Below are 71,827 nucleotides of genomic sequence, written 5' to 3' on the forward strand. Positions count from 1 at the left end.
CATTATGCATGTTTTCATCGGCGTCAGTACTTATCAGTGCACTTTCCGTCATCAACAATATACGGTACTGACGGCCGCCTGATTACAACGCAGAGTAGTACTTCCACGTGCAGCATGGTTGTCCCATGTTACAAGGAAATCCCATAGAACATGGGACAACTATGGCACACGGCAGGTAAGTCAAGCAATAGTGTTGTTGGTCTTACATTCGAACAACATCCCAGCGTTTCTTGGCGAAATCGAACTGGAAAAGCAATAGTGGAAGATTCTAAAAACAGGAACCGAATTCTAGACCGCCCAATACACTGAAAGGCGGCTTGTAGTAATGACACAGACAAACAGACGTCTTACTCTACTCACTTTCCATCGTTTCTCTTTTTAACGGATTATTCAAATATTCCGTAGTTCGCGAATCGCTCACTCATGGCGCTCGCATCGTTTTTACTCCTGTTTGACATTTGCTCACTACCGCCATCTACTCAGTGGATTTGCGAACCACGGCGTAATTAGTATTGGGCGATTATGTTTTTGTGACGATGATTTTTATCGCATTTTGTTCCAAGTGATACGTCTGTTTGTCTGTGGTAATGACAAGCATAACAATGTTTTTAAATTTAAACCTTTTTTTAACCTATAGGTAGGAGATTGTCCGCATCACGACGGTTTAAAACCGAACGGACTCAATCTATACCAAAACTTCCGCATAACATTTTTTAGTTTAACAAAGCCATCTTGACTAGGAAACTTTGACCGATTGAACCCTTGAAAAAGGTCCCATACGGACCGAAACGTCGGGAAAAATCATAAACTAGTGTTTTCGATTCCCCCAAAAGACTGCAAAGCCAACATTCCGAAGCAAAATCATCACAGTCGTATCCTAACCAAGTATCCGTTGGGTTGAGAAATGAAAAATAAAAAATACATTTTCAGACTCTTCTACGGAAAACCTAGATCGAGTCAAATGAACTTAAATTAAGATTAATTTTCAGTTTCGCGCACTCAAACGAGATTCGACCCTTGTATTCTGGATAAGTTGTACCGCTTTGCTACCGAATCCGATGCACCCGTCTTCTATACATGGATCGATCGTAGGCTGACATGGAAGGGAGGGTGGTTGCTTCTGCAAACCTGAGCGTCTGTCCTCCAGGAGGAGCGGCTCACAACATCGTCTGATCCCTATGTAAGAGGCGGTTGATCAACGTCCGAGTGCTAGGGAAGGACTCTAAGCTCAACTGTGTACTATAATCTTCCGAAGAGTAGGAGGTTGGTGTCAGGCCCTACGAGCCAGCCGTAAACAAACATTGTAACGGAAAATCAACAACAGAAAAATACGAATCGCGACTAACGGTAACGTCCTCAGCGAACAAAAAGGACTTGCGATTGGAAACTCGGTACGTGGAACTGCCAATCTCTCAACTTCATTGGGAGCATCCGTATAGTCGCCGATCTACTGAAGGACCGCGTGTTTGGCATCGTAGCGCTGCAAGAGGTGTGTTGGACAGGATCCAATATAGAAAAATTGGCACCCTGTCTGCACAGGCTGATAATCAGGATCTGGGAAACTGAACAGCTACCGGAGGAGTGGAAGGAAGGGGTAATCTGTCCAAGGCGACCATTTGGAATGTGAGAACTTCAGAGCGATCACTATTTTGCATGCTGCCTACAAAGTGCTATCCCAGATCATCTTCCATCGTCTGTCACCTAAAACGAATGAGTTCGTGGGAAGTTATCAAGCCGGCTCCATCGACGGCCGGTCAACAACGGTCAACACCGTACGGCAAATCCTTCAGAAATGCCGTGAATACCAGGTCCCAACACATCACCTGTTCATCGACTTCAAAGCGGCATACGGCAGTATCGACCACGCAGAGCTATGGAAAGTCATGGCTGAAAACGACCCCAGGAATTGCTTCTGGGATTCCTCCACAGTTTCGTTTTCGGATTCCTTCAGGAATTCCTTCCTGGATTCTTCTGGCATTTCTCGAGGATTTCTTTTTAGCATTTCTCCAGGATTTTTTCTCGGAACTATTCCAGGAACTTTTTCCAGCATCCCTTCATTCACTCCATCCAGGATTCCTCCAGGATCTCTTACAATTCCGCGAGGATCCCTTTACGGATTCCTCCCATAGGTCCTTCTGGAACTCCTCCATGATTTTCATTCTTAGATTTAACCAGGAGTTATATCCAGATAATCTTCCGGTATTCCCCACAAGTTATTTTCGGGATTCCTTCAGAAATTCCTGCCAGGATTCTTTCAAAAATTTCTTCCGTGTTTTCTTCAGAAATTGAACTAGGAGTTCCTTCTGAGAATCTACATATATCTCCTTCTGAGATTCTTCCATGAGTTTATTCAAGATTTCTCCAAAAGCTCCATCTTGAATTGCTCCAAGAACTCCTCACGGAATTTCTTTTGAAATTTACCTTTTAAGATTCCTCCAAGAGCTCCTACTGAAATTCTTCTGGAAATTTCTTCTGGGATTCCTTTTGATTTTCCTGCAGATTTTTTTGGAATGTTTTCATAAGTTTTATTTTTGGATTCCCAGTAGGAATTCTTGACGAAATATTATCCTTCTCCTGTTGGGGAACCCATGAGAAATTCTTTACAAAGCTACTAGAGGAGCTCCTTTAGAAATTGATGGAGGAATTCTTCGTGGAAGTCCTGTAGAAACAATATAAGGAACTCCTGGAATAATGTCATAATGTCATTTTTTTTCTTTGTAACCTTAACGGCGTGCAGTGCCTTATAGCAAGTAGCAAGCTATTGGTCGTGAGAAGCATTTGAGCGAAATTGAATTTTGTCAGCATGCACACTAAAGGGCGAACACGATGAAATTGCCACACAGAAAATATTGTATAACTTTTAATTGCGTTCGTCAAAATAGCTAATTTTTTGACCATGAATAGTATATTATGTGTAGCTAATACCATAAAATTTTCATTAAAATTGGTTGAGTATTGGCGCATATATTGTCGATATCATAAAATGAGATTTTAGAAAATTTGTGCACCCATTTCAAAAAATTACTTAGGCTATAACTTTTTTATTATCTCATCAAAACATTTGAAAATTTCACTCGATATACTTAACATAGTATCAATTAAGTGGTAAAAACTTGATCGAAATCGGTTCAGTACTTTTCTAGTAAATATCCAAAGCTCAAATCGCTTCAAGGTAAATTTTAGGTACTTTTTGACCATTTTAGTTCCGCGTGCACTATTTTGACTGTAGAACTGATAACATTGTCCTGATTTTTATAAAACTTTGACAGTTTAAAATTGTTGTGTTAAACTGTTTACAGTGAAAATTTCAGCCATTTTTGTTGAGTACTTTCAAAGTAAGAGCAGTTTGAATTTCACTATACCAAAAACCACATCTGCTTATTGTGACATAGTGCGACATTTATGGCTATAACTTTTTAACGGTATGATCAAATTGAATGAAATTTTGACAAACTACTTCTACATACATACTTCACGTACATAAAAATTTTCATTGAAATCGGTTCAGTATTTTTGACGCCAGCGTTGGAACGGCAAAAAAGTGATATTTTCCAAAATGTTTGTTTGCACAAGATTCTCAAGTGGAAATTTCCTTGTTTCAACGATATCTCCGCCAATACTCAACCGATTTTAATGAAAATTTCATGGTATTAGCTACACATAATATACTATTCATGGTAGAAAAATTAGCTATTTTGACGAACGCAATGAAAAGTTATACAATATTTTCTGTGTGGCAATTTCATCGTGTTCGCCCTTTACATTATTCATTACGCAGGATTTTAAAACCATTTTCCCAGATACAGGAGTTGCGTTTGATAGCTGCATGTCTAATGAAATAAAGCCGGCATTTATTTCCATTATTTGTTATTTATGTTTCATTACTGTGAATGAAAAAAACATACCATACATTTTTTTTTTATTTACTGGATTATGATACTTTTTTTCAATGGGATTAGTAGAAAGCTACGTGGCATATCGTAAACCCCCACCCCCTATCGGCACACTTCGTCAAAACATCACAAATACTCAAAATGGATCAGGACTACGTTCACGTTAGGCGTAAACAGATGTAATACAAAATACCTAACTGAAATGAAAAATGAACGAATAACCCGTCACTCTCAGCATGATCATGCTGCATACCCACTAGTATGGTACACGCTTGTATGGAAAAAATCAATCCTCGCTCCAGTCGACTTTTTAGATCCCATTTAGGTCCCATATGAACTGTACAAAATTTCAGCGCAATCGGTGAAACTATAATTTAGCGCAAGCTGTTCAAAGTTTTCATAGGATTTACTATGGGAAAAGTTACACTTTCAGATAAAAAATCCCAGAGGTCGTCCCTTGTCTCCTTAATTCAAATCGATCAATGATTCTTGTAGAAAAATCAATTATGAAACTTTCCTTCGAAGACCACAAAACAATTGGATGCTTGTGGAAAAAGTTATTGATTTATTACCGATTAGTGATCCAACGAACGGCTTTTTATTTTATTTTATCAGCAGCACTGCTGCTGCCGTTGTTGCATGGGGTGGCGGGAGGCATCACCACCCCCAGAAACAGCAGCAGCCAAGGCAGCAGCTACAGTGCTGCTAATAAAACAAAACAAAAAGCCGTTCATTGGATCACTTATCGGTAATAAATCAATAACTTTTTCCACAAGCATCCAATTGTTTTGTGGTCTTCGAAGGAAAGTTTCATAATTGATTTTTCTACAAGAAACATTGATCGATTTGAATTAAGAAGACAAGGGACGACCTCTGGGATTTTTTATCTGAAAGTGTAACTTTTCCCATAGTAAATCCTATGAAAACTTTGAACCGCTTGCGCTAAATTATAGTTTCACCGATTGCGCTGAAATTTTGCACAGTTCATATGGGACCTAAATGGGATCTAAAAAGTCGACTGGAGCGAGGATTTGATATTTGTCCCATACTAATACCCACGCCTTTACAGTTGTGAATATATGGGCCGTGATTAGTTGATGAGGCGTCCGATTTGAATGTGGTCTTCGGCAAAGTTGGTAAAGTTACTTAAGAGTACCAAGGTTCAATCGGTTCTACCCCGTTAGGCCGAAAGCCATTAGGCCGAATGCCGTTAGGCCGAATGCCGTTAGGCCGAAAGGGAGGTTATGCCGAAATGGTCGTTAGGCTGAAAGGGTCGTTAGGCCGAATATGCCATTTGGCCGGATGGGTCGGGTCGTTAGGCCGAACTGGTCACTAGGCCAAATGGGTTGTAAGGTTAAACGGTTTGCTTAGGCAACTGGATGGAAAGAATTGAACAGTTTGTTTGAGGGAAACGGTCTTCGACCTTGAAATTTTGTTTGGCTTTGAATGGTTAATTGAATAAACACACTAACAGTTTTTCGCGTTTTATAATCTAAATTATAGTTACACCGAAAACAAATTCAGAGTTCCAGTACGAACATGATTAACAAGATTAAGTGCAACTGAAACGAGTTCTCTAAAACTTGGAAAGAACAGCCTATGTGTAAAAGGAGGAAAAATCTTCGATGAAAAAGTCGTTATGTTTATAGTGAGTAGTATAAAAGTAATATTACGAAAAAACACCCTATGTTCAGAAGAAGAAAAAACGATTAAAATATAAACGATTCATAAATCTTTCTATCATAGTTATATGATGTAGTATGTTCAAAAATATTTGTTGGAAAAAATATAGTTTTTTATTGCTATTGTTGATTTATTTGTGAAAGTTGTGACATTTTTAATTGCTAGAAAATCAATAATTTATGGGAAATATTGATTTATTTATGCACTTTTTGATTTGTTTTTGGAACTTTTGTAGTTTATTATTGCTTCCACCCCTATTTATTTATTGGCAATTTTCGAATTGTTTATGTTTTTTTTATTTTATTATGGGGCGTTTAATGGGCTGCCAAGAAAAAACTCTGTTGAGGGCTGTAATCCTCATCATGAGTAAAACATTTAAACTAGAAAGAGCAGCAGTACGCTACCGGCGTGAAACAGAACAGTTAAACTAGAAAGAGTTTAGAAGAAGCCTACGTACAGAAGAAGGAAATACTCTTATTAAAAAGTTTAAACTAGAAAGAACAGCCTATTTTCAAAAGAAGGAAAAATCTCCGATGAAATATTTAATTGCTGTAATTCTCATAGTGAGTATAGAACAATAAAACACAAAGAACAGCCTAAATTTTATAGAAGGACAAATCCCCGATGATAAATTTTTTAGCTGAAATGCTATATTAATTCTTCATCACTTATCCTTACACCTTTTTTGTCCACTAGGGCACTACGTAAGCGATTCCAATTGGCAGCTGAACTTACACTTTGTCAGCGCCTAAATGTATTCTATTTTACTATATTGAACTAATTGCCCTTGCGCTGTTTTCTTGTTTGTATCCTGCTCATGCTAGAATGATAATCACGATCATGTTGATGCTTTTAGGTTAGGTATAATAATCTTTTTAATTTGTATTACATTCATTTGCAAGTAGTATAATTATGTTGACAATGTTACTGTATTGAGTATCTTCATGCTGTCGATAGCTTTGGTTGTGCCCGTTCACCATAACACTTTGTTTCTAACTAAAAATAAGCTTTTTCGAGATGCTGTATCTTAAATCTTTTCTACTCAGCCTCCTAAATTGATATCCCCCACAGTTCCCCAATGATGTCGCCTTTTCTCATGTTTATTTCGTTTTGTGCAGTATAAAACGATAAAAGTCAGTAGACACATATAATGACAACGTATTCGGCCTAACGACTCTTTCGGCCTAACGACCCTTTCGGCCTAGCGGCATTCGGCCTAGCGTAATTCAGCCTAACGGCCAGCTCCCAGGCTTAAGAGCGTATTTACAAATTAAGGTGGAAAATCTAATCAAAAAGACGTCAAAACGTTGTAACGTCACGGTAGAATGTGTCATAGACATTAGTCAACATAATTTAAGTGATCGTTATTATTGCTCAACATTTTATGGATAGCATTAATAGAACCAAAGTCTACCTATCACCCTAAGCTGAAGCATATAAACTGATAAATGTAGCTCTAGCGGTGAATAGCCGAAGTATCAGGCAGCAACATGCACCTTTCTCAACGGATGCTGATTCCACTTTTTCCCGCATTAGTAACAAACGGCTCTGCTTCATGTGGTTGTGCTACAGTCTACATACACAGTCATGTGCTTCATGTTTGTATTCGGGAAGATTTGAGTTGACAAGAGCGGGAACTTACCGCATGTTCTTTTATGATTGATTGAGAATTAGTTGCCTGAACATATAGTATTGCTGTGTACTGTAGAATTAGCGATATTTTAAATGTACATTAGGAAAAAATAGACCTATCAACGTTAACAATTGACTACCCTAAAGAAAAAACAACGCAACGATTAAGAGTATTATCTTTCTCTTATTCTTCTCCTTAGGATAACACTCCACCCGAAATAAGCATGCTTCTTAGCTTTCCATGAGAGTGAAAGTTATCATCAGGGCCGGACCAAAGGATGGGCCGGGGCGCCAGGACCCCGGGCCCTCACAATTTAGGGACCCTCACAAAAACTTTATTTTTTATTTTGGTCATGTACTGTTCAAAAACAAAGAAAAACTTTTTTGTTCATTGCATTTGTACCTCCGAGGGGCCCCCACAATCCTTAATCCGGCCTGGTTATCGTAGAACACTAATCTGCGAAACAGGATGAGGTAATGGTCATTTCCGAATCCGCTTATCGTATGGCAAGATATTCAAAGCTTTGGAAATTAAAAAAAAATCTATTACAACAACTTCCGGAATAAAATCCAGACGCAGTATCGGTTTTAAATATTTTATTCATATGTTTTTCATTTACCCAAAATTTAATATAATTCACATGCAGTTAGCTACTTAACCATATAGTTACAAAAAAAAGTCAAGCAGGAGTCAAATAGTTTACGACCAGAATGTAAACGACACATGCAAATTATTATTATGATAAGTTTGAATACAAAAAAAAATGTCAGTTAAGTCAGTAATAGGGATAGAAGCAAAATTGAGCAACAAACGTTCCATAAACAAACCAAAAAGTGCATTAATATCTGCGATAAAAAGCACGTTTCTTACGCAAAGAAAGTTTGAATGTTCCATAAATAAATCCGGTTTTTTTTTCATTTCCATGATATGTATATTGAAAAAGGCACCTTAAGAAATACCCAAAAATTTAAAAACAAAATAAATAAAAAAATGCAGGAGGTAAAAAACTAAATAATCAGAAGACATGAAACAACAACGAGCGGTAAACTTTAATGCCAACTGCTGGGAAATGTATACTTTTAGACCAATTACACATTCCACGCTTGTTCTTGTTCAAAAATTAATAATTTGAAGATTTGTTTTATGGATTTACGCATAGTGTAACAAAATAAAACACTCAAATTTCACCTCTTCGGAATTCACTGAGTTGCCCTTAATTTCGCAAGAAGAGAAATGTTCGGCGAAATTTCTTTGGAATCCTAATCAGACTGGTATAGGGTCTCAGGACACTACATGAGTGACCCGATTGTGAGACAAATAAGCCGAAGGGATTGATGCTAGAATTTACTATTATAGTGCAGATTTTTAAGGAGAGTAAGACGAAAAAAAATGAGAAAATGTATGAAAAATAAAATTAAATAGGGTGCCTGTACCAGCTATCGCACTACCAAAGGCAAACTACTTCTACAAAAATAAGAAGAAGACCGACGAATGTAGTCGATATGTCAGATGATAGATGTGTTTTCATACTTAACAGGAAAAATATAAAATCTGAGCCAAACCCACTTTTACGATTTATTACGCCGTGTGCCAATGATAGGAACCCTGTACCAGTTATGGACATATTTTTTAATTTCGGTTCCACTTCACACTATTTACATGCATTCCTTATGGTACTTGCCATAACTGGAACACTATGACGAAATAGGGTTCAAGGAAGCTGAAATTTTAAGGAAAATGGTTTATTTCTATCATAATTTGAGCAAAATGGGAAGTTTGCTATCATCTTTTGTAAACGTGATTTTCCTTTCATATATTTTTTCTTGTTGATTTGCATCTACTATGGCGAATTTGAGGTATTATAGCCATAACTGGTACACTGAGCCTAATTTCAATGATATTTTTCCATGAAACTACAACAAAGTATCATTGTTTTAATGAGGGTTTAACCTTTTCTGTTTTTCTATTCCACCTCTGAGATATAAGTGAATTTCTGCGTCCGGATTCTTTATGGGCAATGCCTTAATCAGCATTTTTGTTTCGAATTCACGACGTCTTTATAAATAAATGATTAAATCAATAATAATGTTTTCTCACATAAAGCTCTAACACCTCCAACCCACTCCATATTACCCACAAAGCTTAATAATTGCAAATCATCCCATCTTCAGCACACCCGGAAAAGCATTCATCTATTACATCGCTACGCTTCGTCAGCATCAATCAGTTTTCACTTGATTTGATCTATTAATGGCACATACCCACAAAAACCTCCGATTTCCCACCAAAACCACTCTCGCCATCAAGCTAAAAAGGTACAAAACCCCTGCTAATCCCCGTGAAAAGTACCAATTGCTAATGCTGAACACGTTTTGCCGTTAGCCCACTTCACCTTGCTGTTGTCACCTTTGGTGAGAGACTGCAGATGAAATTTTCTTTATATCATTACTGTATGATAGAGGAGTTATTCCCATAAAATCGTTTTTATTGATTCTTGATCGGTTCAAGGGTAGGCACATTTTTGAAGGATCATCATTGAAATTTATTATTCCAGCATTGAGTACCGAAGGTGGGAAGATGAGATACACTTTTGATTGAAATTTGGTACTGATGAAATTGATAAAATGTTTAATGATGATATTAAGAGATGAACAACCCTATGTCAGGTACACTTGTACGTAGTTTTTATTTATCAAGTTTATGAATATTTCAGAAAAAAAAACCTATTATATATCATACTAGCAGAGATGCCAGATATACAGATTTTTCTGTATTATACAGATTTTTGACCTTCTATACAGACAAGATACAGAGTACAGAAAAATAAAGATTTTTAAAATGAGATACAGATTTCTCCAGAAAGCATAAAATTTGAGATTATTTTCAATAAATTGAATGAATACTTAATACATTTCTGCTTAATGTTTTAAGAATTTATGAAAATTTGTACATTTTTTCACATGTTTTTGAAAAATATATACCTACCATCAAAAAATAAAAACCGTCATAAAGTAGTACATTTTTATTACATAGTTTCTATTGAAATCTTGGACTCTCGGTGTCTGTTATAACTTTAAATACGGCGATACAGAAAAATCTGTGTTGATACAGATTTCTGTTAAAAATAATCTGGCATCTCTGGTCTGCAGTAGATTTGCGAAAATTTATCGAAAGAACGTAGAAATACCTAATTTTCTTCTCAAACTGATTACTATCTTTTAAAACTTTTTATTTGAAACAATTAAAAATTTTACAGCAAGTAACATATTATACTGACATCGTATGCCATAATTATATTAAGCTAGTAAAATGTCCATCCCAAGTAGTTTTCGTTTAGATATTTTGCATAAACTTTGCTTTGCTATGACCAACATCAAATCGTGTTGCAATTTACTTTAAATATCTACAAAAGTAAACACAAAAACAGTCCATGAAGACGTGTGCGTATTCGCCTTTCATCCCCTCTTGAGAGGGTGTTGTCGTTTTCGCACAACGTCTACATTGGAAAACCACTTGCCGAAAGGTGTTATGATAGGCACTTGAGAGAATGTACCCGGTGACAAAGCACACTTACCTGCCTTCTCCACACTCTCGAAAACATCCAACCCAGCAGTGACATTGTGAAAGGCTTTCGGCATGTTTTTTTTTTGTGGGATATGCTCGAATCGTTTTTTTTTCTACTCTGCGACAAAAATTTGTTAATTCCATTATTGTCCTCAAATGCGCTTCAAAGGGATGCGTAAGAGGCTTTTGGCGCACGGATGAAAGGTGCCCATGCATCTATATATTTTTGCCGCCATTCGACAGCGACCATAATTAGCCGGTAATGGGCGGATTGTGTGTGGTTTTGTGTGACGCTAATGAGTTTGGCAGCTCGTTCACACTGTTCGTGCGAAATCGTTCTAGCGTGAAAGTAAATTTTGGGTAGTGACTGGGTAACATAATTAAAGACTTAAGCAGAAGCTAAAAGTATGAACTTTTTAGAATTCAAGGTGCTATTGATATACATATAAATTATTGTAAATGAGATTCCTTTATGAAACATTTCTCAAGAAGCGATATAAATACTTTGAAGATTAGCCTTTAGTCCGATTTTAGATGGTACGCAACAACTTTGAAAACTCCAAGGGCGCCGTTGACCCTCTGCACGCAGAGTCCATTTTTCTTGCCCATAGAGAATCAGCGGTCTAATCAGCGTTTTCAAGAAAACTTACATCGTATGACGTCGAACTTCGTTGGATCGTAGGGTTCTGCGGAGTCCAAATTAGGCTCGATTTCCTGCCACAATGTGTCTCTGAATTTCTCTGCTGGTATCGTTGTTGGCGGTCACCAGTGAGCCCAAGTACCCGAACTCTTAAACCGTCTTGATTTCAACACCGTCGATAGAATTTCGGAGTGGTGGGCGCGGTGATTCCTCCCTGGAGCTCTTGCCATCATATACTTTGTCTTAGACACTTACTTGCCTTACCGATCAGGCTAAGGCCTGGGTGTGGCATCTGCTGTACATAGTAGCCGTCTCCATTCCACTCGGTCCATGGCTGTTTGTCTCCAGTTCCGCACTTTGCGTAGGGTCCGCAGATCGCCCTCCACTTGATCGACCCACCTAGCTCGCTGCGCTCCACGTCTTCTTGTACCGGTCGGATGACTGTCGAGAACCATTTTAGTCGGGTTGCTATCCGACATCCTGATGACGTGACCCGCCCACCGTAGCCTCCCGATTTTCGCGGAATGCACGATGGTTGGTTCTCTCATCAGCTGATGCAGCTCGTGATTCATTCACCTTCTGCAAGTCCTGTCTTCCATCTGCACTTCACCGTAGATGGTACGCAACACCTTCCGTTCGAAAACTCCAAGGGCGCGTTGGTCCTCTGCACGTAGAGTCCATGTTTCGTGCCCATACAGGACGACCGGTCTAATCAGCGTTTTGTAGATGGTTAACTTCGTGTTACGGCGAACTTTATTCGATCGTAGAGTTCTGTGGAGTCCAAAGCAGGCACGATTTCCTGCCACAGTGAGCCTCTGAATTTCTCTGCTGGTGTCGTTGTCGGCGGTCACCAGTGAGCCCAAGTACACGAATTCTTCAACCACCTCGATTTCATCACCGTCGATATAAATTCGGGGTGGTGGGCGCGGATATTCCTCCCTGGAGCCCTTTGGCAACATGTACTCTGTTTTCGACACATTAATGATTAATCCGATTCGCCTGACTTCACTCTTTAGTCGGATGTAGGTTTCCGCCATCACGACGCCATCGTCTCAAATTTACGAGCAATAATGTCAATATCATCAGTGAAACCAAGCAGCTGAACAAACTTCGTATTTATCCCCGCTCTAATTACACACTTTAAAGCAATGTTGAACAGCAAGCACGAAAGACCATCACCTTGCCGTAACCTTCTGCGAGATACGAAGGGACTCGAGAGTGTCCCTGATACTCGAACTAAACATCACTCGATCCATCGTCGCCTTGATCAATCGTATCAGTTTATCCGAGAATCCGTATTCGTGCATAATCTGCCATAGCTATTCTCGATCGATTGTATCATACGCCAATTTGAATTCGATGAACAAGTGATGTGTGGACACGTTGTATTCGCGGCATTTCTGCAACACCTGGCGGATGGCGTACATCTGATCCGTTGTAGCGCGTTCACCCATGAATCCAGCCTGATATTGCCCCACGAACTCTCTTGCAATCGATCATAGACGGTGGCATAAAATTTGAGAGAGTATCTTGTAGGCTGCGCTCAGTAGTGTGATCGCGCGGTAGTTCCCGCAAACCAACTTTTCGCCCTTTTCGTAGATGGGAGTATCGTATGTCTTTCCATCCATTCCTCTAGTAATACTTTATCCTCTTCTTCCTCTCCTCTTCTTGGCGTAACGTCCTCACTGGGACAGAGCCTGCTTCTCAGCTTTCTATGAGCACTTCCACAGTTATTAACTGAGAGCTTCCTCTGCCAATGACCAATTTGCATGTGTATATCATGTGGCAAGCACGAGATACTCTATGCCCAAGGAAGTCAAGGAAATTTCCTTTACGAAAAAATCCTGGACCGACCGGGAATCGAACCCGTCACCCTCAGCATGGTCATGCTGAATACCCGTGCGTTTACCGCCTCGGCTATATGGGCCCTCCTCCGGTAATACTTCCTCCTCCCAAATCTTGGTAATGACCCAGTGTAGTGCTCTCACCAGTGCTTCTTCACCGTATTTTAGAAGCTCGCTAGGTAGTTGATCTGCTCCAGCGGCTTTGTTGTTTTTTCAACCGGCCAACCTTCTCCTCAATCTCTTGGGGGTCAGGGGCTGGAAGTCTTTCGTCCTGTGCACGTAGTCCTAGATCTGTTACCAAGCCACCTTCGGACTTGCAACGTCGCCAATGAGGTGCTCATCGTAATTCTGCCGCCACCTCTCGACCACCTCACGCTCGCTCGTGAGAATATTCCCGTGATTATCTCGGCACATGTCGGCTTGTGGCACAAAGCCTCTGCGCGAGCGGTTCAGCTTCTCGTAGAACTTTCGTGTTTCCTTAGCGCGGTACAGCTCTTCCATTGCTTCGCGATCTCGTTCTTCCTGCTGGCGCATCATCCGGAAGACTGAGTTCTGCCTGCTCCGCGCCTGCCTATATCGTACCTCATTCGCCCTCGTACGGTGTTGCAACAATCTCGCCCATGCTACATTCTTTTCGTTTTTCAACTGTTCAGTCGTTTCTGTGATTCGGAGACGCGAAACCTAGTGCTGCAGCCGAGGTACTACCCATAGCGGATCGGATGTCCCTCCAGTGTCAAGCTGCTCTTCCGTTGGTTGGGTCACTGCTAGCTGTTGCGCGCAGTCTTGAGAGTAACTGTGGTAATAACTGTCGAAAGTGTACCCGGGTAGAGGTGAATGGAAAACCAACAACACAAGAATAACAAATTTTATTGTCACCACTTATTTTGTCATTCATGAGTTCTTCATAAAGAGCTTAAAATAACATGTCAATAGCATAAAATGATATCATATCAAAATATGCCATTCGCTTGTCATTTATCAAATTTTGAAGAATAATTTTGCAATTGGTAAGATATTGTTGACCTCTAACGAGTTTGCTAGAGCGTAGCGTATGCATACAGCGACTAGGTAGTGATCCGAATCTATATTCGCACTGTGGTATTTGCGGACATTGATTATATCCGAGAAAAAATAGAAGGTAGATGATAAGTATGACACTGATTCTAGGTGCTGGAATGGGTTAGTTGATACTTTCCGGTGCCAATCAGGGTGTACATGGTGAGTGTGATAAATGTTGGAAAACGATGTAACCAAATGAAGTTACGTTCAAAAATGGATTCATCGCCAGAAATTACGTGCCTGGATATTAAAAAATTATTTGCTGTGCAGGGAGGGGTGAATTAGGGCTATTTTTGACCCAACCCGTGCAGTACGTCTGCGAGCTGATTGTGGTTGTGGTTTTGGTTAGACAAAAAATCAAAACGATATTTGTATTGCAGTGTGCATTCAAAATGCAAATACCAAATGCGGTAAGATTTTCTAACAGGTAACCCGATGTCAGTGGGAGCTTTAGAATCCTAGGTTGGCGGTGTTATTGACTATGGTTGCTAAGTTGCCTGTGGTAACATTGTGTTACCGCGTTTGAAGCGTATTTGGGTACCGTTTGCATCATGAACGCACACAGCAATATCCGCCTTATTTGAACAATTCATGAGGTGGGTCAAGCCGATCAGCGGAGTAGAACGCTGATCGATGATACCACGTTTTATGGAATTACGTTTGGTACCCTTAAAGAATCTATTTGCTATAACTATTAGAAGTTCGAGATTCTATGTTGTAGGAGCTGGAGAACGTATTCTACGAGAAAGGCACTATCACCGCTAGGTGGATTAATCTGGATTTTTCTTTTTTAAACGCAAATTAAAAATTTTGACGCATATACAGTTGAAAGACGAAAATTTGGGATATTACAGTTTAGAAACAGGACCACTATTTCCTAAGAAAACCCATCTATTTTAACCCTGTGTTTTATCCGAAACTTATTTTCCGCACTTAGTGTGATGAAAAACCACGACTGAACCAATCGCGATAGATAAAAAAAAATCATACACAGTTCAGCAGGGATCGAGTTGCTGAACAAATCGTCAGCTGCACTGGAACAAACGCCGAAATGCTCTTCATGGACTGATCAGAGCAAGGACTGACCACGGAGTACAAATTCGGCCACTTCTTCCGTAAACGACAATCGCTCGACTCACAGGTAATTGATATTTATTCATAAGAAATAGCGACTTTCTATATTAATTTTCTATTTACTTTTCTCTTCCACGGGTACAAACGAAACGAGTACGACGACGTAACACGGCCGGCAGATGGATATAGACTAAACTAAAATAACAACACGACCTAGAATACGACCTCGGTTATCACATCCTACGTTTGTGTTGGTGTTGATGTGGCAACGAAGGGGTTTGGTCGCGTTGGCCGACATACATTTACGCCTTGCATGAATATATAAAATGTTTGAGTAACAACACCCTGATTTACTGGAAATATCAGTAATACATTACTGTATAACCAGCACATCTGAATGCATATTGCTGATTAATCAGCGAAACATCTGTCAAATTGGCATCGAATAAAATAGCTGATTTTCCAGCAAATTGAACTGCGGTTTATTGATTGTCTAGCAAACGAACTGTCATCGCGATGCTAATCGCCATTGCTAGATGATCCACTAAGTTTTCTCTTGCTGAAAGAATTGCTGGTTTTTCAGCACAAAAAAAATCGGTAACATTTATCTGATTTCCAGCAGTGAAAATTTGGTGTGTACTATCGTTTCCACATAACGTGGTTCTTATCGTTTTAGAGAGCGTGTAATGGTGCTTAAGCCTAAGATTGTTAGCCAGGACACAGTGTAAATACCTGTGCCCCATCCCTGAAACAAAAAGACTCATGGAGTGACTAAATCTTTTAGCTACGTCACTCTCAACGTTGGTGTTAAACTATACTAAATCATTTACACTCACAACAACACATCTACACAAATACACTTACACAATCTAAATCTTGTCTCATCGCTCGCTTATAGTTAATCCCTAATCAACCCAAATATCCAACTCCTATGGGGGCGCCGGTGAATAGCTGGCCTTTCATAAAGAAGGTGTCATATCATCATATCCTTTCCTATGCTTGTAACGGAGAAGATGGGCGTGGCCGGCAATGGAAGTTCTCATGTCTTTTTTATTTCAACCTCTGATTGGATAGCTGTTCCTTCCCAAATAGCATTCCAGAAGCAATTAGAATAGGATTATTAAAGCTTTAACATGACAACTTTCAGTATGAAATCCACGAATTACTCCGTTACCACGCAATGCAACGCAAATTTTCTTAACAAACAACTATTGTAATACTTTTAGTTTAAGTATATTTATCGATATCTGTAACGAGTTTATCCATTAAAGAAATATATTTCTACATAAATACACATAAATATAAAAACCCAGATTAGTCCACCTAGTGGTGATAGTGCCTTTCTCGTCGAACATGTACTCATGATCTTTCCTTGGTTGGGATACGACTGGGATGATTTTGCTTCAGAATGTTGGCTTTAGCCTTTTGGGGAATCGAAAACACTAGTTTATGAATTTTTCCGACGTTTCGATCTGTTTGGGGCCTTTTCAAGAGTTCAATCGGTCAAGGTTTCCTAGGCAAGATGCCCAACAAACATTTTTGCTGTATAAGAGTGGAACAAACCACTTTTAAGCAAACTTTAGCTTAAGAAACTGTTGTTCAGCTACTTCTGTTCCTTGGGTGGCCTTGCCTAACTTAAAAATGTCATACGGAAGTTTTGGTATTTATTGAGTCCGTTCGGTTTGAAACCGTCGTGATGTGGACAATCTCCTACCTATCGGGCGGTTTAGAATTCGGTCCCTGTTTTTGGAATCTTCTACTATTGTTTGTTTAGATAGTTTCTGTGCTAGGGCCATCATTCCGAAGAATGATCTTTCCGTCGACGTAATGCGAACTGTTCCTGAATCCTGAGAATACCTTATTTAGAAAAGCATTAATTTTAATAAAATTGGGAAATTTATTAATTGAACATATTCCGACGTTACGTTAAACGTATAGACTGGGCTGAAAAATATCAGAATTTTCAGTTGACTGCTTGAGCACCTTCACTATCACTGAAGACCGATCAACATCAAGACGATTATTACAAGCTAGGATATAAGGGGCTGTCCATTAATTACGTAAGGGAATTTTAGCGATTTTCCGACACCCCCTCCCCCCCATGTAAGATTTTTTGTATGAGAACCCAAAAAAAATTGTATGGCGCGTAAGATTTCTCAGATCCCCCCTCCCCCCCATAAACCCTTACGTAATTAATGAACAGACCCTAACGTCTTTCACAATCACAGATGACTTAACGGCAGGGCTGCCCAACCTTTCGTGGCCGCGGGCCACAAGTGATACTCCATACTAGTCGACGGGCCAGACATTAAATTTCGACATCAAATTTCGAAAGCGCGAATGCAACAGTGAAATTTTGAACATCCGATTACCCACAATTTGCTGAAATTCAGCAAACTCCCCTGATTCGTTCAGTAAACTCTGCTGTTCAGCAGCAACGTTTTTCTGAAATTCAGTAAATTTTGCTGAAATTCTGCTACAAATTTGGCTGTACCTTTCAAGTTTAAAATTTTTAAATGTATGTATTTAAATTTTTTAATCTTTGAAAATTTTTAACAAAACACTCTTCCTATTTCGAGTTTATTTTTAATATTAAATTTTATTTAAATATGAAATATCTTCAAATATTTCAATGCTTGGGCCAAGTTTCATTCATCGATTCCGCGGGCCGTATGTTGCACAGTCCCAGTAGTTTTAGACGGAAAAGAGGATTGAAAAAACTTTCTCCGGGGTTGATGCGATAATTTTCTCATTTTTTACCTCAGTGATTTGATGAGATTGCTTTAGTACAGACAAACAGACATATCATTTGTAACATATTGCTATTATATTCATCGTTACGAAAAAATAATCGCCAAATGCTAATCAGGTTGCGTTTTACTGCGGCTTGATGTTGGTAATGAGTAGACGTCAAACGAGCAACAACGATTAATATTTGTTTCAACCGTTGAAAACAAGGACGATGGAGAGTGAGTAGAGTTAGACGTCTGTATGTATGTGGTCTTAGTTCAGTCAAGATTTTGTTTTCTTACACATATTTATCGCTTGCATAGACTTTGTTCATTTTTGAAGTTCCTGCGAAGCACCCTAGGATGCACCTAATGCTGGTTTTGCATCACTATCGGTAGCCTCTAATGTGGTCTGAGCCTATTTTCTTGCTAATCGTTCCTCATGGTTTAAAAAAAGACCGCGGTTCGATGTGTCGCATGCATAGGTTTGGTTCTTTTTGGCATTTGGCCACTTCCGGCTGGACACCCTAGATCGGTCCTGGAACACTATCGGTAGCCTTTATAAAGATCTTCGTTGTGGTCTGAGCCTATTTTCTGACTAATCATTCATCACGTTATTTAAAAAGCCGCTGTTTAATGTGCCGCAGGCATGGGTTTTGATATCTACTACATTTGACCACTTCCAGCGGGACACCCGGAACCGGTTCCGGAACTCTTTAGGTTGATCCAAATATGATCTGAAACTATTCTCTTTCATTAACCGTTTATCAGGTTGCCTGAAGAGCTTGCGATTTGATGCGTCGCATGTAAGGGGTTGGTTAACTTTTATACTTGGCTAATCCGGCGTGACATCTGGAACCGGTTCAGTAACACTACCGGTTCCGGCGGAACATCCAGAACCGGTTCCGGCACACTACCGGTTCAGATATGGTCCGAGAATAATTTCCTGCCTACTGTTCATCAGGCTATCGAAAAAGCCGCTATTTGATGTATCGCATGCATGGGTTTGGTTCACTTTCATATTTTGCCAGTTCCAGCGGAACACCCAGAGCCGGTTCCGGAATACTACCGGTTCAGATATAGTCTGAGAATGTTTTCCTGCCTACTGTTTATCAGGTTATCGAAAAATCCGCTGTTTGATGTGTCGCATGTATGGCTTTGGTTCACATTCATAGTTGGCCACATCCGGCGGATCACCCGGAACCGGTTCCGGAACACTACCGGTTCAGATATGGTCCGAGAATATTTTCCTGCCTACTGTTCATCAGGCTATCGAAAAAGCCGCTGTTTGATGTATCGCATGCATGGGTTTGGTTCACTTTCATATTTAGCCACTTCCGGCGGAACACCCAGAACCGGTTCCGGAATACTACCGGTTCAGATATGGTCTGAGAATGTTCTCCTGCCTACTGTTTATCAGGTTATCAAAAAATCCGCTGTTTGATGTGTCGCATGAAGGGTTTGGTTCACTTTCATATTTGGCCACTTCCGGCGGGTCACCCGGAACCGGTTCCGGAACACTACCGGTTCAGATATGGCCCGAGACTATTTTCCTGTTTACCGTTCATCATGTTTTCGAAAGTGCCGTGGTTTGATGTGTCGCATGAATGGGTTTGTAGCGTTTTCATATCTGGCCCCTTCCTGGGGTACCGATCCGGAACACCTAAATGGCCATAACTCCGGAACGGCTGGACCGATCCGAACCATTTTCAATAGGAAACAATGGGACCAGATTCCGCGTCGAATGAACCGTTGGTCATTAAAATCGGTTGAGGTTTACTGCTAAAAAGTGATGTGAGTTTTTTTTGTACACACACAGTTAGAAATAAAATGTAAATTTCAATTTATTTTCATGCACATATTTGGAGCATGAAAATAAATGTAACAATCAACCAGTGTTTAATTTTACATGACTTGAAAATTGAAAGTCATGTAAAATTCAATTACGTTTAATTTTCAACTTGTCATTTAAGATAGTTGCTAGTAAATTTACATCGTTGTTTATTTTTACAATTAACCTATTTCTAGCTACCGCTTCACAGTAGGACGAGTTCGATGTTCAATTATCACATTTTGCAGAGGGGGGGTAGGGAGCGACACAAGTTTTCTCAGACCAAAACATCCCCAAAACAGACGAAAACACAAAAAAAATCTGCATAAGCCCCCTGAATTTAGCTTATTTGTATGCATCATAGCGAACAAAATGTTGTACAAAGATGAAATATTGAATTATACCAACACGCCACGTACCGAAAAATGTTTCTATATATATAAAAAAATGTCAAACCGATTGATTATAATTTTCGTATAGAGTTAGATATTGTACGTCCCTTACTCTATACAAAAATTCAAATCAATCCGTTTGAAATCGACTTAGTTATAGCGACAAGTGCCCAAAATAGGCACACCTGCCCAAGTAGTGCAAGACCCTATGTGCAAAAAAGAGTATTACAATCAAAATATTAATCATTTCAATGCGGAAGAACACCGTATAACAATGATTTTTTTGTAATTAATTCAAAGCAAATGACAGACCATTCAGATAGTAAAAAATAGTTAATCCTATGGACAATATACGAGATTTTCGGAATGATTGTTAACATTAATGGATTTTAACAGAGTTCATTAGTTCAGAAGGCAATGCAACTTTGAATATGAGAAGATCAAATTGAATATTCTGAATCGATTGAGATGCGAATTTAGTTTAGGGCATATGTGACTTCAATGTATTATTTCAAAAAAGGTATTGACATGAAAAAATGTTCTTTTTATTGGCTATGAAATTTATCGAGCTTACGATTAACACAAACTTATCTTTGGGCATTTATGTATAGTTAATTCATATTATAAACAGCCCGACAGACCTGACCAAACAAAACAAATGCTGTTTTAACTGCTAACGTTAAAGTTAGACAACGCAGAAATGACTTTTCTGACTTTTTGTTGCCTTTGTCCTACTCGACGTGCACCCGACTTCGACGCCACAAAAGTTATGATCTTAAGGAAGTATTCCTGGAGCAGTTCCATGAATTTTGAAACCGATTTTGTGTACATGAAATTGTGTACAAATTGGATGGCGAATAGGTCCTCTACTGCGGCAATCACATCATGAGCTCCCTCGGACAAACGTGTCCGATTTGCGTATACGTAGAATATCGTTTTATCGTTTCCGACATCTAAAAAAGAAGAAAAAATGTCATTATTACATATTGTCATTTATTTATGTTGAAATGACGAGTACAACAAAAAGATAAAACGGAACGCACTGATTATCGACACAGTGGCAAGGATTTACAGCATTTACAGAAATGCCGAACAAAACCACATTAAGGGCCCGAGTCAGCCCCATTTAGCGACGATCTTTCTGCTCTCATTATTTTAGCGTCAAACTTTGGTCAATTCATTCACGTTCATCACCGAACTACTGCTGATACGCAAATCATAGGGGGATTAAAAGTATGGAAAACTGTTCAGATTTTTAAGGAGAGCAAAAAATGTATTGCGGAAAGGGGCTGACAAAATCGGGTCACTTATGCATATGATCATTACGAGTGAGATTTTCTTTTTTTTCGTTAGTTTTCTAGTGTGCCATTAATTGAATACAGTAAACGTTCGCTCGGGGGTCTCCAGTAACCCTAGTGGTTAAGGCTATAGATCGCCAATCCGGAGACGGCGGGTTTGATTCCCGTTCCGGACGGGAAAATTTTGGGCATAGTGTATCATTGTAATTGCCACACAATGTACAAATTCATGCAATGGCAGGCAAAGAAAGCCCATCAATTAATAACTGTGGAAGTGCTCAAAAAACAAGTTGAATAGAGGCAGGCCAAGTTCCAATGCGAACGACGAGCCATAATGAAAAATAAGAAGTAGACGTTCGCTCGGTGCAAACGATTTAACTGCAATGCTTTTTAATTGCAAGTAGGTACCGTCAAATGGGGTAACTTGCAACACTTTTCGACTTTGAAGCAATATCATTTAAAATCTAAACATTTGAAACATACTGTGAAGCATCGTGTACGCTAATTACCCCGAGTAGAATACTATGCAGCACTTGGTTTACCAAAATACGTTGCCACCTAATCAGGATGTGCGAAATACATGATTGTTGCAAGTTTCCCCATCTGTGGGGTAACTTGCAACATAGGACATGAAGTTAGCTATCATTAAACAGCACTAACATTCTAGTATTTAGTTGTATTGTAAATTTTTGATGTTATGCATGAAACATAACATGAAAAGATGTACACTAACCAATTGACATATAATTTTTCATGAAAGGATTGATAGTTATTGCAAGCGAGAGTATATCTTTTAGCAACAGGTCTCACGTCCCTCAAACACAATATATATATGATATTCGTGACTTAGCACTCATTACAAAATGTCAACAATGATTATTGTCATTTCTTGAAAAGGTAGAGTGAGTCATCTTCAAGTAGCCTTCAGTTTGAAGTGGTGTTTGGCAATTTCAGCTAAATTAACCTGATTGAAACACACCTATTCTACTTCGTAAATGTCAAACTCGCTAATTTGGGTATTGAACCGAAATAATTTACTCCATCTAGGTTCAGAATTGATGTGGGTGATTGCTTTACAGCGTTTATAAACAAAAATTCAATTTTTAACATGATGAAACATGAATGAAACTTCAAAATGTGGTATTTCCTCACAACATTTGAAGGTCACGTGCAAAAAAAAAATGTAAAAAATGAATTGTCATTTGAAAATGAACGCGTTACGTAATCAATAAATGATCCATTTCGGTTATTTCTGTCAAATATATCGTGAAATGAAGATAAATAATAGAAGGTTTCGTCAAATTCAACTGTTGCAAGTTACCCCATAGTGGTTGTCGAAAATAATAATGATTTTTTGCATAACTTAGTCGATAAGTTTCTCATACTTTTATCGTTTAGATAAGCTTACTATTAGGTACCCTAACTGCAAGCAAGGTCATCAGACTTATCGCACTTACCATAAGGGAGAGGTCAAGCACGATTTTCATACTTGTTTCTATGGCATAAAATGAGCAATCCGTTTTAACAGTGTAGATAAACCATAAACAAAGAAACAAAGCTAATTTTTATACTAAATCGATATTTGATACACATAATCACTATAACCGAAATAGTAGGGCATCCTAGTTTTCATTATTATTAGAAAATGCTTCACATTTAGTGTATGTCATCGTGTTGCAAGTTACACCGCTGTTGCAAGTAACCCCGTTTGACGGTACGCTAAATGTAAGAATTTTACATTTATCGCACCGCTATTCGTCAAAATGAAATGTCAATAGCGATGCGATGTTTTTCGTGTGCACTTTTGCTGCAATACGACGTTCTGTCAGTTGTTGCAGTTATCAAATTTCATTCGGTAAGTGAAATGTAAATATGTTGCAGTTAGCTAACGTCTACCGTATGTACAATATTCTGATTAAGAATTATTTAGTATCACCTTTACATTATATTCAAATTACACTTACCAACAGCTACCAGCACCGGTCCAGAACCGTCAATGGTGATATCGTCAATACGAGTACCAATCTATAAAAACAAAATATAAACCAAAAGTTTCAATAATCATACAATTAAAGCACTGTAAAGATTACTTACATCCTTTTGAATGATAAAATCTCCGAAGTCTTCCCCAACAAGCGAGCATAGAAATTTCAATATATCGTAATCTGATGCTGATTTACTCAAGTGGAGCTCCGATTTGCAGGTCAGCGAGTATTGCACGAGTTTTTCCCTTTTCATCATAAAATAGCGCCGCAAGTCGGTGATGTTCACACCGGTTGCCTGCTCGAAGTGGAAATTCACCAACAACCGTCGTCGTAGAACAGGAAGCTGTGAAATCATTTGCTTTGTGTCTACTTTTTCGTCCAGTTTCCATCGAATGAAGGCCTGGGTTTTAAGCAGCAGCTCCTCCGTCATCAGACTTGGGTCATCGCGTACCAGAGCCGAAACCGAACTTTTGTCACATTCACTGGCAGACTTCTGCCAGTATTCTTTCAGCGTACCCGCTCTAGCATTCCGCTTCTTTTTTAAACTCGTTACGGTGTTCGTCAAAGCTGCTTGAGGGGATTTAAAGCGATTCAAATAATTATTACGATTGATCAACTTGTATTTGATATCCACATATCCTTGGCCGGCTCCGAACCCATCGTCATCGGTATAGTCCAAAGCTGGGAACTTGTCTAAGACTTGACGTGCTGCCGTTTCCATTACATCCGATCTGATTTGCGTATCGATCATTCTCAGCTGATCCACAACCGTGTTCGCTAACGTAGTCACTTCGGTCTTGGCTATGCGTATTGTTACCGGAACAGGAACCCCTCGATTGTTCCGTTTGAAGTCCTCCAACGCACGCAATCGATTGAGAAGACTATCGCCAAGCTTATCCCAATTGATCTTGAAACAACGGAACTTCATTTCGGTAGATGCGTGTTTTTTCGAGCTTTTATGTAACTGTACGCTATCGGAGGAGCCACGTTTCTCGCTTGAATTCGGGGATTGATTTTCAACATCCTCTGAGCCGCCTTGTTTGTCAGGATTTATCTTTGAAAGTTGAACACCACCATCGTTGGTTGCTTTCGAGGAATTTCCCAATTCCGCATTTCGTTGTTCAGCCGCACGTGCTTCATTCGGAACACTAACTATTTCATCTTCGAAAGTTTCCTGAGCACTATCCGCATTGGAGGCAATAGGGTCTTGTACGTCAAGTTCAGCATCCAGTAGCAACTCTTCGTCACTGTTCAAAAATTGCACAGCAATCATTTCAGTTGCGCTCATTTGTGTGCTCGAGGGTGGTAATACATCAGCTTCGGATACGACCGACACGATTCGAGGTACAGTTACGACTTGCAACGTTGATTGATCCTGCTTCGAATCTACCACAACCGATCCTGTTACGAATACAAAAAAACAATGGGTTAGTAGGTTTCGGCCATACCACATAAATAAAAAGTAAGCAGTAAGTGCACTGAAGTTTTTTTTTTTCGATGGTAAGGCCGGAACAAATCTCATTTTATCCTTTTGTCACAGTGCTCGTTGACCCAAGCAATTAGGTAAAATCGAATTTGTTAGGATTTTTTCTGGACGACTCTAATTTCAACTTAAAATTTTAAAATTTCTTGTTTAGTTTATTGGCAATGGCATACCCATTTCTAACCGGAAAAAATGTATTTATCCGTTCCTAACCGTCGCTAATTGCTGCTAACTTATTTTTTAGATAAACAGGGAATCCCTGAAGAAACTCCTAGAGGAATCCCTGAAGGAACTTCTGGAGTAATCGCCGAAGGAACTCCTGGAGGAATCCCTGAATGAACTCCTGGAGGAATCCCTGAAGAAACTCTTGGAGGAATCCCTGAAGGAACTCCTGGAGGAATCCCTGAAGGAACTCCTGGAGGAATCCCTGAAGGAACTCCTGGAGGAATCCCTGAAGGAACTCCTGGGGGAATCCCTGAAGGAACTCTGAAGAAATTCCTTGAGAAATCCCTGAAGGGACTCCTGGAGGAATTCCTGAAGGAACTCCTGGAGGAATCCCTGAAGGAATTGCTGGAGGAGATCCTGAAGGAACTCTTGGAGGAATCCCTGAAGGAACTCCTGGAGGAATCCCTGAAGGAACTCTGAAGAAATTCCTTGAGAAATCCCTGAACTCTTGGAGGAATCCCTGAAAAAACTCCTGCAGGAATCCCTGAACGAACTCCTGGAGGAATCTCTGAAGGAACTCCTGGAGGAATCCCTGAAGGAACTCCTGGAAGAATCTCTTAAGGAACTCCTGAAGGAACTCCTGAAGGAACTCCTGGAGGAATCCCTGAAGGAACTCCTAGAGGAATCCCTAAAGGAACTCTTGGAGGAATCCCTGAAAAAACTCCTGGAGGAATCCCTGAAAGAACTCCTGGAAGAATATCTGAAGGAACACCTGGAGAAATCCCTGAAGGAGCTTCTGGAAGAATCACTGAAGGAACTCCTAGAGGAATCCCTGAAGGAACTCCTGGAGGAATCCCTGGAAGAATCCCTGAAGGAACTCCTGAAGGAATCCCTGAAGGAACTCCTGGAGGAATCCCTGAAGGAACTCCTGGAGGAATCCCTGAAGAAACTCATGGAGGAATCCCTGAAGGAACTCTTGGAGGAATCCCTGAAGGAACTCTGGAGGAATATCTGAAGGAACTCCTGGAGGAATCCCTGAAGGAACTCCTGGAGGAGTCCTTGAAGGAACTCTGAAGAAATTCCTTGAGAAATCCCTGAAGGAACTCCTCAAGGAATTCCAGAAGGAACTCCTGGAGGTATCCCTGAAGGAGTTGCTGGAGGAATTCCTGAAATAACTTCTGGAGGAATCCCTGAAGAAACTCCTGGAGGAATTCCTGAAGGAACTCTTGGAGGAATCCCTGAAGGAACTCTGAAGAAATTCCTTGAGAAATCCCTGAAGGAACTCCTGGAGGAATCCCTGAAGGATCTCCTAAAGGAATCCCTGAAGGAACTCCTGGAGGAATCCCTAAAGGAACTCTTGGAGAAATCCCTGAAAAAACTCCTGGAGGAATCCCTGAAAGAACTCCTGGAAGAATATCTGAAGGAACTCCTGGAGAAATCCCTGAAGGAACTCCTGGAGGAATCCCTGGAGGAATCCCTGAAGGAACTCCTGGAGGAATCCCTGGAGGAATCCCTGAAGGAACTCCTGGAGGAATCCCTGAAGGAACTCCTGGAAGAATTCCTGAAGGTACTCCTGGAAGAATCCCTGAAGGATGTCCTGGAGGAATCCCTGAAGGAACTCCTGGAGGAATCACTGAAGGAACTCCTGGAGGAATCACTGAAGGAACTCCTGGAGGCATCCATGACGGAACTCCTGGAAGAATCCCTAGAGGACCTCCTGGAAGAATCCCTGAAGGAACTCTATGCACTGGGCTGAGCTGATGCCAAAAAAAACCTCAATACTTGGCTAAATTTAGATTGAATAACATGTCGAACTATGGCCAAAAACGTAATTGCTTCCATTTTAAGTTTTTTTTTTATTTTTTTTAACGGGATCGTTGACGTTAAATCAACGCTATGCGTTAACGGTCACATTGATCAACGCGCCTGAACAATCAACGTGAAATTTGTTGATCGTTACAGTTAACTTTAACGACCTAACATAACGGCGTTAATCGTTGATTAACGTTAACAACCATGGTTGAAACGAACACTCAGAAATAAAAGTATACACGGAATTACTATTATTTATGCATTTTGTATCCGCATCTCTCTCTCACTCTCTTTCTGTTTTCATGCTATCTGGTGCTTCGCCTGGGTTGACGAAACATTTCTCTTCAACCCAGGCAAAACGGCAGATAGTATGAAAACAGAAAGAGAGTGAGAGAGATGTGGATACAAAATGCATAAATAATAGTAATTCCGTGTATACTTTTATTTCTGAGTGAACCAATGTACACTACCCGCCAATAATATGGAATCGTTCAGATACTCAGTATTGCAGCACCCAAAAAGTTTGGCATCACCCAAAATAAGGAGGAAAAATAGAGTAAACTTAGAACCAATTGGGTTGTGGGTACGAGTTGCATTTTGAAAGAGAATTAGGGGGGTCATAAATGATTTGTGCCTCAAAGACCTGAAATAATCACATTTTAGGGTGATGCCAAACTTTTTTGGGTGCTGCAATATTCAGTATGAGCGCGTATGAGTGTTGCAATATGCGATTCCATTTTATGGCGGGTAGTGTATGCTTAAACTGGTGGGAACATATTGTGGAGGGACAATTTTTTTTTGCAGGGGGTCGAATACGATGCAAAAGATACAACAACTTTTTGGTAAACTGCAATAACCACTACAATTGCTAATACCACGGAGCGATTACCCTACATCCAATATAAGAAGGAAGAAAGGAAGGAAGGAAAGGCTGTGGAAAGGTTTTGTATCGTAGTTATGATCAACTGCTTATAAAGCAGAAGCGGATGTCGAAGCGGAGGCGCAAGGCAACTAATCTCTACTTTGAGTCTTACAAGCCAGTGGTAAGTGGTAACTATGTTGCCACCATCAATTTCGTGTGCCACTCTAAATCTCGGGGTCGAAGGAGCAGTATCTTTATTTATGGCTAATTGGAGCTGCAATGTTTTTAACTGCAAGTTCGGTAAGTGCAACAATTTTGCAGTTATCGCACCGCAATCCGTCATAATGTAGGGCCCATATAGCCGAGGCGGTAAACGCACGGGTATTCAGCATGGCCATGCTGAGGGCGACGGGTACGATTCCCGTTCGGTCCAGGATCTTTTCGTAAAGGAAATTTCCTTGACTTCCTTGGGCATAGAGTATCTTCGTGCCTGCCACACGATATACGCATGCAAAATGGTCATTGGCAGAGGAAGCTCTCAGTTAATAACTGTGGAAGTGCTCATAGAACACTAAGCTGAGAAGCAGGTATTGTCCCAATGAGGACGTTACGCCAAGAAGAGAGAGAGTGGGGCTAGTACGGGAACAGGTAGTCGAACCTGTTACCACAGACAAACAGACGTAACACCTTGAACGATTTTCATGGAAATCCATCGCCCAGTTCGCACTATCATCACCTGGTGTAAAAGTTGCACGAATCACTGTGTTGTGCAATATCGTCAACAGAAGGCGCTAGTGTGAAACGTCAAACGCTTAGAAAAACGATGCGCGCGCCTCTGGTTGTGAAAGCCAAAACAATAAAAATTTGAAGTGATCGTTAAATGCGTGGTCGATGGAAATTTCGCAAATGTTACGTCTGTTTGTCTGTGCTGTTACCCTTAGTATGGTTTGTCTGAACACCTGCGCGTTTATCGCTTTGACTGGACTTGGACACTTGAGGAAATTGCGCCCAACACAGTAGCATAAGTTTCAACGCGGTATAAGAAAACAAGTAGACCATTTCAGTCCTCTTGTAAATTGTCCCTAGGTACATTTCCAAATTTCTGACAATTCATAAGAAATGCTGACTATAAAATCTACCTGCTATGGCGTACGTGGAGTGTTGGACTTACTTACTCAATGTTCGACGTACTACTGTGTCGGTGGTACTGCTGTGCTGTCCAATGACAAAGGGTTCTGTGGTGGGTTGCGTACTCGCTTCCTGACAGTTGATTAGTCATGTAATGAATCCTGTCCTTAGCCTACTTGATGAACACTAAACTACCACATCTCCTTTTCTTTATAATTAAATGAGCTTTTTATATCTATATAAAAAGGTGATGATGTTTTACGATCTGACTCGAGAACGGGTCAATGGATCTACATAATTGCATTCATGCAAAGCTCTAATATGTTCATACGAGTTTTTTTTAAATCGATTGAGAGAGCAAGAATAAGAGGAGTACTTGAAATTCCGTTTTGTGGGTCATTTGACCTGCATGACAAAAATCGTAGTAGGCAGACAGTACGACGTTTGGAACTTTATTTTGCCGTGCCCTCACCGACCAACTCGAGGTTGTCCGTGAGGGACTTTATTTTGTCGTGCCCTCACCGGACCAACTCGAAGTTGTCCGTGAGGGACTTTATTTTGTCATGCCCTCACCGACCAACCCGAGGTTGTCCGTGAGGGACTTTATTTTGTCGTGCCCTCACCGGACCAACTCGAGGTTGTCCGTGAGGGACTTTATTTTGTCGTGCCCTCACCGGACCAACTCGAGGTTGTCCGTGAGGGACTTTATTTTGTCGTGCCCTCACCGACCAACCCGAGGTTGTCCGTGAGGGACTTTATTTTGTCGTGCCCTCACCGGACCAACTCGAAGTTGTCCGTGAGGGACTTTATTTTGTCATGCCCTCACCGGACCAACTCGAGGTTGTCCGTGAGGGACTTTATTTTGTCGTGCCCTCACCGACCAACCCGAGGTTGTCCGTGAGGGACTTTATTTTGTCGTGCCCTCACCGGACCAACTCGAGGTTGTCCGTGAGGGACTTTATTTTGTCGTGCCCTCACCGGACCAACTCGAAGTTGTCCGTGAAGGACTTTATTTTGTCATGCCCTCACCGACCAACCCGAGGTTGTCCGTGAGGGACTTTATTTTGTCGTGCCCTCACCGGACCAACTCGAGGTTGTCCGTGAGGGACTTTATTTTGGACCCGCCGGATGTGAACTTGTAGCTTCGTGTTTTGTTGGTTAATCTTGTCACAGTAGACTTGCATGGATGGATTTCCTCGTGGGCCAGCTGGCGGAATTTGCAAGCAGCGTTGTGAAGGCCTTGTCACACTGGCTGCATTATTCTGGGGTTTTTCTGTTTCCTTTGGTTATGACTTTGCTGAGGTAGACGAGGGAGGTGGGCTTTCCTTCAAATTTTCGCCTGGAGCGTCTTCGTCTTGATTCGAATTTCCTTCAACTACAATTTGTTAAACTTCTTCTTCAGGCGTCTTCTCCAAGATCCCATCCTCGTCAGCCATTTGTGGTGGGTTGCGTACTCGCTTCCTGACAGTTGATTAGTCATGTAATGAATCCTGTCCTTAGCCTACTTGATGAACACTAAACTACCACAGGTTCATTTTTCTCCTCGCCTACTTCGCCTTTTCACTTTGGACTATGCAGGAATTTTACCCACAGTAACAGGTACATCGATTCATGGACCATCTGTTAGAACATAATCCGCCATCTGTTGGTGTTGATAGCATTTTTTAATTAGCATATAATTGGTGAATTGTGTGTATTACTGACCTGATTTAAAAGCCTTTTATAATTTCAGTTAAGTTTTTCTAAAGTAACTGCTTCAACTATTAAAAATAATAATATTCGGTACTAAAGGTACTAAATAAAAAAACAAAAGCTCTCACAAGACTTTCTTGCACAACACAGAAGCTGTCACATTCTAGTGCAACATGTGCGAAGCACCTAGTTCACTTTTTAAAACCACCAACACTGAAAAACTAAAGTATTCAAATTTACTTAAATGTTGAAAAAACAATTCTAGAAGAACATTTGAAAAGGGCCTATCTGCTTTGCGTAAACAAACATGCGTTAAACAAAAAATTGTTGATGTTTTCGCATTTAACAGTGGGCGCTATTTACTAGCGCCCAGGACATCCTGTCTACCATGATTCCAATGCATTGATATAGGCCGTGTCAGGGGCCTGATGTTAAGGCAGTGGATTGTTCCAAAGTTGATTTTTTTTAACAAGTTTGACGTCCCCTCTTTATGTTAAGACCGTCAAACTTACAACATTAATAAATTATTCCAGTGAAATGCGCATTTGAAAATACGCATCGATGTTGCCTATTATGGACACCACCGGGGTCCATTATAGGATTATTTACAAATATCTTGGCGCCTATAGTGGACCCCCCATTTGATTTCCATGTTAGCTGTCACGCCACCGACGGTGCCTATAGTGGACCCTCCCCGAGTGTGCGTATAGTGGACCCTTTTGAGTGTTTACATTTATTAAATAGTCAAAACAACCGATTGTTGCGGCCACTGGGTCATTTGTTTGGGGCCGTTCATAAACCACGTAGACCGTTTGGGGGGGAGGGGGGGTCTGGCCAAAGTCTACGCTCCATACAAATTTCAAAATTTTTGTATGGTCAAAAGTCTACGAGGGGGGAGGGGGGGTTTGAGATGACCCAATTTTGGTCTACGTGGTTTATGAACAGCCCCTTTGCCAGGAACTGCTGTGTAGCAATGTAATAAATGTTCCCCCGGTGGATGTTGCCTGGAAACAGTTGATTTGGGCATTTATATTTGAGTTTTTCTGAAGGGGGTCCACTATAGGCGCAGGGTCCACTACTAGTACACAACCCCTACATCTATTCTTGTGTCATTGAAACGAAAAGCATGTTGAAAATTTCGAAACCGTGAAATACTATTAAAAGCTATTTTACGAGACGTTCTACCGGTGGGCCGCTCAATGTTATTGTTTACATTTGATGTTTTTGTTTTCGCAAAAAGTAGCATAACATGTGGTGAGCGCCAATCAGATTTTTGCTGGCAGAGATGTTTCGGTTTCTAATGCGGCATGTATCAATCCCCCGAGCTGTATGATGTCACTAGCAGATGAAAAAAAAAACATTACCACGGTCTACGGATATTAATTATAGTGGGCGGATTGACGCATTTTTGCAGATAAATGAACCCCGTTTATTGGATGGGCCCGTATCACATGTTATGCTAACGAAAATGTAAATAAATGGGCCCACCGGTTGGACTTCAAAGCTGGTAAACATTCAAAAAACTGCTGATTTGAAACGTCTCATAAAATGCCTTATAGGAAATGTGATGGAAAATTTGCATCGATTTTTCTCAATGTTTACGTTCAGGGGATAGGCCCTTTTCAAATGTAACGCGAGATGTGGAGAATTTTCAATCAGCTGGCTTTGACGTTTGAGTTTGTTTTGATCTTTTGAATGAGCCTCTCATTTCACCCTCGAACCGCCAAGAAGAGCGTACCACAAAAGCTGCTAGTCAGGTGTAGTGAAGCCATTTTGTTCGGTCAACCGCGTGGTGTGAAAGAAAATCAAAGTTTTTAAAGCGTTTTTGTAGATAGTTATAGTGTTAAATTACAAGTAGATAAAGAAAGAACAAAAGTTAATCAAAATAGTATAAGTTGAGAGAAAATATCGATATTTTTAAGTGTTAGTAAATAAGCTAGGTTAAGTGTGAAAAAAGTGATCAGCGGCGGTTCATGCTTGTTTCCCAAGCATGAATTCGGTAAGGGAGCGGGGCTCCGAGCCTCCCGATAAAGGTAAGACATGGTCAGGCACATCTCTATCCCCAACCTTCGACGAAGACCCCATGGACGCGGAGTTCGCAGGCTTCGACGAAGCGGAAACGAGCAAACAAAACCCCAACCTGAACAGGAAAAGACGTGAAGAACAGACGAAACATGCGAACGACAAGAAAAAATCAAAATCCGACACAGACAACCAACAAAACGATATTCAACCGACACCAACATCATCTCAAGCAATTGCCATACAGACGCCACAAACACAAACTACACAAACTCATGTACCACACACACAAACACAAAACACCGCCAATCACACACAAACACTACCAAAACAGCAAAGACAAGGAACCAACAATAAACAAGAATTCTTAATTCGTAACAACACGTACAATGTAATTTTCATTGAGCCAATTATGATCAAGGAGGGAGAAATGCTTCTGGAACCGATGGAAGTAGGAAAATTCCTCTTCGAAATGAACCTGGACCAGTTTACGGAACTGAAGAGAGCAGGACAGTACCGTTACAAACTGACGTACAAAAAACCACAAGACACAGAAAAAATTCTGAACTCGGCGAAGATTCTGAAGGAATACAACTACAGGGCGTTCATCCCGAAAATGCTGACGGAAACAACTGGAGTCATTAACCAAATCCCAACCTCTCTCACCGAGCGGGAAATCTACGAAAAAATCATCAGCACCAAAAAAGTGATTCGAGTCGAAAGGATCAAAAGGAAAAAAGACGACCAACTGGTAAACACGCGATCAGTGAAAATCACCGTGGAGGGATCGGAGCTGCCAAGAGTGGTGCATCTCTATGGAGTTCCCGTCAAACCAGAGATCTACATCTATCCGGTCAGGATCTGCAACAAATGCTGGAGAATCGGACACAAGGCAGCAGCGTGCAAAGGAAAACAGACCTGCAAAAGATGCGGAAAAGTGATCAACGAGGAACACACAGGATGCAACGACAACACACCAGCTAAATGCAAAAACTGCGGCAAAAATCACCTACCAACTGACATTCAATGCCCAGAACGACAACGACGAGAGCACATCAACGTAGCGATGACGGTCAACAAAATGACGTACGCCGAAGCCGAGGAAATGTACCCGAAAACACAAAACCGGTTTGCAGTTTTGGAGCATATCGACGAATTCCCTGGTCTGGAACGTCCAAATAGACAGGTAACTGGATTCCGACAGGTAGAGAGGCCAAGCAAAAGGATCGACTACAGCAAAATCATCGAAAAGCTTTCGAAGCCAGCAAAAAAACCAGCGATAGTCAAAAACACTTTCCCTCAGGTAGAGCAAATACCTGAGCAAGTAAGTGTTATCACGAATAACCCCCATTCGGTTTCAGAAGCAGAACGACTCCAGAACATGTCCAAACAGCTACACACCTTTTTTTCGACAGTAATGGAAAATAGCTCCAGACCGGACGCAGATCCAACCACGGATCTCCTTGTAATAGAAATTGGTTCAATGATACAAAAAATCATAGAAAAAATAAACACAGCTACTCAACCACCAATATAACAAATCACTTCAAATCATGGCTTTCAATCAATCACTAAATATAGCACAAATTAATATCCACAGCTTAAGACCATTAAATAAAAGAGAAAACATTAAAACATATCTAACAACAAACAATATTCACCTTTTTTTGATTCAAGAAATTTGGATCAAACACTCTGAAAAATTTAAATTTCTTAACTACAACTTCTTCAAAAACTGCCGACAGGAAGGGTATGGAGGTACAGGTATACTTGTACATCCTGCCCTGATCGCAGAAGAAATAATTATACCTAATGTAGACCTAGAAGTAGTAGCCATTAAGATCAAAAACCTAAAAACCCCCACTATCTTCATTTCTCTATATATTCCACCAGAAAGTACAATCAACGAAATTAAAAACCCACTAGAAAAAATATTTCAGTATATACAGCACAGCTCAATACCAGTCATGTTAGGAGGAGACATCAATGCACATCACCCCATATGGGACCGAAATATAACAAGGCCGGACAGAAGAGGAGAACTATTCAGTGATATTTTAGACAATAACAATATAGTAATTCATAACACAGGGGATGCCACTAGATGGCAGGATCTTAATTGTAATGCATCTGCAGTAGATATTACACTAACGACTACTGATATTGCTCCATTTGTCACCTGGGAAGTAAGTGAGGAAAATTTAGGTTCTGACCACAAACTTATTGAATGTAAAATAGTAGATTACAATAAATTCAGCAACAATTTACCATACACCATAATTAGTAAAAAACTAGCAATAGAATACTTAAATCAAATAGATCCAACGGAAATAGGAAATGTAGACGAGTTAGAACAGGAGATAGAAAAAGCCATCAACAAAGCTACATTTAAAATATATCCCAACAGTAAAAAGAAAATCAAACCATATTGGACAGATAAAATTAAAAAACTGTACGAAGAGAAAAATAAAAAACACATTCAGTTTAGGAAAAATTTAACTTTAGAAAATAAGTATATTTTTAAGAAAGCAGAGAGAGAATTCAATATTGAACTGAAAAAAGCTGTATATAAATATAGAGAAGAAAAATTAGAAGAGATAAATGAAGACACAAATACTCAACAAATGTGGAATATAGTTAGATGTATAGCAGGAAATTTCAAAAATAAAAATAACAGTGAACTTCTCCATAATGAAACAATAGCAAAAGAATTCGTAGATAACAATTTCGTACTTGAAGAAAACTTAAAATTTGACCCTGTAAATAGTAATGTAGATGAACACAGATACGCAGGAGAAATAAGTAAGGATGTAATGCTCAAAACCATACAAAACAGAAAAGACACTTCAGCAGCAGGATCAAACAGACTTTCATACTATTTTTTGAAAAACATAAAATCGGAACTTTTGAATAAAATATTAGAGATAACTAACGATGTATGGAAATCAGGAATAGTACCGAAAAAATGGCAGACTAGTAAAATAGTTCCAATATTAAAACCCACCAAAGATAAAACAAAAGCAACCTCTTATAGACCAATAGCTCTTATCAATGTTAACCTAAAAATTATAAACTGCGAAGTCAAAAAGCGATTAAGTGTTTTTGCCCAAGAAAATAACCTAATTCCCCCACTATCTTTCGGATTCAAAGAGAACTCCTCCACAACAGACTGTATTAACTATTTGATTTCAACAGTAACTGAAGCTCAAAGAAATAAAATGACAGTAGCCACCATATTTATAGATTTAAGTAAAGCCTTTGATTCCGTAGACATTGGAATATTACTAAAACAGCTAGATTCATTTGCCGTGCCAAACAAGATACTTAGATGGTTAATTTCATACTTGTCAGAAAGATCTATTACACTAGAGACAGTCAATAATAAACTTTATAAAGACACCAACAAAGGATTGCCACAAGGTTGCCCATTGTCACCTCTATTATTCAATATTTATACAGCTAGTCTACACGAAATCACTACCGAGAAAGTAATTCTAGAGCAATTCGCGGATGACTTCGCAATTACCATTGTAGGAGACAGCATCCAAGAAGTAGAGCTGACAGCTAACATAACAATCAATAGAATAAAAGAATATTTTGAATCACTAAAAATTGCCATTAACCCAGATAAAACAGCAGTAATAGTATTTAATCCTAGAAAAGAGGAAAAAATCAAAATTAACATAGACAGCGTTGAGATTAAACAGGTAGACCAACATAAATATTTAGGATATATTGTAGATCAAAAACTAAATCATATTCCACACATCGATTACATAACAAATAAGGCCAAAAAAAGGTTAAACGTGTTAAAAATAATATGCAAGAGAAAAGGAGGTGCCCACCCACAAACCGCGTTGAGAATAAACCAGGCCATTATAAGGTCCCAAATAGACTACGGCATAACAGTTTATGGCGGAGTAGCTAAAACAAACTTAAATAAGCTCAACTCTACCTTTAATGCAGGGTTGAGAACGTCACTAAGACTCGTTAAATCAACACCAATTAACGTACTGTACGCAGAAGCAGGAGAAATTCCCATAAAAGACAGAGCAAACATGCTAGCCAAAAAAGAATCAATAAAAGTATTTGCACATAACAAACCAATAATAGACACACTGAGTAAATTTGCAGAATTAAATGAACTACCGAAGAAACACACCTTTTTAGAAAAAACGACCTATACACATAACTACTTAGTAATACAAACCAACTGTTCAATAATTTCAACAGAAATCAAAAATAAAATAGACACCATAAAAAACATTAACATTAACACCGAAATCCCACATTTAAATAAAAATGACATGAATGAGTTCACCATTAGAGCCATAACTAACGAATATATTTCTAACAACTTCAAAGACCATATTAAGATCTTTACAGATGGTTCCAAGACAGCAGAAAGCTGTGGAATAGGTATATGGATTGATAATGAAGATACCATTAAATGTCAAGTTAACAAAGAACTATCTATTATGAACGTCGAATTAATAGCAATTAACACTGCTATTGATATGATAATTAATATTAACGATGCAACTGAATTTGTCATTTGCTCCGATTCCAAATCCGGACTTATGTCTTTAAAACACAAAAATATTAAAAACAATTTCATAATTTTGGAAATATTGTTAAAACTAAGTCAAAGTGTAAAGCACATAACATTACAATGGGTTCCTGGACATAGAGGAATACTAGGGAACGAGAAGGCAGACAAGCTTTCCAAACAAGGATGCAAAAGTACTAATAGAATATACACAAAACTACCCCTGACTGACGCAATCAACTTAGCGAAGAAAGAAACTATTGACGAATGGAAACGAAACTACACAGAGCTCTCTCAACATAAAGGACAAAAACACTTCATGATCTACCCAACCCCAACACTAAAACCATGGTTTTATAACTACGCTTTGGAAACACATGAAATAATTAATATAGGTAGACTCCGAACTTTCCACACTATGACGAAAGACAAACTATATCAATGGAAACTGACTAATTCGGAAATCTGTGAGGAATGTGGAGTGAGGGAAGATGCCAACCATGTACTTTTCGCGTGTACTAAATACTTGGGAAACAGGTATAAACACAAATGCTTAATCACTTATAGTAACACTGAAGACCTACTCAAAAATACTAACACGAAAACATATCGAGAAATAGCTAACTTCATTAAAATAAACCGTATTCAGTTGTAAAATCGCGGAAAAGGTTCTTTCTAGATCGAATAGTAAATAACAAATGGTTTGTAAACACACACTGGTCGACCAGATCAGTGCACTATCGGTCAATTTTGACAACAACGCTATAAAAACGGTACCGGTCGTTTAATCTATAAGGCGAATGATGCCAAAACAAACTTCACGATCTGACAATACTTGGCAGTTTAGTCCGACACTGTGGACTCGCCATTAAGGGTGTAAAAAGAAGAAGAAGAATGAGCCTCTGGTACAAATTTGCCCTGTCCTGCTCACTCACACAGAACATTTCTGGAGCTCGATTTGAATAGGTCGTATGTGCTTTTGTCGATATAAAATTCGATCAGTTTATTTTAGTCATTGTAGCAATATGGCAGATATTTTGCAAACTTTTAATGATGGAACAGAAAGCCTGTTTTGTGAGGATTCTGCTGTATGTATAAACTCAATTTCAATGCTCAATTTCAACGGTTTTCGCTATAATAAGCGAATCCAACTGATCGAATTTTTAATCGACAAAAGCACATACGACCTATTCAAATCGAGCTCCAGATTTAAAAACAGCGCGCGAGCACTGTGCGAGCTTTCTTCAAATTTTCTGTGGGAGGGAGTGAGCAGTAGGCCAGATTCGTGCAGAGGCTCATGATTATAATCATTCTTGGTCTGTTTACGTAATGCGCAATTTTTGAACGATTTCCGATACCGGATACCGCAAGTTGTTTGATTACCGTTATCTGTTCCACGGGCGCAGAAAATGAAATGAGTAGACGGAGGATTATTTTCCGATAGCTTGCAGCAACAGTGGCTTGAAATAAGGTAAGTAAAATAAGCTTAATTGCCAGTGCACAGACTTGTACAGAAGCAATAATTTGTAAATGCTTTTTGGTTGTCCACAGGGGTACATGCACAAGGCAGCTTTTCCTGGCCGTCAGGCCATTCATCCGAGATACGAGTTTTTGTCGAAGAACGTGGAGTTTACGGACCTGTGCCAAGAGGGCATTATATTTATTGGCCCGCCACCTAGTGCGTTCCGGGATATTGGAATCAAGAGTCCTTCGAAGCATATTATCATGAGTGCTGATGATCAAGGTAGTTTGCGGTGGCGGTGGAAAGGATATGCAGATTGCCGAGATGGAAGCGGATTTCTTCACGGCGCTGCAGTCGGCGAGAACTGATGTTGGTGATGGCTGCTGGAGAATGTTCGTTCGCCAAGGCATGTGGAAGTGCAGGTATTTGCCGATCACCATTGAAATGCGGTTTATCTTTATGAGCAGGATTGCTCAGTTCAGAAACGCCATCAGATGATCATCAAAAAAGCGCCTTCTCCGGGATTGTCGGAAGAGCTGCGGGTTCGGCTGCGGATTAAGCGACCAAGGCCGTGAATTACATCGGTGCTGGAACCGTAAAATTCAGAACTAGACAAGGAGAATTTGTTGTTCCACTTCATGGAGATGAATAGACGTCATCAGGTGAAACATCCGATTACGCAAATGATCACCGGAATGGATCTGGTTGAGTGGCAGATTATGGTTGCTTCCGGAGAAGCCCTTTCGGTGACGCAGGAGCAAATCCGCAAGACCGGCCATGCGTTCGAAGATCTAACGAGCGGATTCCTACCAGGAGCTGGTCCGCCTCTCGGCGCCAGAGCACTGCCAAAGTGGAAACCGGTGTACGGCAAGGAGATGAAGTGTCCATGCATTACAATCAAATGATTTGGTCTTGTGGGTCGAGAACCGTCCGAGTGCCTTCCAGCTGCTGATCGGACTGTTGCGAAACTGTCAAATCGCTGGACTTCAAACGTGGACTTCCTGGTCGATTTCGCTTGCCATGGGCATTTCCAAGCGGCGGATGTTCACACCGGCTTCATCGATCAGCATATGACCACCTTGTTCCAGGTGTTAACTGTTTCCAACGAAACCTAGATGGCACTGGCTTCGTCCTAAATGAAAATTTCAGCACCCGGAAGTCGCTGTCTCGGTTGAACCCGTTCGATCGGGAGCTGAACTTCCGACCCTATTATATTCCGAACCAAAACTTCCATCTGTAGGTGGATGAGAAAGCGCACTAGGTGGAGGTAAAATCCAATGGAGCAGGCATTGAAGTTCGTGTCGATGGAGGCACCTACTTGAACGTAAATGCCACTAGAAAACCGCACGAGAACCGGTTCCTGCTGCGAACTAGCATCGATGGACACGTAGCTTGCTTCAACACGGCGATTGAAAGCGGTTCCATCGCATTGTATGATGATAGTGGCCCAAGTAGTGGCCTCACTCCCGCGAAGTAATCCAGCTCAAATTTGTACCTGTCGAAAGTGCCATGGAGGAAGCCAATGTCGGTACCGTTATCTTTCCCATACCGAGAGTGTTCGATAAGTTGTTTATTAAGCCGGGAGATTCCGTCAAATCCGATACTCCGCTGGCCGGGCTGATTGCCATGAACAAGGAACACGGCTTCAAGGCAGCCATGGACGGAGTGGTCAAGGTCGTGCCTAACGCCGAGTGATCTAACGTGCAGAGGGAGCCGTTTTGATAGCATTCGAATCGAGCTAGGGGAAAAAGGAGCAGACAACTGCCGAATTGTGATACAGTTGTGCATTTACAATCAATAGTAACAGCTGTGGTAACAGGGTAACAGTGACAAATCGTGCATTTATTAGAAATATTTAGTTATTTTCTATTATAGGATAAAAAACGAGTAAAACAGTAAAAAATATGTTACGACGGGGATAAAAAATACATGTTTGAGTACTATTAACCCTTGAACAGAAAACAAGCACCTGCTCGAAGTTCACGATCTTCTGTATTTTTTGGATTTATTTGTGTTATTGGAAACCTTCAAGTGTACCAACGAGAAGAAAGCTAGAAACATTAAATCTTTGTACCGATTTTTCGAATTCGCTTTGTAACGAGCTTATATTATTTATCGTTTCAAGAAATTCAAAATATTTCATGGATGTATCTTATCTTTTTCTAAGGTTTAACTTACCTGAACCTTCTAAGGCGGAACTCTGATTCGCGTACTGTGACGAGGATGGTGTCCATGTTTCATTTTCTGCTGACAGCATTAGAAGTTGGTTTTCGAATGCGGAAAGTGCAAGGTCGGTCACTATTCTGCATCCATCAGCTTCGGTGTATACAGCTTGAAGATTCTTACAGAATGCTCCTGAACCTTTAAATTTGATAAGAATGAAGATTTTGATTATTTGATTATATTTTCTCGCCCAATACATTACTTAAGACCCCATTACTTATGTATAAACATTTGCCTAAGCAGGTCGACATCAATCCGAGGTTCGTTTTGTTTGGCCAAATATTTATCACGTGTAATGAGTTCTAAAGAAGAATTGAAGCAAATAGTAATCTTACCTTGTTCTAATAAACTGGCAATGGTGGGATGAGCTGGCAGGGCCAAACGATTGATTCGGGATACATCGCATACTTTGTAGATTTTCACCTTATCTCCCATTTTTAATTATTCTTGTATTGTTTTGGATTTTACGCTGGTTTAAATTAACGGGATTGCATGTTGGATAAACAAGTATTGCTTATTCTTTTCGCAAAATACTCTCAAAGGCGCTCGATCAACAAATTCCGTTATGTTTTTAGCCACAGTTCCATGTAAATCCGAAGTGATTTCCATAAGGCCTTTTTCATGAGCATGTATAACGGATCGCTTTTGACCAAAGATTATTATTTGTTCGCTGGTTTTGTTGAAAATCAAAAGCTGAATTTGGACCACATAAAATTGCTCTCCAAATTCGTCGTGTTCGAGGAACAAGAAGTTGTCTAACTTGTATTCGTACCCACAATATGAGGCTTCTTCAGCATATATGGCTTCATAGCTGAGGAGACCATGCTTGTTTACATCCGTCTGAATTTCTACAGGCAGATCTTCATAGTTGTCTACGAATGTAGTAAGTACGAGCTCTCTGTCAAAGCGACTATTCTGCTGCCCCAACAATGCCTGGTAAAACTGGTGTTGCTCAGCACAGAATTTCACCACATTTTTGAAATTTAAAGTGCTTCGTAGAGCTCGCTTGAAAAAACAGTGTTTTCTCTCGCAGTGCAATGTACAAAATGACATGAGAGGTCCTAGTTCCGTTATAAGTCTAGGATAGTGGTTAGTGAAGTGGTGTTTCGGCCTAAGTGGGGTGTCGAAATGGGTTTTCCTGGATTCCAAATATTCTGTTATCAGCGATCGCAAAAGGTGGACTTGTGTTTGTGAGACTACAGTTGATGTAACTATATCCGTAATGTTTTTCATTAACATTAGCATTTTAACTAATGGGTCGTTGTAGTTCACGGGTTTGTTGAGTAGTATCAATGGAAGAATTTGGACAATATGCCAGATGTCACAAGCTTTCGCTTTTATATTTTTCGATTTTCTCGTGAAATCGATTACAATTTTCGTATTTATTTTCAACTTATGGAAAACTTCATTGATTCTTCCCTGAATGTACAACGCAGATAATCGTTGCTCTTTAGAGAGACGTTTCAATATGAGAAAGAGATCGTTATTGATCCATCCTTCAAATAAGTCATGTGCTACACATGGAGCAGCCCCAAAATTGAACATCCGAAAATGTTTCAATTCATCGAAAATACATCCAGCTTTTACACCTCGAAACGGAATTTTAGTTGGGTTATTTGCAATTTCCCTGACATCATTTTCGTGGTTTTCTGGGGTCCTTAGTTCCGCTGAATAAAGACAATCATTTTGAAATGATTTGTGATCGATATAGCATGTGCGACAAAAGTGAGAGCTCGTTGAAAAATTCTCTACTAGACCCCCAATTTGGTGGGCGCCTAGATTATCATTCATTGTAGTGAAAATCGATCCCCGTATTATTTCTGGAAATCCACCTCCATGAACAGTTATCCCATCATCTTCCAAGGTCTTGATATCTTCCACGAGTCTACGAAAAATACAATTTCCTCCGAAATACGCGAAGTCCTTATTTTTGCAAAGAAGAACAAGTTGGACATTTTCAGTTTTACATCTGAGATAAGGATCGAGGTTTCCTACGACCATGTACATACACAAGAGTTTATATCGAGAAGTGGCGTTACCAATCGCGTTAACCACTACTTCAGCGGCGTCTTGATAGAGGAAAATGCTAATTGTCTTGTCGGTAAAGAATGCACTAGATTTGTACTTATTTCCATCGTCAAAATCAGTTAGATAACCGGTCATCTTGAGTTTGTGTCGAAACACTGCATTGTAGATTTTGGGATCATTGAGCATGGACGTCAATGTTTCTAGTATCGGAACATAGTAATAGAAACCGTCCTTGTGTTCGTTATCTTTTTGGAGGGAAATTTCGATTGGAGGAACAAAGCTGTAGTTTTGACGATAGTATTTCTTTCGCATGTACGGAGTCCTAAATATTCCACTGCATCCGAACATAGCGTCAAAAACATTCAAATTACAAAACTGTTGGCCTAATTCTTCCAAGGTAATCTCATGGTCCACCCTTTCCTGAATAGCACATTCTAGTCTAGCGTAACAATTTTTCAAGTAACTGTTTTGTGCCGCGGCGGCTTCCCCCAATGCCAAAACTACTTCCTGGATTGCAGATTCCGTTACGTGATTTTGTGATAAAAGCTTGAGGAACAAGCTTCCAAATATGTTCATTAAGGATTCCAAGTTTTCGTTCTGAGTTGACACTGCCGTTTGGCCACTAGATCGACACGATTCTTCCATTTCGAGCGGTTCTGCCAGCGTAGGAGCGCTATCCTCAGATACATTCCCACTGAGTGTCACCCGGACATTTTCGTTACGGTGAAAATACATATTGTGTATACGCATGCTGTTCGCGGTAAGGAATGGTTTCCTGGACATGCACCCAAATGGACAGAACACCGGCTGTCCGTCATTCAAGTGTTTGGCCATATGCTTGGCCATTTTTTTCACGCTTGGCACTACATCATCACAAGCTGAAACGGAACAGCGGAAAACTCGGCGGCCGTTCAATGAATGATGCCGCTGGCGGAGGTGCTTTTTGTACGATTCGAATGATTTGCACCGTAATCCGCATTCCGGAATCGCACATTCGAAAGATTTTTGTAGTTTGTGCACTCGCGAATGATAGATAAACCTTTCCAACTCACAAAAAACGGCACCACAGAACTTACACAAAATATTCGACGACATTTTATCCGCGGACGACGCGATCAGTTCAGCGAGGAGGAAAAAACTGATGCAAAGCTCTGCGTGTGCGCCATATTTGCTTTTTCAATGGATGTTGCTTTATATTTACACGTCAATTGAAAATTCAATTTTTATCAATTGAAAAATCAATGACTTTATATGTATTATTGAATTGGATATTGAAAAGTACACTGCATAGAAATATTACATGAAATATAATTTATTATTACATGTTTTTTTGTGTTCCAAATATGTGCATTTATTTCAATGTAATTTTCAATTAAATTAGGGATTCAATCCATTTATTTTTCAATGTTTCTAGCTTTACATGCAGTTGAAATTTCATCAATTTTTGCTGTGCACACATACACACACACATACATACACACACACACACATACATACACACACACAGACATCACCTCAATTCGTCGAGCTGAGTTGATTGGTATATGTGACTCGACCCTCCGGGCCTTCTATCAAAAAGTCATTTTTGGAGTGAACATATAGCCTTTCCAGTACCCTTAGTGTACGAGAAAGGCAAAAAGTGGTTTGCGCAAAGAGTTGAAAAGTATGTTAATGATTATGAAATTCAAATAACTCAACGTACATATGTACAGATGGGTAAATTATTGGTTAAATTGGGAAAAAATCCACAGCTCAGGTGAGATTTGAACTCACGACCCTTATTCGCTAGACAAGTGCTTTACCAACTAAGCTACCGAGCCAATTAATGACCCGGCAACTTAGTTGTCATAAGGTTCAATTCTAATCTCATCGATCTATATCATCTTCCCCTATACCGCAAATATAACCATCTCTGTTGTACATATGTACGAAGAGCGAAAGCGATTTGTTTATTGTTTGAAACTGTTTGCCTATCGTACAGGCAACGCTTCCTTAACCACTTGTAGAGGAAGAACAATGCTACCTGGAATGCGAACGACGCGTTTGATCGCCTTAGAAAATAAAATTTTGTCCGTGCTTACGGGCACTCCAAAATTTTAGGAAAACTTGAAAATTCAGCTTTTTGCATTTTTCAAACATGTTGCTACAACAATAAAAATATTTCTCTCTGCGTACAATGAAGCTTTGGTATTGCTTTTAGTTATACTCAAATTGAATAGTAGATTTAAACATGCTCTAGTATAATTTATGCGACTGGTTCCGCTATTGTAAAAAATAGTTTTTAGAAAAAATAATGTTTGAATTTGAATGGAATTTTCAGGTTGAAAAGTTTATTCTTGAAACTAAAACTATTGATTGTCTGATAGATACGTATATTAACATTTATGATTTTTTTTTTTTAATTTTTATCTAGTGTATTTTTTTACATACAAGAAAAATTGTTATTCAAGGTTTTTCATAAATTGTGCAACTTGTGCAAAAAGTTTTTAAGGTACCTCTAAGGAATGTTTCGCCACTTACAAACCAAGACTTAAATGAACATTTTGATAGCCATTACTTGATGTATTAGAGCAGGATATGTGTGAAAATTTGAGTTTGTTTTGCATTCATTCTTTAATGGCGGGACTGCAAAGCTGTGCTTATAATTTCTGGAACAGTATGTAACAATAACAAACTTCCGGGAACATCTTATGGGATTGCTCTGGGAACTACTTCCGGGATTCCTTCAGACATTTCTTCAGGAGATCTTCTACATTCTTGAGGAATTCCTTCATATGTTCAATTGGCAATTGCTCCCAGTAGTTCCTAATGGAAATCTTCCAGGAGTTTTCAATTCCGATATCTTTGATTTTGAGCACTGCTTCTACCCATCAAATCGTTTATTACCACCCACGCTTCCGCCACTTATGGCGAACGTAGAAATATGGATAGTACAACATTTCAATCAAGGTTTTTGAATGTTTATTACCGTTTTTGCCTTTCTCGTACACTAAGTGTACTGGAAAGGCTATATGTTCACTCCAAAAATGACTTTTTGATAGAAGGCCCGGAGGGTCGAGTCACATATACCAATCAACTCAGCTCGACGAATTGAGGTGATGTCTGTGTGTGTGTATGTATGTGTGTGTGTGTGTATGTATGTGTGTGTGTATGTGTGTGTACAAAAAAAAACTCACATTACTTTTTGGCAGTAAACCTCAACCGATTTTAATGACCAACGGTTCATTCGACGCGGAATCTGGTCCCATTGTTTCCTATTGAAAATGGTTCGGATCGGTCCAGCCGTTCCGGAGTTATGGCCATTTAGGTGTTCCGGATCGGTACCCCAGGAAGGGGCCAGATATGAAAACGCTACAAACCCATTGATGCGACACATTAAACCACGGCACTTTCGAAAACATGATGAACGGTAAACAGGAAAATAGTCTCGGGCCATATCTGAACCGGTAGTGTTCCGGAACCGGTTCCGGGTGACCCGCCGGAAGTGGCCAAATATGAAAGTGAACCACACCCTTCATGCGACACATCAAACAGCGGATTTTTCGATAACCTGATAAACAGTAGGCAGGAAAACATTCTCAGACCATATCTAAACCGGTAGTATTCCGGAACCGGTTCTGGGTGTTCCGCCGGAAGTGGCTAAATATGAAAGTGAACCATATCCATGCATGCGATACATCAAACAGCGGCTTTTTCGATAGCCTGATGAACAGTAGGCAGGAAAATATTCTCGGATCATATCTGAACCGGTAGTGTTCCAGAACCGGTTCCGGGTGACCCGCCGGAAGTGGCCAAAGATGAAAGTGAACCAAACCCTTCATGCGACACATCAAACAGCGGATTTTTCGATAACCTGATAAACAGTAGGCAGGAAAAAAAATCTCAGACCATATCTGAACCGGTAGTATTCCGGAATCGGTTCTGGGTGTTCCGCCGGAAGTGGCTAAATATGAAAGTGAACCATATCCATGCATGCGATACATCAAACAGCGGCTTTTTCGATAGCCTGATGAATAGTAGGCAGGAAAATATTCTCGGATCATATCTGAACCGGTAGTGTTCCGGAACCGGTTCCGGGTGATCCGCCGGATGTGGCCAAATATGAATGTGAACCAAAGCCATACATGCGACACATCAAACAGCGGATTTTTCGATAACCTGATAAACAGTAGGCAGGAAAATATTCTCAGACCATATCTGAACCGGTAGTATTCCGGAACCGGTTCTGGGTGTTCCGCCGGAACTGGCTAAATATGAAAGTGAACCAAACCCATGCATGCGATACATCAAACAGCGGCTTTTTTGATAGCCTGATGAACAGTAGGCAGGAAAATATTCTCGGATCATATCTGAACCGGTAGTGTTCCGGAACCGGTTCCGGGTGATCCGCCGGATGTGGCCAATGCCATACATGCGACACATCAAACAGCGGATTTTTCGATAACCTGATAAACAGTAGGCAGGAAAACATTCTCAGACCATATCTGAACCAGTAGTATTCCGGAACCGGTTCTGGATGTTCCGCCGGAAGTGGCTAAATATGAAAGTGAACCTAATCCATGCATGCGATACAACAAACAGCGGCTTTTTCGATAGCCTGATGAACAGTGGGCAGGGAAACATTCTCAGACCATATCGGAACCGGTAGTGTTACTGAACCGGTTCCAGATGTCACGACGGAAGTAGCCAAGTATAAAAGTTAACCAACCCCTTACATGCGACGCATCAAATCGCAAGCTCTTCAGGCAACCTAAACGGTTAATAAAAGAGAATAGTTTCAGATCATATTTGGATCAACCGATAGAGTTCTGGAAGTGGTCAAATGTAATAGATATCAAAACCCATGCCTGCGGCACATTAAACAGCGGCTTTTTAAATAACGTGATGAACGATTAGTCAGAAAATAGGCTCAGACCACAACGAAGATCTTTATAAAGGCTACCGATCTAGGGTGTCCAGCCGGAAGTGGCCAAATGCCAAAAAGAACCAAACCTATGCATGCGACACATCGAACCGCGGTCTTTTTTTAAACCATGAGGAACAATTAGCAAGAAAATAGGCGCAGACCACAATAGAGGCTACCGATAGTGATGCAAAACCAGCATTGGGTGCTTCCTAGGGTGCTTCGCAGGAACTTCAAAAATGAACAAAGTCAATGCAAGCGATAAATATGTGTAAGAAAACAAAATCTTGACTGAACTAAGGCCACATACATACAGACGTCTTACTCTACTCACTCTCCATCGTCCTTGTTTTCAACGGTTGAAACAAATATGTATTAATCGTTGTTGCTTGTTTGACGTCTACTCACTACCAACATCAAGCCGCAGTGAAACGCAACCTGATTAGCATTTGGCGATTATTTTTTTTCGTAACGATGAATATAATAGCAATATGTTACGAATGATATGTCTGTTTGTCTGTACTAAAGCAATCTCATCAAATCACTGAGGTGTAAAAATATACAGTAGGATAGGTCAACGTTATATGAGAAAATTATCGCATTAACCCCGGAGAAAGTTTTTTTCAATCCTCTTTTCCGTCTAAAACTACTGGGATTTTTTTTATGGGATTTAGTATGGGCAATTTCACTTGCTTGCATTTTTTGACAAATTTTACATGAATTTTGTAACCTATGATAATAAAATATAGCCTAAAGTGTGAAGAAAAAACTATGTCGAAGACCGTAAAGCAGGGCTGTCCAACATACGGCCCGCGGAATGAATGAAACTTGGCCCAAGGATTGAAATATTTGAAGACATTTCATATTTAAATAAAATTTAATATTAAAAATAAACTCGAAATAGGTAGAGTGTTTTGTTAAACATTTTCAAAGATTAAAAAATTTAAATACATAAATTTAAAAATTTTAAATTTTAAGCCAAATTTGAAGCAGAATTTCAGCAAAATTTACTGAATTTCAGAAAAACGTTGCTGCTGAACAGCAGACTTTACTGAACGAATCAGGAAAGTTTGCTGAAAGTCAGCAAATTGTTTGCTGCAACCTGCAGTTCGGCAAAATTCAGAAAAAAAGTATTCAGGGTGATTTTTGCAAAACAATCAAGAATTCTTGCTCACATTTTATGACCCAAATGATGTCAGTGTTGTGATTTGCCATGAGAACGGGTAATCGGATGTACAAAATTTCACTGTTGCATTCGTGCTTTCGAAATTTGATGTCGAAATTTAATGTCTGGCCCGTCGACTGGTATGGAGTATCACTTGTGGCCCGCGGCCACGAAAGGTTGGGCAGGCCTGCCGTAAAGTCATCTGTGATTGTGAAAGACGTTATATCCTAGCTTGTAATTATCGTCTTGATGTTGATCGGTCTTCAGTGATAGTGAAGGTGCTCAAGCAGTCAACTGAAAATTCTGATATTTTTCAGCCCAGTCTATACGTTTAACGTAACGTCGGAATATGTTCAATTAATAAATTTCCCAATTTTATTAAAATTATTGCTTTTCTAAATAAGGTATTCTCAGGATTCAGGAACAGTTCGCATTACGTCGACGGAAAGATCATGCTTCGGAATGATGGCCCTAGCACAGAAACTAGCTTAACAAACAATAGTAGAAGATTCCAAAAACAGGACCGAATTCTAAAACGGCCCGATAGGTAGGAGATTGTCCACATCACGACGGTTTGAAACCGAACGGACTCAATAAATACCAAAACTTCCGTATGACATTTTTAAGTTAGGCTAGGCCATCTTGACTAGGAAACCTTGACCGATTGAACCCTTGAAAAGGCGCCATACAGATCGAAACGTCGGAAAAAATCATAAACTACTGTTTTCGATTCCCCCAAAAGGCTGAAGCCAACATTCTGAAGCAAAATCATTCCAGTCGTATCCCAACCAAGGAAAGATCATGAGTACATGTTCGACGAGAAAGGCACTATCACCACTAGGTGGATTAATCTGGGTTTTTTAGCTTTTTTATGGTTTTTGGACATGAAGTTGTATTCTAGTGGATTGCAATGAGTTTTTGAGCAGACAAAGTTCCATCAATACCAGGCAAATGAATGGGTCTGTTTTAAGGGTTAGTTGTAGTTGCAAAGGGCAGAAGGGGAGATGGAAGAATTGTTATATTCCCTAATAGTGTTTCTGAGAAGTGGACCAGTTCCTTAGAGTTTCGTTTTCCAAGTGGCATTATTATGTTGTTCTGGCGAGGAGATCACGGTTGAATGAAAAATAACTGGCGCTATAAGCTGGGGCACACTTGAGCAGACCAGATAAATGCGTGGATGAGTAAGTTGCATACATGCCGCTGAATGTCTGAAGATTACCATACGACGAGCTGGAACTAGGTGAGATCTTTCTGATTGCACTCTTTGCACTCTTTGTATATTATATTGTTTTGTTATATGATTGCATGTATATTGAAAATTCGCTATTTTCAATGTCGCTTCAGTTCTGGGCTCTTTCTAAGTTGATGATTGGACTATAAAATAAAAATGCTTGCAAGGACTTGGCCATGTGTGTGGAGCTGAGTGTCCCTATCTGATCAAGTCTTAAAAATCTAGTCAATCGATTCAAAATTGACTGAGTTATAGCAGAAAATGCCCAAAATAGGTGCTCCTGCTCAAATGGTCTCAGAGCCTATATAAAAATAAATGTCTGTCTATCTGACCCTTATGGATTCGGAAACTACTGGACCGATTGGCGTGAAATTTTGTATGCGGAGGCTCTTGGGGCCGGGGAAAGTTCCTAGCATGGTCTGAGACCAAAGTCCAAATTTGGACTTTGCTGAGACCCCTACTCCGGCACAGCTAGTATACTATATGTTTTAAACGGGGAATGCTAAATGAGTGTACCCGTGCACTGGTGGAAAAAGATTTTGATTGTGTTGTTTGAAGCCGATCCAGGAAGCACCGGTGTGGCAATCGGCGGCGGCAGTAGCGTGAAAAACCGCACGCTGATCGGCGTATCCCTTCTAAGAAGGGATCAAAACCAGGCACATAGCCAGAAACCAGCCGAAAATCCTCTGAAGCTTCTTGAAATGCGTTAACATTACTGTCGTAAAAAAACTTCAATTAACGTTGTTAATTCGAAACAAAAACACTGAAAATCAGAAACCTCATCTTTTAATTCGATTAACTTTTGGATTTAATATCTCACTAGAAAGTAAAAGGATCATTTTTATAGGGGTGGTAGTTCAATTTCTTACGAATCTGTTGTTACAGGTTGTTCGATTTTTTGAAGAGATGATATGTTAATAAAAATAAAGGTTCATTGTTGTTAATTCCTTTTTATAGGAATTAAAATCTAAATGCACTCTCTGAACTATTCGACACCTACTGGTAAGAGGTATTGCGAACATTTCAAGTCGCTGCCACAAGATTAATATAAGGCATATGACTACTTTTCCATGGCAGTGTATCAGTAAATCAATTGTAAAATTTTTAACATAAGCTTGAATAATAATTTGACCTATAGGCAGGCTTGTCCGCACTGAGCGCATGAAAATTCTGCTCTTTGGATTTACACCATCAAGCACATCATAAATTAGAAATCTTTTCATCTTAGCAGATAGAAGGATGTTAAAATATTGTAAATGTCATTTCGAACTGTCAAAAAACCGCACCGCAGAGCCACACGGAGCGCGCAAAGAGATTTTCACCCGAGTGAAAACACTCTAGTGAATTTCACTTTGAACGGCCCGTGCGGCGCTGCGGTGCGGTTTTTTGACAGTTCGAAATGACATTTACAATATTTCAACATCCTTCTATCTGATAAGATGAAAAGATTTCTAATTTATGATGTGCTTGATGGTGTAAATCCCAAGAGCAGAATTTTCATGCGCTCAGTGCGGACAAGCCTGCCTATAGGTATTAGTGTACTGATCCAGAGCAATCTAGTTTCATTTTCAATTGTTTGAATGCGTTGATTGTCTTCAGATTCATTCACCGTGTTGTACTTGTTTGAGCATGAGCATGAGCATAGATGACCGTACAATTCGTAGTTGCTACTCCGTGATTGACCAGAATAATCGAAATTGCACAAGGAATCAACAAACGACGAAGCGGCCAACCGAATGAAAAAAGCGTCCTACTACTTTGCCTCCAAAATCACACTCCTTACCGTGTTGTATGTACTGAATATTGACAAAAACGAAAATAAAATAGCTTTTCAGAGTAGAAGTCTGTTGGAGTTAATGGAGTTTTAAAACATTGACTGGTTAACGTCAAATGGATAAAAATGAGGTTTGAAGCTAAAAATAAACACTTTCGCACTTTTTACTGTTGATCCCTGTAGAGTGAACGTATCAGAAGTGGTTGCTGCACAGTAACATCAGAAGCTGGATGAGAGGATCTGGAGATATCAACAGTTTATGGGACAGGACAGTATAAACAGAAACGATATGCGGAGGTTTTACGCAACAGTCAATGGTGCGTGGCACAACACTGCGCCAGTGCCCGCCATGTGCAATGACCGGGAAGGAAATTTTCGAACAGATAAAACAATGCTTGCAGCTAGGTGAAAAGAGCATTTCGAAGATTTGTTGAATGGAAGCAGTGAAGTAGCATCCAGGAGCAGGATTACCATAATGGATGACGGTCAAGCAGTGGAACCACCATCACTGGATGTGATTAAGAAGGCCCTAAAGAGAAAACCCAGATTAATCCACCTAGTGGTGATAGTGCCGTTCTCGTCGAACATGTACTCATGATCTTTCCTTGGTTGGGATACGACTGGGATGATTTTGCTTCAGAATGTTGGCTTCAGCCTTTTGGGGGAATCGAAAACACTAGTTTATGATTTTTTCCGACGTTTCGATCTGTATGGCGCCTTTTCAAGGGTTCAATCGGTCAAGGTTTCCTAGTCAAGATGGCCTAGCCTAACTTAAAAATGTCATACGGAAGTTTTGGTATTTATTGAGTCCGTTCGGTTTCAAACCGTCGTGATGTGGACAATCTCCTACCTATCGGGCCGTTTTAGAATTCGGTCCTGTTTTTGGAATCTTCTACTATTGTTTGTTAAGCTAGTTTCTGTGTTAGGGCCATCATTCCGAAGCATGATCTTTCCGTCGACGTAATGCGAACTGTTCCTGAATCCTGAGAATACCTTATTTAGAAAAGCAATAATTTTAATAAAATTGGGAAATTTATTAATTGAACATATTCCGACGTTACGTTAAACGTATAGACTGGGCTGAAAAATATCAGAATTTTCAGTTGACTGCTTGAGCACCTTCACTATCACTGAAGACCGATCAACATCAAGACGATAATTACAAGCTAGGATATAACGTCTTTCACAATCACAGATGACTTTACGGCAGGCCTGCCCAACCTTTCGTGGCCGCGGGCCACAAGTGATACTCCATACCAGTCGACGGGCCAGACATTAAATTTCGACATCAAATTTCGAAAGCACGAATGCAACAGTGAAATTTTGTACATCCGATTACCCGTTCTCATGGCAAATCACAACACTGACATCATTTGGGTCATAAAATGTGAGCAAGAATTCTTGATTGTTTTGCAAAAATCACCCTGAATACTTTTTTTCTGAATTTTGCCGAACTGCAGGTTGCAGCAAACAATTTGCTGACTTTCAGCAAACTTTCCTGATTCGTTCAGTAAAGTCTGCTGTTCAGCAGCAACGTTTTTCTGAAATTCAGTAAATTTTGCTGAAATTCTGCTTCAAATTTGGCTTAAAATTTAAAATTTTTAAATTTATGTATTTAAATTTTTTAATCTTTGAAAATGTTTAACAAAACACTCTACCTATTTCGAGTTTATTTTTAATATTAAATTTTATTTAAATATGAAATATCTTCAAATATTCCAATCCTTGGGCCAAGTTTCATTCATCGATTCCGCGGGCCGTATGTTGGACAGCCCTGCTTTACGGTCTTCGACATAGTTTTTTCTTCACACTTTAGGCTATATTTTATTATCATAGGTTACAAAATTCATGTAAAATTTGACAAAAAATGCAAGCAAGTGAAATTTCCCATACTAAATCCCATAAAAAAATTCCCAGTAGTTTTAGACGGAAAAGAGGATTGAAAAAACTTTCTCCGGGGTTAATGCGATAATTTTCTCATATAACGTTGACCTATCCTACTGTATATTTTTACACCTAAGTGATTTGATGAGATTGCTTTAGTACAGACAAACAGATATCATTCGTAACATATTGCTATTATATTCATCGTTACGAAAAAAATAATCGCCAAATGCTAATCAGGTTGCGTTTCACTGCGGCTTGATGTTGGTAGTGAGTAGACGTCAAACAAGCAACAACGATTAATACATATTTGTTTCAACCGTTGAAAACAAGGACGATGGAGAGTGAGTAGAGTAATGCCGTTTTTCTTTTTGATCTAGTTCCAACCTGGGTTGGAACTGGATGAGATCACAGTTTCAACCCCAACTCGACTTCGGTTTCGCTTGTACTAAAGTTTGTTTGACGTTGTTTGTTTACACATTTTTCGCCAATCCAGTTCCAACCCAGGTTAAAAAAGAAAATCGGCATAAGACGTCTATATGTATGTGGCCTTAGTTCAGTCAAGATTTTGTTTTCTTACACATATTTATCGCTTGCATTGACTTTGTTCATTTTTGAAGTTCCTGCGAAGCACCCTAGGAAGCACCCAATGCTGGTTTTGCATCACTATCGGTAGCCTCTATTGTGGTCTGCGCCTATTTTCTTGCTAATCGTTCCTCATGGTTTAAAAAAAGACCGCGGTTCGATGTGTCGCATGCATAGGTTTGGTTCTTTTTGGCATTTGGCCACTTCTGGCTGGACACCCTAGATCGGTCCTGGAACACTATCGGTAGCCTTTATAAAGTGGTCTGAGCCTATTTTCTGACTAATCGTTCATCACGTTATTTAAAAAGCCGCTGTTTAATGTGCCGCAGGCATGGGTTTTGATATCTACTACATTTGACCACTTCCAGCGGGACACCGGAACCGGTTCCGGAACTCTATCGGTTGATACAAATATGATCTGAAACTATTCTCTTTTATTAACCGTTTATCAGGTTGCCTGAAGAGCTTGCGATTTGATGCGTCGCATGTAAGGGGTTGGTTAACTTTTATACTTGGATACTTCCGTCGTGACATCTGGAACCGGTTCAGTAACACTACCGGTTCCGATATGGTCTGAGAATGTTTCCCTGCCCCCTGTTCATCACGCTATCGAAAAAGCCGCTGTTTGTTGTATCGCATGCATGGGTTTGGTTCACTTTCATATTTAGCCACTTCCGGCGGAACATCCAGAACCGGTTCCGGAATACTACCGGTTCAGATATGGTCTGAGAATGTTTTCCTGCCTACTGTTTATCAGGTTATCGAAAAATCCGCTGTTTCATGTGTCGCATGTATGGCTTTGGTTCACATTCATCTTTGGCCACATCCGGCGGATCACCCGGAACCGGTTCCGGAACACTACCGGTTCAGATATGATCCAAGAATATTTTCCTGCCTACTGTTCATCAGGCTATCGAAAAAGCCGCTGTTTGATGTATCGCATGCATGGGTTTGGTTCACTTTCATATTTAGCCAGTTCCGGCGGAACACCCAGAACCGGTTCCGGAATACTACCGGTTCAGATATGGTCTGAGAAATTTTCCTGCCTACTGTTTATCAGGTTATCGAAAAATCCGCTGTTTGATGTGTCGCATGTATGGCTTTGGTTCACATTCATATTTGGCCACATCCGGCGGATCACTCGGAACCGGTTCCGGAACACTACCGGTTCAGATATGATCCGAGAATATTTTCCTGCCTACTGTTCATCAGGCTATCGAAAAAGCCGCTGTTTGATGTATCGCATGCATGGATATGGTTCACTTTCATATTTAGCCACTTCCGGCGGAACACCCAGAACCGGTTCCGGAATACTACCGGTTCAGATATGGTCTGAGAATGTTTTCCTGCCTACTGTTTATCAGGTTATCGAAAAATCCGCTGTTTGATGTGTCGCATGAAGGGTTTGGTTCACTTTCATATTTGGCCACTTCCGGCGGGTCACCCGGAACCGGTTCCGGAACACTACCGGTTCAGATATGGCCCGAGACTATTTTCCTGTTTACCGTTCATCATGTTTTCGAAAGTGCCGTGGTTTGATGTGTCGCATGAATGGGTTTGTAGCGTTTTCATATCTGGCCTCTTCCTGGGGTACCGATCCGGAACACCTAAATGGCCATAACTCCGGAACGGCTAGACCGATCCGAACCATTTTCAATAGGAAACAATGGGACCAGATTCCGCGTCGAATGAACCGTTGGTCATTAAAATCGGTTGAGGTTTACTGCCAAAAAGTGATGTGAGTTTTTTTGTACACACACATACACACACATACATACACACACACACACATACATACACACACACACAGACATCACCTCAATTCGTCGAGCTGAGTTGATTGGTATATGTGACTCGACCCTCCGGACCTTCTATCAAAAAGTCATTTTTGGAGTGAACATATAGCCTTTCCAGTACACTTAGTGTACGAGAAAGGCAAAAAGCGTGCTTTTATGAAGATACGGTAAACAAGGCACCACTTTAAAGTCAATTGGGGACTGGATAACAAGTTGAATTTTTAGTTAAGATTATGTGCAGTCGATAACTTGCTTGTCCCAATCTCACCCCCATTCTCAATATTAAGAAAATATTGAATTTTTAAATAAAAAGTGCATTGACAGCCCATTTTTTTCGTTGCATCAACCTACAGCTAACTACTTATAAGAAAATTTATGGTTAGGTGCTTGTGTGGAACATTGCGAAGGAGAATTTTTTTCAGAGTGATTCATTCGTAGTTTCATCAAATAAGTTTAGCCACAAATTAAACAAAAAAAAAACGATTATTGCTAAACATCTTATTCTGCATCTGGACGCTTAAAAACATCTCCTCTTTGAAATAATATAAAGTTTTCAATATAAATTAGCGATAATTGACGAGTTATTTCAAATTTTATGTTTCTCCGTTTTGACCCAATCTCACCCCCCAGACCCATTGTCACCCCCATCGACGGTAATTAAAGATTTAGAATGTTTATCATCGTTTTTTACAGCTTTCACAAGTCACAAGTGTTTCCAATGCATCTTCTTCGCTTTCAATAGCAGCACGTGTACAACAGAGCCATCGCAAATAATACCCAGCGCCTGGGAGTCCGCCCAGCTGCTCCTACAAAGTTTTATTGGAGGCCCTGGTTCCGATCGTTGTCCAAGCAGCGCTGTGTATTACGGACCGCGTTATCAATATTACCCCTTCCGCTTATCGAACGATTATGGAAATTAATTTCATTATTTACCATTCAGCCGCGGAAGTAAATCATGATGGAGCACCAACCTCCCACCAGCGAGCAAAGATTCTCCGAACATGCGTGTTCCCGGGTGGATTATCCTCGATTTGAGGCGGTGTTTTATTATTAATTTGATTTATTGGTGCTACATTTTATCAACGGAAAAGGGTGTATTAGTGTCATGTCTTGCGACTTGTTACAGCAAATGAGCAAACTGGAAGAGCTCGGAATTCGGGTCCACCTTTGATTCGAATGCGAATGTCGGCAGGGCAGAGGGATATCTATATCCATGACATTTCCGAATCGCATCAGAAGCCACATCTTGACAACCAGATCACTTGCTATCTATAGGATACGATCGCCGTCGGATGGTCATTTGCCATTTGATGTTTGCCGCCTGCAAAGAAGACCGGCTGCTGGCTCTTGGCGAATGAAGTTTCTAAGGTATTTCGCTTCAAATTCAATTGTCGTGCTTGCCTGCAACTAGGGAAGTCCCGACAAGACAGATGTACATGTACAAAATTTGTTATACATTTTAATCGACTCAACATTCATGTATACGAATGGATAAAGGATGAGTGAAATTGTGGAATAAAAAAAAAACAGCTCAAGTGAGATTTGAACATACGACCCTTGTACGCTAGATGTGTGCTTCATCAATGAAGGCATCGGGGCAACCACGAATCTCAGTTGTACGTGTGTATGAATAGCGAATACTAGTTATTTTACTGGCGCTGCTTCATCAACGACTGTGCTGGAAAAGAACAAATCTGGAGCAACATTTGAAAAGGGCCCAAAAGGTCTTGTGCCTTTTTTCGAAAACGCTCCGTAGGACCCAAGGGCCCACCCATGTAAATAAACACCGTTATCCGAAAGATCGATGTTTGCTCTATCTGATAACGGTCTTAGTTTATGTGAATAAGATGATGGGGGCTCAGTAGCGACGACATTGTTTACCAATGCTTGCATGTACTTTTCAAATGTTGCTCCAGAAATAAGTTAACTCTTAATGTTTCTTAATGTTCTTAATGTATTTAAGTACATTTAGGTACGTCGATTTGATAAGAAATCATAATAAACAGCACGGATCGATATTCCAAAACATTGCACTTCAAGAAAGTTTTAATATAATAAGATAATATAAATCTTAATCTTTGTTATTAGAGTACGTTTTCAACGAATTATTACTTTATGTTAAAATTCTACTCCTTCTCATTGATCGGGATAGCCAAACAAGCTCAGTGTATCGACAACTGGTCCAATTTTGTTTTCGGCGCCCAATTGAAGCAGAAATTAAATTATCTGTCTTGCGGTGGTGGGAACAACAACTTACGATCGAAACCGATCACGTTACACACCTTCTGGGCTAATTGTCACTGCAACTACATAGCTGCTGCAAGTAATACGATATGGTTGTTTGCCGTCCCCTGCATGACAACAATGATCCAAGGTACAATATTATAAGTCGCAGTGATTTCCATCTATGTACTCAATTGCCTGTGAGAAATTGATACAGCCGAAAACGGAATTCGGGTTTTGCAGGCGGAGACCGCTCAAAACAAGAATGAATGAAAAATGTTACAAAAAATGCATCGTTCCAATTCAGACTTCCGCCATTTCCCGCAAATCCCGTTCACCAACCGTAACATTATTACTTTCTTCATAAAACGACGACTTCCTTTCGAGATGTCGGGGTTGCGCTGCGCTGCTGGGGTCGCAGATTGACAATTTCCAATTAAGGTCGGATTTTAATTCCTGCTTCCAGTCGCAGTTTTCGCCACCGGTGAGTTTAGGATTGAAATTAATCAACCGTAATTATCGCAATATAAGCACCATAAATCCGGGGCCATCGAATCCCGTTGTTAGTGGAAGGACAGGCAGACGGGCAGGCCGGCGGGTTGGTATCCCGCTGAGTGGTGACAAATTTCCTATTCCCTTTCTGATTCCTTCTAGTGGAGGATGTAGAGCGGCGAAATGAGACGAATATCTTCAGTGCAAATATAGGTGGAGACGAATTGAATGAATTTCCTTAAATTTGGCTCTCCAGATTAGGGGAGGAAAATGTGTTGCAGCCATGCACTATTGGTTCGCAAATTTCTTCTTGAAATAATAAATGGGGACAACGCCTGCTTTTTCGAGTTTTAGAAATGTATGGAAAAACAACTAGATTAGTCGACGCACCAAAAGGCGAATTTTCAACGCGAACGTGAAATCTGTGCTACTGTACGCCAGTAAAACTTGGTGTGTGTCAGTGGAGAACACTGTAGGTCTTCATCAATAGATGCCTGCGGTACCTACAGTATCGGACAATAAAAATGCACCAAAGCCGTTTTCCATACAAATTAGTCAACTTTAGATTGCCATATCTCAGTTATTTCTCAACCTATTGTTTTCAGTTTTTCTGTGAAGAACTACAAATAATTTCAATTTTCAAAAACTATTGAAAAAGTTAGGTGACAACTATTGATACAAAAGTTACAGATAGGTGTAATTTTGACTATAAAAATGCACCAAGACAAAAAATGCCATAGCAAGACATGGTCACGTCATATCATTATGGTGTCTTCGGCAAATATGTTTCTTGTGTGGTGACGAGTAAATTTGCTGAAGAGGCAAACATGGTTTGACTTCAGCATTTTTTGCTAAAAAATTTTTGTTTTTCCATTTATTTATTTTGTAGGCACCCTGTGCACTTAGGCCTCTACTGTGCCGATTACCATAGTTTATCTATATCTTTCCTAAGCACCTACACTTTGATACAGAGTCTATGTTTAGTCCTACTGACAATTGCTTGTGTCTCTATATCTACCGTCCTCGTAGTAGGTAGGAGAGAGATCTCATGCCGTACTTATCGCTACTGTTGTGTTACAGCAGCGTGTGATTCCAATACATTTCCATCCAGTCCATTGTGTGTGCCGCGGGTTCGTTTTGCCGTGAATCGTATATCAGGCTTGTTGCCGTCGAAGAGGGTCAGTTGTCTCAGTCACCATCCAATGCTGACAGAGGATGGATGTGCCTTCCCAATGCACTGTCCTCCGTGCGGCGTCTTTTGGTGACTGGACGAAGAGGAGTTTTTTGAAGGGGTTGGGAATTTCACCCATGCCCCGACTAAAAAAAAAATATATATATATTTTGTCTTGGTATATTTTTATTGTCAAAATTCAACCTATCTATAGTTATCACCGAAATTTTTCAATAGTTTTCAAAAATTGAAATGTTTTGTAGTTCGTAACAGAAAGGCCGAAAACAATCGGTTGAGAAATAACTGAGATATGGTAATCTAAAGTTGACTAGTTTGTGTGAAAAAACGGCTTTGGTGCATTTTTATTGTCCGATACTGTACGTAACTCGTGCATGTTGGCCTCACAATTGGATCTGCAACGTGGAGCTCCATCGTTGATGTCATCAAAAGCAGACAGCGACAGAAGTTCGAGAACGAAAGTGGAGGTGGGTCAGCAACACTCTACGCAGGGGTGGGAACGAAATCTGCAAGCAAGCATTAGATTGGGATCCAGCAGGACATCGCAGCAGAGGTAGACCCAGGGTGCATGGCAGCGCAGCCTCAACAACGAAATAAAACAAGTTGACATAAATTCGACATGGCCACAGGTCAAGGCGATGGCTAGCAATCGCCCAGGATGTATGTATTTATGTTTCGGCATAGCTCTGGAATACGTCAAGAAATTTCAATCAAATTTGACATACACATTCCTTAGAATGTGGAGGTGGTTGTAGGGGTATTGTAATTCAAGATGGCGACTGAGGTACCAAGATAGCGGTCGAAACTTCAGAATGTATGCTATTTAACGGCATTACTACTTCGGATAATATGCAATATAGACAGCTATCAATCGGGTTTAATTAGTAGAACTCAAAAATGAAAATCCGACGCCATTTTTAATTTCAAGATTGCGAACCATATCCAAGATGACGGCCACGGAATGGTAGTATGCTCTATAAAACCATACAATATGGGTATCTATCGATAAGGCTCAATGAGTAGAAGTCAAAAATTGGTATTTGACGCCATTTTGAAATCCAAGAATGCGGATCATAATCCAAGATGGCGCCCACGGAATGGTAGATTGAGCTATAATACCGTGCAATATGAGTAGCTATCGATCGGGCTTGATGAGTATAAGGGTAGACGGTGGAGAGACGGTCGGGTATAGGGTTTGGGTGAAAAATAGAGTAGAGGGGATAGGGTAGAAGATTAGGATAGAGGGTAGGGTAGACAGTAGGGAAGATGGTAGAATGGCGAACAGGGTTGAGGGTAGGGGTAGGGTTAGGCTAGAGAGTATGGTGAAGGGTTTGAGTAGGGCATATTTTTTTATTATCGTAAAAATTGGGCCGAAGGGTCTCAGATTTTCATGAAATTTTTTCCACAGGTTGGGCTCATGAATATATGAACAAAAAAAATTAGAACTATTCGGAGTCGCCTATTTTCCCGGAAAACTCAGGTGGATTTTTTTTTGTTTTCCCCTGACATTACTTATTTTGAAAAATCATAACTCAAGAACGATGCATCGTAGAAACACTTTTTTTTTTAAGAAAATGAAAGCAAATTTTCTCAGGAAGCAAAAAAAATGAAGTCGAAAAAGTTTTCCACAAAATTTTCCACCGTTGAGAAAATTAAAAAAAAAGCCGGAAAAACAATACCCGAGCTCGCGCAAAATTTTCAAAAATTTCAAATTTCATAAGCTTTGATCACTGAAGTTTTTGAAATGAACTTCTTTTTTCTTTCTTGAGTTATGGTCAGTTTTGTGAAAAATAACCATGTACGCATGTATTGCGACATTTGCACCCATTTAGACTCGGCAGAAATTCATTATTATCACAGTCGAATTTCGCACACGACTTCGCAGCGGCTGACATACACAAATTCAGTTGAGTTCATTACAGGGGCGTCGGATGCAAAGCGGATAAACAAAATAAGTTTGATTATTATCAAATGCCGCTGAGAAATGATGATTCAGTGGATTTTCAAATTATCACAGTAGTCTAAACATTGATGAGAAACACAATATTATATGGTCATTTTTCACATAATTGGCGATAACTCAAGAACGAAAAACAAGTGCATTCCAAAAATTTCAGCCATCAAAGCTAATGAAACTACCTCCTCAAAAATATTTGTTTTTTAATTTCCCGCGAGTACTGGCATAGTTGTTCCGGCTTTTCTTTTTAAATTTGAAAAAAAATAGTAATGTCTGGAGAATCCCAGTTAGACATTATAGAAAGAAACTTAAACTTTAGATAAGTATTATCCGGGGAGCATACCTTAGGCTCGTCTACGAATTATGTAGACCAGTGGTCACCAAACTGTGGCCCGCGGGCCGCATGCGGCCCTCGACCAGATTTTGTGCGGCCCGCGAACTGATTTTGAAATGTATAAGAAAGCGGCCTACGTAAAGATTCCATAATGAAAATCAGAAATTTCACCATATTTTAAAACTTTAATGAGAATGATTCTTTCCAATATCTTAAAGAGTTTTTCAAAAGAAGTAATATTTTTGAAAGTTTTCCAAACTGTAAGAGGCTAATTTTTTGAATATTGTTTCAAAAATATTCGAAGCTGTTGTTAAGAATGATGTGTTTTGCTTAAATAATGAGTTTAGGCTAAATGTCACAGATTCTCTGCCATGGATTTTGAACTCGTTATTAGTCATTTATTTAAATTCTCGAAAATTAACTTAAAAATTTCCATTTTGTTATACTTTTTTTTACAGAATTGTTGCCTATAATTTTTATTAAAAAAAGTGTTGCCCAAACTTTCGGAATTTTGCTAAAAACTTCAGGGATTCGGCAAGATACTCTTTATTCTCTCCTAGCAATACTTTTGGTAATTCCTCTTAAAATATCCATTCTAAATCGGCTACAAAAGTTCCATATTGTTCTAGCCACTTTGTGACTTAAAGTAGCTTGTCTGAAATATTTTTCCAACATTATGAATACCAAAAACTGCCAAAACTGATTTGTATTTTTAACACCATACAATTTTCAATTTTTTTCCAAGTAAAATAAAATCTCCTGATAGCTCCAGGTTGTTTAGTTTTTTGTTATTTTTTTTTTGTGAGTTTTAATTAATGCTTATTCTTTACACTTTTACGAAAAATCAAACAAATATATTTTATGTTAAATCTCAAAAATCATTGAAAATTAACTCTTAAATGACTTGCGGCCCGCAGTCTCTTTTCAAAATTCAATTTTGGCCCGCAAAGACAGTTAGGCTGAGGATCACTGATGTAGAATGTTAGGGGGCGGGGGTGGCCTGGCCAAAGTCCAAGCTTCATACTAATTTCGAAAATTTTGTATGGACAAAGTCTATGAGGATGGTTCTGAAATGGTCAAAAATTAGTTATAAGACCCTTCTTTTGGCCCCGGAATTCCTCGGCTCGGTTTCAGAGGGAAACCGGCCCAAAACCCCAGACTGCTGGTCTGAGCCGGCGGCAGCCTCTGAGGAGTGCGGGTCTTCTGGATGCGGGTCTCAGGGCGAACGGGGGAGCTTTCGGAGCGCAAGATCCTAAGTGATAGTAATACTCACGTTTAAACGATTTATTGTAGATCCGTACAAATACCGAACCTGGGCGGACCCGCGTCTTCACTGGCGGTGCGGATGGCTTCGGTGGTAAGGCGGTATCTTCGGTGGTGGGCGACGGAGCGACAACGGTAGCTTGGAGTAGTGGCGGTGGCAGCGGCGGGGAGCAATCCAGGCTTCTAGTACTGGTCACCCGGACCAGCGATGGCTTCGGCCCGAGGAGATGCAGCTGGGGCGGCCGCGATCGGGGAGACAGGCCTTCCTGATGGGGCTTCGGGCACGTGGATTTGCCCGTGCTTGGGTCCACAATGGCCGGCTTTTGACGGCCGGGCTCTAAACGACTGGCCGCGATAGTGATGGTTTCGGGCACGTGGAACGGTAATTCGGTCCAGATTTGACGACTTTCCAGGGCCGAGCTTTGACCAAATGGCCGCGATGGTGATGCGAGCCAACTGGGAGATGAACTGAGTGGGCCGGGCGTTGGAAATGCGTCTGTTGCTTGAGGCCGTGCCCCAATCGACGAGCACAAAACAGCTACTCGGTTGACGACTGGTGGGCAGCGATCGCGGGCCACGAGGTTTCGGGCTTGGCCGTAACACGGTGGTCGAGGGAGTGTCCGACCCACACCCGATGGTGATCTAAAGGCGTTCACGGAGGTCCAGGCGATCTTCAATTTCAACGGATGCGCAACTGGCCTACTTTTGGCATTTATTAAGGCCAACACAATTGGAAATCCGAATCAAAACGCGGCAGAATTACGTGAGGCTAACAGCTTTCGCTCAATTTCACCGCATCGCTTTGCTGCTGTCTTCCAAATAACTTCACGATTTTCTCCGCCGAGCCTATCTCCCCCTCGAAGGTACGCTCACTCTCTCGGGTCATCCTTTTCCGCCTACACCCAGTTGCGGTTCAGTGGAGGCCGCCACCCACCGCACTCAGGCGGTGTATCTCCACACGTATGCGCATCACCGCCCAGGCGCGGAAAACAAATTGACGGATGTGAGTTTGCGCCAACTGCACATTTCTTTCCCTGAACTCCTGCACTCCTCAAACTAAATCGTTACGGCAAATGTTACCCGCCGGTAACATAGTCTACGTAGTTTATGGACAGCATCTTGAGGAAATACTGAAGAAATTCCTAGAGGAGCACATGGGGAGATGCCTGTACAACTAGAAAATACCTTCTTCCGCAATTAAAATACTAAAAATCCCTACAGCAATCATTAGAGGAAACTCTGGGAAAATTCCTGAAAGACAATGTTGCATTTTTCTTGCTGGTTTAAAATTCCTTCAGGATTTTTTTCTAGAATTTCTCCAGGAACTTGTCCAGTTATTTATCCATGAATTCCTTAAAAGATTCCTCAGGATTTTTCTCCAAAGTGAAAACTTTAATTCTCATAGGGATTTCTATGCTTTTTTATAAATTTCCTTCATGGTGCCTCGACAGTTTTTCTAAAGTGAAAATTACAACGGTAAATCAATTGTTACAGGAGCTCTTCTAGTGGCTTCTGTTGGATAGATTACTCCAGCCATGAATTCCTGGGAACTATTTGTAGTGAAATTCCTAGAATCGTTTTTTTTTTAACTTGTATTCAAAAGATTATAAGATCAATCCATGCGCGTAGCTAATTTGTCCCCTCTGTTCCAATAACATGCGCGCTTGTTATACACTTCAGTCAGCGTACACGACTTTGAAACTAAAACTTATTATAGTTTTGTCAGAAACACTTTCGAGAATTTTCTTTTTCTTTCATTATTCTTACAGGCAAATCACTCGAGAATTTAGTAGATAAAAGTATTAATCCAAAAAACGAAAAAAGTTAATTCAAAAAGATCTTAAGAACAATATCAGAAAAGATCCTTAGAAGAATTCCGGGGATACACCCTGAAGAAGAACCTTTATGATTACTTGGATTTCGGAGTAGAGCTCGAAGTTTAGTTTCTTTCTCTAAATCCAATAGATAATATGTTATGTCGGATGATCATTTATAAAGGTGAAAGAGTGCTATCATGTTTTATTTAAATACCTATGTTGTAAAAACTAATTATGCAAAATGAAGTTTATTGCTACGACAATAAACTACATACATTACATCTAACTAACCTGGATTAGTTTAGAGCTTTCTAGATCATTTTTGTATTGAATTATTACTGAAACATATTTCCCAAGATCCAAAGGCTCTAGGATTCATATCAACGGGAATAAAAGTTATTTCAAGCACTAAAACGGCTTAACTCTCAGTATTTTCATATACAAGATTCACAGAACAAAGTTCGTCGAAGGGACTCGTTAAGCGCTAGTTGGTAGATCAAAAGAAGGCAATCTCGCATCAAAAAACTATGAAGCAAGTCAGAGTAAAATAATGTACAAAAGTTGCATGACGGAACAGCAAAACCAATTCCGCGCCAAATCCGCGTGAGGGCAGAATTCCAGGGACAAATCCGCGAAAATCGCGAAATTCGCGAAATTTGCGAGATCCGCGCTGTTGTAACAACCCTGCTACCGTCGTGCGGGGTGTCATTGCGCCAAAGCGGAGTGTCATTGGGCCACTATTCCAAACATTTAGAATACGACGGAAACGCATATTGTGTGCAAAACTACTAGAATACATAATTCTAAGACACTTGACATCCACCGTGCAATTCTCTGATTTATTTTGAATCCGTAGGATCGGTGCACCAATGTTACCCTCTAGGCCCAATATCACCCGAACGGCGCGCGGTACTTGAAATTAAAAAACTGGAATGTGAGTGTCTGTGTCAGTAGCTGCACGTGTCGTGAAAGAAAATGCCAAAATTGCATTTTTAACTCGTAACAGCGGGTTCAAAAATTGAGACATTGTCGAATCTAGGTTTTCAATAATAAGTGGAAGTCCAGTGTTATGAAATTTTGACTGAAAGTGCGTATATCTGGAGGATATTTGATAAATTGTGTCTGCCCACGCCAAGATAAATCGACACTCATTTGCTCCAACACAAACTAACCTCCCTGAGTTGCTGCTGCTGTTGTGAAACTGTTGTTGCTGTTGTTGCTGAGAAATGGCTGTGCGTCCAGAACAAATTAGCATTACTGAAACCAACACAATCTACCGGGATTTTCTCACGAAAGAATTCAAACATCTCGTTCAGGAGGCTTTCAAGGACGTGGTTAGGAAGGTTGACCAAACATTCAACTCCTTCAACACTACGCTTCTGTCACTCAAGACATCTATTGATGGAGTCAAGTCTATGCAATGCTCACTCGTGGAAAAGCAACAGGGAATGAATGGGGAACTCCTGCGGCTGAAGCATGAGCACCAAATGCAAGATAGGCGGATACATGAACTTGCAGCAGTATCGGATCGTATACGGGAAATCGAAGCCGATCTACGTCGCATAGAAAGCTGGAATTGCACCAACAACATACTGATCTCTAACGTCCCCAAAGCAGCCGCAGAAGATTGCCATCAGATTGTTACAAAAGTTTTCGAGAAGGTGAAGATATCCATACAACCTAGCGATATCATACTTTGCAAACGGATCAAAACAGAAAATCGAAAGAATATATCACCGATACTTGTGAAGCTGACGACTCATCGATTAAAGCAAAATTTTTTTCGGGCACTCGGAACGCAGCACATTTTCGCCTCGGACGTCGGTATACAAAGCAGGAAACGCATCTATGTCAATGATCATCAGCCTCGTAAACGAAGGGGTCATTCTCCAACGGTTAACAAGTGCACTGCAAAACCTGGTGATACGAAGGTACACAAATCAAAATCTCTCACTTTGTAACTTTGTTAGTAAATGTAAGTTAAGCCCAACACACCCAAACACGTATGTAAAACACAACAAAACTATCAACACACAGCCAACCACAAACGCTACCACTATCGCAATCACATCTTATCCTCTCATTTATCTCATACCAAACCACAATACTAATGATCCCACGTGAAATGGAAGCAGAACCTCATCTCTCGGTTAACCCTGAACTCAATACATACACTCTAAAATCTAACTCTCTGAATATCATGTATATGAACATACGAAGCTGTAGAAGTAAGCTTGACTCTCTCGAATGCTTATTAGTCAACACCAATAGAGCAGATTCTAATATAGATGTTATTATCTTTACCGAAACCTGGTTATACCAGGGCGAAATCTTTAACCTGTATGGATATGACTCTTACCACTGTACACGCGATACTGATCGTGGAGGTGGAGTATCTATTTTCGTAAACTCTCAACTGTCCTCACATACAACTCTGAGTTCTCAAATGGGTATCAACAGCTACCTGATAGTAGAATTGATATCCTATAATCTTAAAATTTGTGCTGTGTATAACCCAGGCAGGGAGCAAACGGTTTTTGTCAATGAACTAGATAGCATCTTAAATAATAATAAAAACATGCTGGTATTTGGGGATTTCAATATGAACCTATTAAATAGCGCAGACAGTATCGTATCCACCTACAAGTCTATTGTTTACAGTAATGGATTTATGTTCTTAAGTCCTCTTAGTAATGATTACTATACTAGAGAATCAAACTCTATTAAAACTCTTATTGATCATGTATACACTGACATTTGTTCTAACCAGTATGGTTTTTCTCTCATCGATAGCGACCCCGAACTTTCTGATCACAAAACCATCATCGTTTCTGTTCGGGGAGACTAGGGTATCTGGATGCTTCGTTGGCATAGTCCCCTCGTTCGGCCTATCTCAATGTAAACCAAAAACTCAAACAAACACGCATAACTGGATATCGGTAAAGCTATGCGCCAAACAACTGTAATAATTCGTTTCAATTTTAGCACTTTGGAGCATTAAAATTGAATAAAAATGTCACTTTGTTTAACTTTTGTAGACGCCATGATTCTTCGGCTTAGTGGGTAGTCTATACACATGATCATAAATGACATGATTCTGGAACATTTCGAATTGACTTTTCAATAACTGAACATTTGATGCGACGGTCAAAGACGCTATTTTGAACTTGTGTATTTGTTTTCAACGAATATTAACTATTTTACAAATTGAATGTGGGCCGAATATTGAGGACATTTTTTTCACTATGTACCCAAATCTTGGCCCATCAGTAAAGTGACGACAAAAACAGCGATAAAAAGACGTCAACAACATATCTTGCGTAAGAACCAGAAAGAACGAACAGGAAGAAAGATTTTGTGTGCGGTGACTGTAAAAATATAACACAATAATAGGTTTGCGTTGTTTTCGTTACTAAATTAAGAAAGAATTTTAGTTAAAGTGATTTATTTATAGTTTTTTGAAAATTTGGCTAAGAAAATATAATTTAAAAGCAAGATTGGTGAACAAGTAGAGATAATGCTTTAGCAGAAATATTGAAAAAAAACTAGATAATTAGTGTTTCTAGTTCATGGAAAGCAATAGGCCAACGTTGTATCCACTAATAGGCCAATTTTTGTACCATAGACCAACGTTGCATACCATCGCATCGAACCTTTTCAGCTTAATTAAGTAAATTCTTGAATATTTACGTAAGTTTACTTCCAATTGGTGAAACATGCATTGCCTAGAGTGTGTAATAGGGTCAACACAATATTTCTATTGCTATTCTTCCATGAGTTATGGTCAAAATTGTCAAGGCGGCTTGCAAATTAGGCCAAGGAATGGTACATATACCCTATATATCCTTCAGAAACAATTTAAGCAATCGCATAAAATGGGAGAAAAAGCGATATTATGAACGAAGAATAATAGCCGACGGAAACAATCCTACTGAGCTGTGGAAAGTTCTGAATGAATTAGTCTTTAACAAATCATCAAGCACTCATAACTAGAATCTACACTGAACGAAAACCCCATCCCAAAATCGACTGATTTGTCCGACCATCCAGTCCAAATTACCAAAATCGTGTTTTCGAATGACGAATCAGTCATACGGCAATCATCCTAAAAAGCGGATGACGATCATCTTATGCGCGTATGAGTCGACGCACGCTATGTGAATGAATATTAGTTGCAGAGCGAAGGCTACACAGATGCTTTGAATTTATTCATCGATAGCGTAACAAGTTCCTTGATCGTGACACCCGGGTCGTTGACGATATTGCTTCGCATGTCTTGGACATGCCATCTTTTTTTGAAAAGGATGCCCGCGAGGGTATCCTGGCCACTAAGTACATCATTTTTGATAAAGATAGCGGTGACATTAATGTTATCAATCGCTAAAAAAGAAGGTTGCTCGACCATATGGTCGACATTCTATTTTCTTATCACTGTCATCCGGTTTTAGGATGACATCATTCGGTCGGTGGACCATACGGTTTCCGACCGAATGTCGTTAAGGGGCGTGATCGTATCGCCTCTCAGTCGATCTTGGGCGGGGGGTTTCGTTCAGTGTATGACAAAAGGTCGAAAGACATAAGGTCGAAGGACAAAAGGTCGAAGGACAAAAGGTCGAATGGACAAAAGGTCGAATGGACAAAAGGTCGAATGGACAAAAGGTCGAATGGACAAAAGGCCGAATGGACAAAAGGTCGAATGGACAAAAGGTCGAATGGAACAAAAGGTCGAAAAGGGCAAAAAGGTTAAGTAGTCTATAGGTAAATTGGAAGACACGAAAAAATGATCAGAATTCGACAGAAAAACGACGATTAAAAATAAACCCAGTGATACCAAATTTTTTCAACAACTTCAAAACAATCATTATTAGAAGATAGGAAAGTGTGTACTAAAACTTGCAATGCCCATAAATGATGGAAAGTGATATTCTCCATGAAGGTTAAATATGGAAAACAATATTACTTGAAAGAACAGCCTATGGGTTGAAGAAGGATGAATCATAGATCGGAATATTATCATTTGAAACTCCAATCATTACTACAGCGCTTAAATAAAGCCAACCAGACTATAATGAAGAAAAAGAACAAATCTCTGGGTATTATGGGGGTGATCCATGAAGTACGTCACGATTACAGGGGAGAGGGGTGTTTGCAAAAGTGTAACAAGCAATATATTTAGTATATAACTGGGGGAGGGCGATCGAAAATTCTCAATTTTTGGCATAACGCCTGCATGAGCAAATAAAATGAAATTGTTTACTTATACAGTATAATTATTAGGATCTACTTATCAATCCAAGAGGGGATGTTCACTAAGCACAAGTAGTCAATGAATATTTCTGCAGTACTGTTAGAAAGAACAGCTATTGGAAAAAAGAAGGCAAACTTTCTGATTGAAAAATAAGTCCCTAAGGAGTCAATAATTATTTCAGTAACAAAAGTTAAAAGAACAGCCTAAAATTTAAGAAGGAAAAATCCTGAACAAAAAATCAAACTAAATTGGCATTAAATAAATACTACATTAACACAACTTGAAAGAACAGCCTATAAAAAAAAGGAAAAATTATACAGGAAATGCCTAAATTTATAAATGCATAATTTCTAGAGGAAAGCCTAAGACTAATGTAAGTGGCTGAAATGCATATGCTTTCTGTAACAGCACTACAATGTTTCTCTCAATGAGCGGCTACAAAGATAAAAAAAATGTCTTATAAGTGAGACATACCAACTGGTAAATTGGTCAACTGAAATTTTTGTTCATTCGACCTTTTGTCCCATTCGACCTTTTGTCCATTCGACCTTTTGTTCATTCGACCTTTTGTTCATTCGACCTTTTGTCCATTCGACCTTTTGTCCATTCGACCTTTTGTCCATTCGACCTTTTATCCATTCGACCTTTTGTCCATTCGACCTTTTGTCCATTCGACCTTTTGTCCATTCGACCTTTTGTCCATTCGACCTTTTGTCCATTCGACCTTTTGTCCTTCGACCTTTTGTCCTTCGACCTTTTGTCCTTCGACCATTTGTCCTTCGACCTTCTGTCCCAAAGCCCATAACTATACTTTGAAATGTGATGGCAACCAGTAGAATAACTAGCCACAGAAGTCCAAAGTCGCGGCTGTTCGTGTGACTAACATCTAGTTTGCCACGGCCTTACAGCGTCAGC

The 71,827-nt window shown here is 40.0% G+C and overlaps 1 protein-coding gene and 1 pseudogene across 2 annotated transcripts; one reads left to right on the plus strand and one right to left on the minus strand.

Annotated features, from left to right (window-relative positions):
• Positions 1-20,941: 20,941 nt before the first annotated feature.
• On the minus strand, positions 20,942-42,540 carry LOC115265267 (uncharacterized). 2 transcript variants are annotated; one of them, XM_062849056.1, is made up of 5 exons: positions 41,359-42,540; positions 40,979-41,161; positions 23,735-25,026; positions 23,605-23,665; positions 20,942-21,295 (listed from the first exon to the last, which is right to left on the minus strand). In XM_062849056.1, the coding sequence occupies exons 1-5, from the start codon at positions 41,456-41,458 to the stop codon at positions 21,009-21,011; spliced, it is 1,923 nt and encodes a 640-aa protein (XP_062705040.1). In that variant the 5' UTR covers positions 41,459-42,540; the 3' UTR covers positions 20,942-21,008. The 2 variants fall into 2 exon arrangements, with proteins under 2 accessions (XP_062705040.1, XP_062705041.1); XM_062849057.1 differs by lacking the exon at positions 23,605-23,665 and having other exon boundaries at positions 21,072-21,295.
• On the plus strand, positions 38,621-40,542 carry LOC109408626 (methylcrotonoyl-CoA carboxylase subunit alpha, mitochondrial-like; annotated as a pseudogene).
• Positions 42,541-71,827: the final 29,287 nt, after the last annotated feature.

Source organism: Aedes albopictus, chromosome 2 (assembly GCF_035046485.1).
Source record: "Aedes albopictus strain Foshan chromosome 2, AalbF5, whole genome shotgun sequence".
In the NCBI taxonomy this organism is placed as follows: domain Eukaryota; kingdom Metazoa; phylum Arthropoda; class Insecta; order Diptera; family Culicidae; genus Aedes; species Aedes albopictus.

Bases quoted from the DNA above. Each gene is read 5' to 3' on its own strand.
- LOC115265267 (XM_062849056.1), bottom strand. From the start codon at position 41,458: ATGGGAGATAAGGTGAAAATCTACAAAGTATGCGATGTATCCCGAATC. The intron at 41,162-41,358 runs GTAAGATTACTA...TCAAATTTAAAG, and splicing joins TGCCAGTTTATTAGAACAAG to GTTCAGGAGCATTCTGTAAG. The intron at 23,666-23,734 runs GTAAGTAATCTT...TTGTTTTTATAG, and splicing joins ATTTTATCATTCAAAAGGAT to ATTGGTACTCGTATTGACGA.